Source organism: Carassius auratus, chromosome 9, assembly GCF_003368295.1.
Source record: "Carassius auratus strain Wakin chromosome 9, ASM336829v1, whole genome shotgun sequence".
In the NCBI taxonomy this organism is placed as follows: domain Eukaryota; kingdom Metazoa; phylum Chordata; class Actinopteri; order Cypriniformes; family Cyprinidae; genus Carassius; species Carassius auratus.
In genome coordinates, this window is record NC_039251.1 from 17,124,597 (window position 1) to 17,196,685 (window position 72,089).

The 72,089-nt window shown below is 38.2% G+C and overlaps 2 protein-coding genes and 1 long non-coding RNA gene across 6 annotated transcripts; all 3 read left to right on the forward strand.

The window, feature by feature from the left end:
* Positions 1-802: 802 nt before the first annotated feature.
* Positions 803-2,393, forward strand: LOC113109340 (COMM domain-containing protein 6-like). The gene is made up of 7 exons (XM_026272956.1): positions 803-904; positions 1,163-1,221; positions 1,400-1,465; positions 1,565-1,641; positions 1,806-1,974; positions 2,065-2,217; positions 2,302-2,393. Exons 1-7 carry the CDS (start codon positions 880-882, stop codon positions 2,350-2,352), a joined length of 600 nt encoding a protein of 199 aa, XP_026128741.1. The 5' UTR covers positions 803-879; the 3' UTR covers positions 2,353-2,393.
* Positions 2,394-8,653: 6,260 nt separating this feature from the next.
* LOC113108540 (TBC1 domain family member 4-like) lies at positions 8,654-42,814 on the forward strand. 4 transcript variants are annotated; one of them, XM_026271723.1, is made up of 20 exons: positions 8,654-9,622; positions 20,853-21,455; positions 22,459-22,548; positions 23,223-23,327; positions 23,646-23,948; positions 24,046-24,156; positions 25,285-25,404; positions 25,917-25,967; positions 28,031-28,239; positions 29,462-29,599; positions 31,950-32,101; positions 32,886-33,077; positions 34,156-34,158; positions 34,996-35,157; positions 36,034-36,192; positions 36,307-36,551; positions 37,353-37,512; positions 37,703-37,872; positions 41,428-41,604; positions 42,483-42,814. In XM_026271723.1, the coding sequence occupies exons 1-20, from the start codon at positions 9,221-9,223 to the stop codon at positions 42,714-42,716; spliced, it is 3,786 nt and encodes a 1,261-aa protein (XP_026127508.1). In that variant the 5' UTR covers positions 8,654-9,220; the 3' UTR covers positions 42,717-42,814. The 4 variants fall into 4 exon arrangements, with proteins under 4 accessions (XP_026127508.1, XP_026127505.1, XP_026127506.1 ...); XM_026271720.1 differs by lacking the exons at positions 34,156-34,158; positions 41,428-41,604; positions 42,483-42,814 and having other exon boundaries at positions 37,703-37,977; XM_026271721.1 differs by lacking the exons at positions 29,462-29,599; positions 34,156-34,158; positions 41,428-41,604; positions 42,483-42,814 and having other exon boundaries at positions 25,282-25,404; positions 37,703-37,977.
* A 14,015-nt stretch (positions 42,815-56,829) lies between these two features.
* Positions 56,830-61,223, forward strand: LOC113109341 (uncharacterized). The gene is made up of 3 exons (XR_003292941.1): positions 56,830-57,011; positions 60,937-61,058; positions 61,148-61,223. It is a non-coding gene; the product is annotated as an uncharacterized LOC113109341 (long non-coding RNA).
* The last annotated feature ends 10,866 nt before the right edge of the window (positions 61,224-72,089 follow it).

Sequence of the window (72,089 nt, forward strand, 5' to 3'; positions counted from 1 at the left end):
ATAATGTCAAATTAAGTTACTATTGATATTTATATTATGACTAATAAATGTAGCATTTTTTTTTTTTTTTTTTTTATGATTAAGTTTAACTCATGAGTACTAAAGATGTCAAACAAAGAAAGAAGATTTTACTTAATGGCATTTTGTGAGATTACATTAGATATGATAGGGACTGGATGATTGGACTTTATATTTCTCATTTTTATTATCTCAGACATAAGCTAATTATTTTTCATTGACATTCACATAAATAAAAAATATAAAAATGGATTAATTTAGAATTCACTTGGGATGTCCAAGATGCACCTTGGGTGACCTTTTTTTTGTACCCTTGTTTTGTTCAGATATTTTTTTTTTCTTAATTATTTCTTCGTAACGCCAACCGACTGTGGTACTATTATTTTGAAAGGAAATCTTATTGAAATCTATCACTTCCGGTCTGGAACTGATTTTAAAGGGATTTATTTTACTGTCTATGATTTGTGAATGATGTACTGTTGCATTGTAGAGCATATAACAACGAAAAACAAATGTTAGAATCTAAAGTAATAGAAGAAGGTGGAAGCATGATGCTAGTAGATATATTAAGTAGTCTAAAAAGGAAGAATAATATTAGATTTGCTTTGTTGAAATATCTTAAAGATACAGGAAATTATATTATAAGACTATCGATGCTCCACACTCCAGTTCAGTTGGTGGCGGTAATGCACTAATAAACTAGTCTGCCAAACGCCAATAAACAGAAAGAAGAAAGAATAGTTTCTACTGGACTGAACTTTGACTGAACTGCTTTCAAAACAGTCTTGCATTTAAAGACTCGCTTTTAACATATGGTGAATGCAGTAGTCATATTGTAAATATCGCGATAGGTTTTCGAAGATGTTAGGACTGGATCTGTCCACTAGTGAGTAGAATTTGTTAATATTTTCTTGCAAATGTAAAGAGCAATGCAGCAGCGTGTGTTAAATTTATAGACTGTATAAAAACAAATTAAATTAAATCCCGTTCTGCAAAAGTTAACCATATATGAATATGTTAATATGTATTTTTCATCATGTGCAGTATAACGCTTGGTGATTTTCTGCACAGAACATAACTAATCGACATGACCTAACATTAATAAATTATAAAAATCTGATAAGCGGTGACTTTTTCACGGCAGGTGTGGATGGTGTCGTCGAAACAATCGAAAAGCTCCCAATAGACTTGTTTGCAGAAACGGTAAAATGTAGATCATGTAATAACATGGTCCAGCCAAGTAGTGGAAAGAAAATCATTACAAAATGCAACACGTCACAGATCATACTGACATATTATCGTAGCAGTTATTTAGTGAATGTACTATTTTTAAGTGTTGTATTGACTGTTCTGTCACTCGTCTTTTTATTTTATTTTCCAGCTTCAGTCAATCCTGGTTTATCTTCAGGATCAGAACAGAGCAGTAGATTTGATTGAAACCTGTGATGTAAGTTCACAAATCGACATCCCTGTTAAATATACTATAAATTAAGCATGCATGTACCTGCTGTTTTATGTCTTTGCAATGCTTTCATCTCCCTAACAGAAATTTCATAGAGTTGGGATAAACCTTGATCAGAAAGCTGTTCAAGATATTATAAAACTGATGACATACTATTTTAGGTACAGTATTATCTTTCTAAGTACAGACTGTCATTTATGTATATGTTTGGGAATTAAAAAGGCTTTTTTCGAATCCCCTGTGCATACACATGAAGCCTGTCAGTTTGTCTGGTTTGATATGTGCCTGTTGCATTTGATTTAATGAAAAATGTTTATTTATTCAGGTTAGCTGCAAAGAGCAATCTCAGTTCGGATGTCTTGGTCAGTAAATTGACTGAATGCAGCAGTAAATGGTCCAAATCTACGCTACCGGTGGTGCACCAGCTTTGGACTGAACGTGGTGCTCTTCTACATGCACATCAGGAGGTCCTGAATATGGCTAGTATTGGACAGGTGTGTCACATGATTCTATCTTGCAGTGTAAATATCGGTCAGCCACTGTTCTCTGTCAGGTTGTTGATATCAAAGCTTCTTCACTCTTAGCTTGTAGATATTCAGTGGAAGCTTGGAATGGCAGTGAGCTCAGATACCTGTCGGTCCCTCAACTCCCCGTTCATCTCTGTTCTGATGAAAATTGCAGACACATCAGGAAAGATGTCATATAAATCTTTTGAGATGACAGTTCAGCAGTTTCAGGTATGGAAGAATGCATTTTCCTCATTTCATTCAGCTCTGAACTGCTGCAATTGATCGTTGTCTTTCTGTTATTTTGTCCCTCAGAACTTCTACAGGCAGTTCAAGGAAATGGCCTCTGTTTTGGAGACTGTTTAATGTTTTTCTGCATGTGAATTTTACAGCAGTGATTGTGAACCATTTTGTCTAATATTGACATACAAGTACAGTATTTAACAGTTTAACAACGTAAATTTGTCTTTTGAATCTTGAACTGAGCTTTTATTTTATTCTACTGTTACAGTAGCTACAAGGTTAAAATTCTTACTTTATCCTATTAATAATGGTATTATGTTAGAAAATGTCATTTCATGTGCTTTTTTTTCCCTCTGTGGATAATCATAAATTTCCATTTCACATTATTATTGAACACATTATTAGGGGCCAAGCACCGAAGGTCCAAACTTTCAATGTTTGTATGCTAATAACTTTTGAACCGTATGCCAGAAAATGGAAATTATTTTTTCCTCTGAATCCTTGGCTCATGCCAAGTTTAATAACTCCAAAATTCAAAAATCGCAAGGTTTAGTTTTTTCGCTATTTTCAATTTTTCAAAAAACCTACTTTTTCAAACTCGTCCTAGACGGTTTGTCCGATTTTCACGAAAATTGGCTCAGATCATCTTCAGACCATGCTGGCAAAAAGTTATGGAATTCAAATTGATTCGTCAAACCGTTTCCGATAAACGCTCTAACAAATTTTACATAGCGCTTACAAAAACAGTCGTAAGGCTGTATCTCTGCAACGACTTATACTATTCAGACCAAACTTGGTACATGTCATAACAAGCATGACCTGAGGCTACATGCTGCGTTTCGGCGCAGCGCCACCTACTGGTCCGGAGATATGAAAACTGCTATTTTTGCTTATAACTTCTGAACAGTTTGTCCAAAAATCATAACATTGGTCTTGTTAGATTCAGGGCAACATGTTGAGTCGAGTGATATCCAATTTTACCATCTTGGCCATTTTGACTGTCGGCCATTTTGAATTTTGTGCTAAAATGCTGTATTTTAAGAACGCATCAACGGATTGTTACGAAACTTGGTATGGGTCATCAGCACAATGTCCTGAAGGAGCGTGAGAAGTTTCGAAACAGCGCCACCTAGTGGTGATCATCTTTGTTTAAACGCTTATAACTCTGGGTGTGGTCGACTTATTTTCACGAGACTCATCAAATTAGACTCCTGAAACCTTACCGAGTCCTACGATACCAAACATGCTAGGTTTCGCCTTACAGTTTGTGTAGCGTTGTGATTTAGCGCTTAAAAAACATTTGGCTATATCTTCGAAACCGCTTGTCTGATCTAGACGAAACCACCGTCAGAAGTTCGGAAAAATAGGTCGATAGCGAAACGCCAATGCCCAAGTGCAAAAATATTGATAGTAAGGGGTAGTAATATTCAATCAAAGTCAAGAGTCAGTCAATTTTTACGTGTTTTTTTCATGTAAATGTCTATAACTCTGAAGTGAATTGAGATATTTTCACCAAAATTGACACGCATATGTATGGGCTCACTCTGATGACACATGAAAAAAATGGTGGGACTGAGCCTCTTGGTGACGCTATAATAGAACAAAACATGAAATTCCCATTGACTTCAATACACTTATGTGAAATAAAAGGCTATACTAAACAAATGCATTGGTGTTATATTCCGAAACTCAGAATGTGCCAACAACACCATCCCCTGAAGGTACTCAAAATATTTTGAAAGTTATAACTCAATTTACATAAAGGCTAATTACTTTTGAAAAGATCTGGCTATTGACATGACACTGATATTAATAGATTCCTTGGGTCAAGCCGTGAACATAGATACCAAGTTTTCCTTATTTGGCTGAACTTCCTGTCCGCCATTTTGATTAATGTTGAAAACCTACTTTTTCGAACTCCTCCTAGACCGTTAGTCAGATTTTCACCAAATTTGACGTGGATCATCTTCAGACCATGCTGGCAAAATGTTATGGATTCCATGTCGATATACGAAACGGTTCTCATTTAGCGCATCAACGAATTTGCTGGAATGATGCCAACATTCATTTGAGGCTGTATCTCTGCAAAGCTTTGACATATTTGCACCAAACTTTGTATGTGTCATCGTCACCTCACACTGACCATTCCAAACTAATTTGGTAACAGCACCACCTATTGGTTACACGTGATAAGCCAATAAATCCTATTACTAGTTGTTGTGTTTATTGTTTTCAAGCCATTTTGCCTAAAATAATCTTAAAACTGTCTTAATTACTCATTCCTGCCGTTCGTCTGAAGCTTGCTTCTGTAGTGCTTGGCCCCGTTATTGCTGCTTGCAGCTATATTTATTATTGCTCTGCTTCTTATTGGTTTTTCCACTTTCAAATAACAAGTAACACTTATGAGATGCTTAATAACCTGAATTTCTTTAGAGTGGAAAACACATATATTCACTGAATCAATATTTTGTATTTGTTTATAGTCCTGTTGAATGTGTTGCACCTGATGAACAGTAATCACAGCGCTTAACAGTAGGGTGGATGTTGGATTTGGTTTTGTCCAAAAAAAATTATTATTTTTTTATATATATAAAAGGCATAAGTTAGACACTAAAAAAAAATCAGGTCATCCTGTTTTTTTTTTTTTTTTTTTTTAGTGTCTGGAAAAATTTATTTTTAGCAGCTCTGTAATCTTCTTCACTGCAGGGCTGATCTGCTCTTTTTGTTTTGGCTGAAAGATCCCATGTAAATATATTTGAATTTGACTTTGCAACCTGTGCCTATAAAGAAACTCTTACAGGCTAAATGTGATGATGGGCTACAGGGGGTCTCTGATGGGCTACATTTAAATGGGTCTCATGTTCATCTATTTCTGGGAGTGGTGCTTCTTATTTAGTGTCTTGTCTGAAACTGGCACTTATTCAACACTTGAAGACAACAATAGTAACACGAGAGAACTCTTTAAAAATGTGTTTTCATGAAAGCATACATAAAAATGATTCGAATTATTATGCTCTGAATCTGATATAAAAAAATAAAAAAATATAAAAAAAAAGTAAACCTTTTTCAAATTTGTCAGTTGTTGTATTTAATAAAATATATTAATATGAATTAACTTAATATTTAAAATACTTAAAGTTACTGAAGTTCAAATGATAGAAAGTGTGTCTGCAGTATACAATTTAGTATATAATATATTGGGCATTGTGTGCAGTATGCTGTATTCCACAATGCAATGTGCTTGGCCACCAGTTTGACTTATAACCTGGATTGAAATCCAGATGTTGCTGTTGATGTTAGGCTGGCTGCTTTTGCTGGTAGATCTTTATAAAAGTCTACCAGGTCATTAAAAGCAGTTTTATTTTCCGATTAAATAAAAATCACATACACACACATAAATTATTATTATATTATTAAACATATCTCTTAAGAGCGTTAAATAACATGTTTGTCTGTTGTCAGGTTTTCTACAGCTTGAAAAGAATTCTCTTTAAATGAGAGCTCAGCATCCAGGTTGTGTACTTCTGGATAACACAATACTCTTACTATTTCTACAATACTTATATTTCTATAGACTACTATACTACTTTATACAACTACTACTATACTACTATATACTATTTAATTTGAAGTATGCTAGTATTTGGTTCGAAATATGTCCAGTATTCTATCAAAATCCATTGTAACTCTGAGACAGCAGAGGGCGCCGTTGAGTATTCGTTTTTTTTTTTTTTTTGTGCAGTAGCCTACAATTTCTTTCTTTTGTTTTATAAACACGTGGCAGCAGGCATGTACTGGCCATCGGGACTACCGGGAGATTCCCGGTGGGCCGCGGTCTGGTTGGGCCGGTGCCTTATGTATTTTGTTTTTAAATCATTAATAATCGCAAATATGTTCGTTATTATATTGTTGTATGGTACAATTCCGGCCTTATGTGTCTCTCTCGTGAAGCAGTATGATGTTTTTTTTTTTTTTTAAGGTTAGTAACAATAATTTATTTAAAACATTACAAAAAGCAGTATAAAGAACAGATAAAACGACGCGTGCGCATGATGCTGATGCGAGCTGCGAGGCGTGACGTGTTCACTGCTCATTGGCCAATCAGAATGAAGTTCTAGCCTTGAAAAGCGGCCCATTACAACAACAAAATTAAATACTTTAAATAATAAAATATCTAAGCGTAATGGAGGGGCCGAACGTTGAGAGAGAGAAAACGACAAGAACTTGAGGCAGATGCCAAATGTGTCAAGATAAATAAATTATTTGCTGGAAGGCATCGAGCTATAGACTCAGTGATCTATATAAATAACTTTTAAAATTCTCAGCTCTCAGGTTCTGTCCATTTTATTACAAAATTCAGACAATACCGTTTTGGCGTAAAATAAAATGTGACGTGACAGATCGCTTTAGCGCCTCAGTTCTAGTAAACCGATCATCTGTTACTTTGTTTAAAGATACAGTACAACTTACAGAAATGTATATATGCCTCATAAATAATATCGATCAATCAGTCATCAGTCAAAACATCAGGAGAACAATTATTTCACAGAATGTTACATTTACCTCAAGAAAGCCATTTAAAGACCATAGCAAGGTTAGCTGAGATTGAAAAATAGCCATAAGAAAGGAGTATTTTGCTAAATATGTGCACTATAGTACATATTTATTATATTTTTTTTACCTGTCATTAAATAATTGTTATTATAATGAAAACTGCATTACATTTAATTATTTTTAACATTTAATAATACAAGCTGATGCTCTATGTCTCTGTATATTTACAGCATTTATGGGAGATATATTTTTTCAATTTGTAATCAATTGAGAAAAAAATCTCTTAAAGTGCCAGGCAGAAGCCTTATACCTACTGTCGGTCTGTGTCATTAATGTGAACAAAAGACAGAGAGAAATAACTCACTGCTCTTGAATAACAGCTTTAACAAGGATATATGTGTGTGTGTGTTAAGTGAAGTATTTTATATTTGGATATGTAATATCTGTACCTGAAAACGGTGCTATTTATGATCTTTTTTTCTTATTTTATTACTGACTGTTACCTTGTCTTCATTAATGTTTGAACTTAATAGTTAGTCTTTTATTGTGGTATTGAAATTGGAATTGTGAAATGAGATTGCAGCTTATTTACAAAGAAAACAATAGCAATTTTATTTGTATGTTTTTATTTTTAGCAGGGCAAGTACAGTTTTGAACACTAGCATTGAGCTCTGCATTTGAACATATCAGCCAGTCTACTTCAAGGATTTTTAAAGGCCTTTGATTATGTTAAGAATTTTTTTTTAAATAAATCACTACACAACTTTCTTTGTCTTATTTACTCTTTTATTTTATTGTAGATCAATGGTCTTTATAAAACATTTAGTGTAGATCAGTGGTCTTAATACTAGCCTACTATAAGCAGACAACAGGTCAGAGGTAATATGTGTAATATAATTAATTAATAAAAAAAAAGTGTTATGTTGCTGCACTATTAGATTAATAAGAAGCACATCAGTTAAGACCTTTAGATATTTAAAATAAAGCCTGATAAAATCATTTGCATTTTCTTTGTTTATTATTTTAATATTTTTTCTTGGTTTTGATAGTAATACATTCTAATCAGTAATTTTACATGCAGATTAATGTATGTATAGACGTGTAGTGTGTGTGTGTGTGCGTGCGCGCGCGCACATGTTTACGTGAATAGTGGGCCGGTCTGGATGAAGTCCAGGGCTGATTTTTTTGTCCCAGTCCAGCCCTGCGTGGCAGTAGAAGTGAATCATGTGATGATGTGTTTCCAGTTTGGATACTGCACATGCAGTATTTAATATTGCTAAAATATTGCTCAAATTAAACTTCACATGCATAGGAATACCTTTGAATTCACAAAGAATTTTGCAAGTGTGATCACCTTAAACACACCCTGAACCTCACCCTTTACTTGCTAGAAATGTGAAGAATGCTTTGTCCACAGTAAGTCTCTGAACTGAGTGCAACGCTGACTTTTTTAAGTGTTTATTTTCCTGATAATATGTTTGGTTTGAGTTTAAATAAAATTAGTGTATTATATATGGGAGACTGGGGCTGGTTGTAACACAATATAGGCAAAAGACGTATTTTCTTGAGCAAAAGGTTTAGTGGTTTTGTAAAAAAAAAAGGGGGGGGGTCTAGGGGTTAATAATAGGGCTCTGGGGTTAATGGGAGTGGGGCGGGGGGGCTGGGTGTGCAATAATTAATATATAACAATTATATCTAACAGAATATCAACATTTTTTTATATTCATTGGAGTAATGTGAGAAAGCTGTAAAACCGTTTAACTATTAATAAATCCTAAGTCTGGATAAAATCGACTTGCTTTCTTCAGTCAGGCCAGTGCCGTGTGTTTCCAGAAGACAGGGGAGCCAGAGATCCACACACACACACACACACACACTAAAGTGAACGCCTCTCCTATGGCTGCTGCGGCCACTCCTCCTGGAACAACAGCACTCTGTTCTCCAACGCCGTTAAATGACACCAGAACGACTGAAAAGTGATGTAGAACGAGTTTAAAGGACTCCAGCTGGTCTGCGTCTGTCCGCTGCGGCGTCCACACACACACTCCGAGGCGCTGGGACTGAGAAATCTGCAGGAATAAAACGCGCCTCCTTCAAGCAGCTGTGTATTGATGCACGCTAACGAATCGCCTAACTTCATAAATGGATTATTCGAGCCCTCAGACCATTTGAATCAATGTGTTTTTTCTTGAAACAGTAAACTGTCCTTGGAACAAAAGCTAAAATCATCGCCGCATCTTAAAAGCCATTACTTTTGTACTTACGCTCTCCAGGACACACGATCCTCGCGCACTTTTGACTAAAGCGTGAGTGATGTTTCAAGCTACTTTCGCATAATACTGACCCGTGCATGCATATATTTAAGCATTTAGCAGTATAAAGGCACTGAGTTGTTAAATAAAGCAACTAAAGTCTTTGTCCCGGAGCTCTTGGAGAGATGGAGGGACAGGATGGCAAAGGGAATAATGACAGTAATCAAAAGGCAGACAAAAGGTTTGCTCTCTGGTACATGGGCTGGTCGTCTCTGGACAGGCGGACCACGCTGCCCATGCTGCCCTGGCTGCTGGCGGAGATCCGGAGGAAAAGTGAGAAGAACGAGTCCGGTCCCGCACAGGCCAGAGAAGTTCAGCTGTATCTCTCGCCTCCTCTGATCCGCTGTGTGCCAGCTAACAGCAGCAACCCCTCCGTCTTCATATTCGAGCACAAAGCGCAGTTTATCTCCAGATTTATCCACAATAGCAATGACTTGTCTTATTTTGCCTACCTTATCAGAAGTCAACCCGATAACCCCGAGTCTGAGATGGCATGCCATGTGTTCAAGGCATGTGATCCAAACCAGGTATGTACAGTCACTCATTCAACTGTTTAAGTGTTTTATCTGCTAAATGCATTGATCACAGTGGTTATAGTTTATAAATAAATATTTTCTGAGATTTGGTTATTGGTAGGCCTATCTGTTCTACAGATGAATTACATAATTTTTTTTTGCAGCTTAAATTGTTATATATTCTTAAAGATTTGTATTTTGTTTTATGATCCCATTTGATGAATTTTTCTTTTTTAACAATATTCACACTTTTTCGAATTATCTATCTATCTATCTATCTATCTATCTATCTATCTATCTATCTATCTATCTCAGGGTAGCCGTGGACTTGGCAACATTGGTCTATCTATACCCTGCACCATGACAAAGTAGCAAATTACTATCATTGTTTTGTTAAATTATTTTTAGAGGGTCACGTGGTACATGGAAAAAAATAGAAGTATGATACATGGCTTGGAGATATATATATATATATATATATATATATATATATATATATATATATATATATATATATATGTACCGTTTATTATGTATATATATGTATGTGTGTGTGTGTGTGTGTGTGTACATAACACATATTTGAAAAAAGTAATCTTCAATCTCCATTCCCCCCATTTTTGGAAAGCAATTTTATAATAATTTTATAACCATTAATAAAAATGAACTTCCACAATGCCTGTCAATGCACCCTGACGTTTAGTCTGCTGTATGATTGACAAGTCTTTGTCAGTTGGAGAAATGCCAGGATGTAGGGCACCGTTGCACCAGAGGAATTAGATTTACAGAGCATCATGTAAAGTTGGGTCAGATCTCTCCTGGCACATGCAGAGGAAGGATTAATCAGATCAGCTTCAGCTAGACAATACACACTTAGAATATTGAAATCCCCCTCCCGCTCCTCTGCTTGCTAGCTGTCATACTGCCTTGAAGCAATAAGAACAACCTTGATGCACTGCACTAACATCTGAGTTCTTGGTTTCATGGTATTGATTAGAGATTAGTTGTAATGTGACCCTATGTTAGTCTACTGCTGATCTATATTTGAGACGCCTGTTCAGTGCACTTTGTTGGTCTGAGTAAAACATGGATTTAAACATACACGTGAGTATATGCAATGATTTGCTATGCATGTTATTACACATTTACAAGCATATATTTTTGTTGCTCTGTGAAATTGAGTTGAAAAGTAATGCCTTTCTTTGCACTTGCTACATTATTTATGCTATTTGTACTTTTGTTGTACAATCTCAGAGGTAAAAGTTCTTTGAAGTGAATGTGAGGAAGGGAAAGTTTTGGGCGTCCTGTGAGTGCACGCTGAGCTCCAGAGGCAACATACATCACCGTCATGTGTTATGCAAGAACAACAGGCTGGATAGCAACGCGTGCTAGATGGTCCATGAGGAATGTGTCTTAGCTCACGTCTTAAGATGGCTGCTGGCTCATTCTGAAGTGCTAGCGTGCACTATAGACTGACCAGTGTTCAGAGGCCAGCATTTCGCCATAGAAATATCTCCTACTCCTAATGCAGCCCGATCAATCCTTTCCAGATGCCTGCGGTGAGACATAGTTCAACTTTTAATGCTGCGAGGGAACCCACTGGTCCCTTATTTATAACTCCATCTTCAGCATGGAATAGCCCACCCAGTGTAAGGGCAACAAAGTAAGGTTGTGTTTCGTTTCATAATGATATACAATGTGCACAAAGATGCCTGGCCTCATTTTACTGATAGAAATGAAAGGAAAGCATTATCTATGATTATGCGGTAGTGTGTTGTTTATGCTGTGGGCAAGAAAAAATGGCTGGGGTCCCTCTGATGCATTTTGTTCATTGTTTATGCATTTTAGATGGGGCTGTTTGTTTTGCGGTTTAGAGCGATCATCAAAGTATTAAGCAAAATCAATGTTGTAGAGGATATAACCCACTTAGACCTCCAAGTCGGAGTTTTTTAGAATACAGTACAGTGTCCTATTTTATCCAGCTGCCCTGAATACCTTCCTGGGAAGCATCATTAGAATGACTCCTGGCATGCCAGTCTACATCCGGTACAGGGCTTGACTGGTGATTTGACCTTCCTTGTGTCTTAGATTAGCTTGAGTTGTGTTTGGTACCATTTCAAACTAGGGGGTGTTGTGGGGTTCATAAAAATTTAAGAGAGATACAAAGATTTTGCAGAGTATATTTTTGCAGCCGTCAAGGTTAATTTGGGCTTTCTAAAGACCGGTCAAATCTCAGAAGATTACTTTATTCTTTGTTTCTTTTGAATGCAGTTTTTTAGCAGTGTGGTGGAAAAAATAATTCTTCACATAGTATAAATGTTTTTCACGTGAATTTATGAAGGGGTTCCTTTGAATGGGGAGCTTCATATTTTGGGGTCCATGTCATCAGGAACTTTAAGAACCTCTTAAAGTTGAGGTTGAATGAAGCTTGACCTTGGGCCCTGCAAGACTGAAAGTGCAGAATCCCAACCACTGAAGTATTTCATAACTGAGCCTGCCTTCAAATATTAATGAAAAAAATTCCTCATAATAAAAAACAAAACAAAAAAAAAACAATTGTGAACTTGCTTAAAACATGAGGCATCTTTCTGTGCTCTTTTCTGTCTTTTATGTGGCTTGATTGGTAGGATTCTAAGAAGCCTCCAGTACTTTTTGCATTTTATATCTTCGTTTTTAAACAGAATTCTAATAAATTCCTATTATTAACCCTTTAAACATGAGGAGTAAGGTCACGGCAGCACATTGATGAAATTTTGCACATTCTTTAAATCACAAAAGCAAAAATAGTAACAACCTTGTGAAACAGGTCATATGCACTAATCAGTGGATTTGAATTTTATATATTTTTTTTATGAAATGCAGGAATTTCTTATTACAGCTCTTTGTGTTTAAAGAGATCATATAAAATAATCAGTTTAAATTATTAATCATCCAGACAGTTATGATGCGTAAATCAAAGAGGCTTAATCTTCCTCAGCTGGTTGCAAGCCTCTGTGTCTTAAATGCATGTCTTAAAAAGCTTTAACCATACACCATAGCCCAAAAATGTTTGAACAATTATCTGCACTTGAAAAAGCCATGAATGCCATTGCATTAGGTTACATCATGTAAACCCAAGTGACATTTATCAGTAAACATTAGAATGCTTCACAACAGCAGTTTGCTTTAAATTGTAAAAGAATATACATGCTATTCAGAATAATAACAAAGTATTTGGAGATTTTCTGACTGTCCTACAGTAGTAAAACATGAACATAATTAACGTAGTTTTTGTTACGCACACTCTCTTTTTTTCCTTGCATGTTTTGTTCAGTACAAATTTTTAATTAGACTAAATGCGGTTCTAGCATAATTCATCTTGTAATTAAATATTTCAGACTATTTAGGGTTTTATGAACACCGTCGTTGATTTGGTGAGGACATTGAAGTTTTGTGCAAATGGTTTCTCTCTTCTTTTCTTGCACACTGGGCTTGTGTCCTAAAAACAGCAGAATGCACTGCCTTTCCTCTATCAGATAAAAAAATCTGCTTTTGGCAGATTATTCAAGCTGGTTAAACTAGGTAGTTAGAGACTTTTTGGAAATCTCTAAGTGTTCCCGGGAAATAAGTCATTTGTCAGTTGAAAACATGCAGCCACACCCTTTGTGCTGCTTACACAGGCAGCCAATTGCAGGAGATGGTTGCTTGAATGATTGTTTGCTTTTCCCCTGATCTCAAGGAGGAGCCTTTTTCTCCCAGCTGCACTGTGATTTTCCACAAGTTAGCCTTGGGGTTTTAATTAAATGTTTGCATTAAACCAAGCCATATTTACTGAGAGCTGTGCAGTGGACCACAAAGATCTAAGTTGTCTTGTAAGAAGTGCATACAACCAGTTGCAAAGTAAAGAAAAGTGCTGCCTGCTCATGCAGAACTTGCTTCTACAATGCTGGCCTGTTCTGAGTGGTTGCCAGGGTGTTGCTATACGGTGGCTAAGGCATTCTGAGTGGACTACTGTATAATGTGGTTTGTAGGGTTTTCTAGATGGTGTCTTTCCCATCATCAAGTCTCTGGTTTCATTTATAATTCAGGTCCCTCCTATGTCTTTGCACACTCTTTATTTTCAGCTAGGTGCAAATTCTATGTATGATTGCTTCGAAAAATAATAGCACACTTATTCTCAATAAGCCACATCTTGAATATCAAATTATGTACTTAAATGGGTTAGGTTTTTGTTGTGCCTGGGAACCCATAAAAAGATTATTTATATTATAGGTGTAGTTCCATGCACGTTATTGGGAAAGCAATGTGTCATATGTCCTGTGCAGATGTTTGCCTCTAATGTGAAAGTTTTCACGGGTTTCAGCACATTTGACAAACATACCTGTCTTTATCTTTGTAAAGATAGACCAGTTAGTTATGTTTGGCTTACTCTCTATTACTGCCTTGAACAAGAAATCCATGTGACCTTGGTTTGGCGCCTTGTATTTTTATGCAGCAAACCCTCTGTGGCCATTACGAGGCTTTAGTTCCTGTAAGATTTGTTTGTATCGACTGGATTCTTGTTCACACTACTGCTTTGCGCTCTTTGTGCACTTTGCAACATGCTAATGAGCTTGGTATATCTTACTTTGAAGAAAATGTCACCTTCATTTGAACCATGACTGTAACTGTTTTTTTTGCTTTAAACAGATTCTTGTTAAAACATCATGTGCTCTACTGTTTGTCTTCTTTAGTGTAGCTACAGGGATTTACAGTTTACAGAGTATCAGAAGTGAATCTTGTACCAGGCTTGTTGTAATCGTGTAGATCAGGCCCACCAAGCATGCTCTTCCAGTTCTAATCTGAGTGGGCCTGGTGTCTGTTTAAAGATTGTGGAGCTTCATTGCTTTTCACCTTGAGTCTTATTGGCACCAGGCCCAATTCTGTCACCAGACTGCTTTTTCTATTCTCTCAACAAGATGTGTCTTGCTGATAAATCAGTTTTATTTAATGTTGCCATAACCTTGTATACACTTGAGCTGGAGAGACGTGGCAGAATATTTCTGAGCCAAGTAAAGGCACAAAAGATCATGGTGTATTTAAAGTTATATCTGAGATTCATTCACACCAGTTTTTAACCAGAAAATATGAATATAGAGTTGAATGTGGAAAGTAGGGACATGGCCTACCAAAGTTAAGAGGCTACTGAATAATCCCTGCCATTTCTATTGTTCCCAACTGTGGCTAAATGTATTAAAGCTACTGAATTTAATTCATGTCATGTTTTAATTTGTAAAATTAAGTATTTTATTTTCCATAAAATGTTCACTTAAGTGTTTTAAAGGACTCTGTCTAGCTCGTGACTGTGTATGGGTTATTACATGGGAATTATAAAAATGCTGCTTTAGTTAGTGAACCCAACTGCCATTTCATTGAGGAGCAACATCAAAAAAGCTAATTAGAACCTCAAGTTTCCCAAAAATGGTGCATCAGCATTTGTGTGTTGGATTGACAAAATGTTCTTAAGAATGAAATTCTTCTTAACTCTTACACCCACCAAAAAAACAAAAACAAAACAATTTAAGAATAGTTAGAAGGTGTGTTTGAAAATGCAAAACGTTCGTATGCATTTTCTCAATATTGTTGTGAAGACAAATATTTATTTGAATTTGAACTGATTTGAGTTCCAGAAGATAATTTTCTGCGATTTATCTTATAAAAAGTATTTATCACATTTTTGTGAAATTAAGTTTTTTTTTTTTTTTTTTTTTCTTGAGTTTCTCAGCTGTTTGAAACATGCGTGCATTAATATACAGTTAATAGGATTTCTGATTATTTTGTGTGTACGGTGTTACTGATTTGAAAAAGTCTCAACCACTGTTTAAGTCAAACCTATGCCCTTGTGTAGAACAGTTCGTTAGATAACGGACAAGGAAGTCAGGCGTGGCGAAAAATGCTCTTTATTAATTCAAAATAAAACACGATAAACAAAAGTAAACTGCGGCTCGGCTCTCTGCCTCTAAACATATAACCGCACACTGACTGCTCAGCTCTGCTCTCTCCAAGATCCCGCCTCCTCTCGCCGGTCTGCTCGGTGCTTATAAATCCTCTCTCCCCCAATCACTGGAATTACAGACAGGTGTCAATCATTAATCATTTGACCTCCTTATTACCGCTTGTCCCCACATTCTTTCTCCCGCTGCAGTATTTTCGGCTTCCCACGCCCCCCTCGCCACATACCCCCACCGCCCGACTCAGGCCGGGGAGCACTCCGGCCTGCAGCAGCCCCCCCCACCCTCCTGGAGAGGAAGTCGGCCACCGCCATCTGGGCCCCCGGCCTGTGGATCACCTTGAATTTAAAAGGCTGTAAAGCGAGATACCAACGGGTGATCCGCGCGTTGGTATCCTTCATGCGGTGGAGCCACTGGAGGGGCGCGTGGTCCGAACAGAGAGTGAATTCCCGTCCCAGGAGGTAATAGCGCAGAGTGAGGACAGCCCATCGAATGGCTAAACATTCTTTTTCAATGGTGCTGTATCTAGTCTCTCTCTTTGAGAGCTTTCGACTTAGATACAGCACCGGCCGCTCCTCTCCTGCGACCACCTGAGACAGGACTGCACCCAACCCCCTGTCCGACGCGTCCGTCTGCAACAAAAACGGGAGATTAAAGTTAGGAGAGTGCAAGAGCGGCCCGCCGCACAGGGCAGCCTTTACCTTGGTTAAGGCCTGTTGGCACGGCTCCGTCCACTGGACCGGATCTGGTGCTTCCTTTTTGGTGAGATCAGTCAGCGGGCTGGTGAGGTCCGAATAATTAGGAATAAACCTTCTATAATATCCCGCCAGCCCCAGGAACTGTCTCACCTCCTTTTTGGTCTTGGGGCTTGGGCAAGCTGCAATTGCTGCGGTCTTGTCATTTGGGGACGCACCTGCCCATGACCCAAGTGGAAGCCCAGATACCGTACCTCCACCCGCCCAATTGCACACTTCCGTGGGTTCGCCGTGAGTCCAGCCACCCTTAAGGATCTCAGGACCGCACGCAGATGTTCCATATGCCGCTGCCAATCATTACTGTGTATAATGATGTCGTCGAGATAGGCAGCGGCGTACGCGCAATGGGGCCGGAGAATCTTGTCCATAAGACGCTGAAAGGTGGCGGGAGCCCCGAATAACCCAAACGGAAGGGTGACAAATTGGTGCAACCCAAACGGCGTGGTGAAGGCCGTTTTTTCTTTGGATAATGGCGACAAGGGGATCTGCCAATACCCTTTTGTTAAATCCAGTGTCGAATAAAAGCGAGCCGAACCTAACCGATCAAGCAGCTCGTCAACTCGGGGCATTGGATAAGCGTCGAATTTCGACACTGCCTTCACCCTTCGGTAATCAACACAGAAACGGACCGAGCCGTCTGGTTTAGGGACTAAAACTATCGGGCTCGCCCAGTCGCTATGCGATTCTTCTATTACTCCCAACTCTAGCATGGCCGTTAATTCATCTTGAACCACCTTTTTTTTGTGTTCCGGTAAACGATAGGGGCGGCTGCGCGCCACTTCCCCGGGGACCGTTTCGATATGGTGCTGTATGAGATTGGTGCGACCCGGCAGGGGTGAAAACACGTCCGCGAAATCTGCTTGCAACTTGGCTACCTCGGCAAGCTGCCGTGGCGAGAGGTGATCTCCCCCAGGGACCAGAGCGAGCGGGTTGGTTTTGACAGCTGCTTCTGGCCTGAGATCATCCTCTGCTGAAATTGTCACGGCTAACTCAACCGAGGCCACCTCATTCCACCGTTTTAGCAGGTTGAGATGATAAATCTGACGTGAATTCCCTCTATCCGAACGCACCACCTCATAATCGAGATCCCCCACTCGCCGTGTAACCACAAACGGTCCTTGCCACTTCGCGAGTAATTTAGAACTGGATGTTGGAAGTAACACAAGCACTTTCTCTCCCGGTGTAAATTGACGCGCTCGCGTACCCCTGTTGTACAGCCGACTCTGTCTGTCTTGAGCCTGGAGCAAATTCTCCATAGACAGCCGCCCCAGAGTGTGAAGTTTTGCTCGAAGGTCCATGACATACTGAATTTCACTACGGCTGTTTGAAGGCCCCTCCTCCCAAGCCTCCCTAATGACGTCAAGCACCCCGCGGGGCTGACGACCATAGAGAAGCTCGAATGGGGAAAACCCTGTGGAGGCTTGTGGAACCTCCCGCACTGCGAACAACAGGGGCTCGAGCCATTTATCCCAATTTTTGGCGTCCTCCTTAACGAACTTACGAACCATGGATTTCAATGTGCGATTAAATCGTTCCACCAAGCCATCTGTTTGTGGGTGATAGACGCTGGTGCGAATCGATTTAATGCCCAGTAGTTCGTATAGCTCGCTTACCGTACGTGACATAAACGCCGTGCCCTGGTCTGTGAGGATCTCTTTGGGGATCCCCACTCGGGAGATCACCTGAAACAGTGCGTCTGCCACACTCTTTGCGGAGATTGTGCGTAGCGGCACTGCTTCTGGGTATCGTGTTGCATAGTCCACGAGAACTAATGCAAAACGATGCCCGCGTGCTGAGCGTTCTAATGGCCCGATGAGGTCCATACCAATTCTCTCGAAGGGGACCTCTATCAGTGGTAAGGGACGCAATGGCGCTTTAGAAGTGGCCGGCGGATTTACCAGCTGACATTCCCGACACCCCGCACACCACCGGCGGATGTGCTCGTGAATGCCCGGCCAAAAAAAACGGGCCATGAGCCGCTCACGTGTCTTTGCTTCCCCCAAGTGGCCTGCCATGGGACTACAGTGAGCCGCCTGGAAAAGCATTTCCCGACGGCTTTTTGGGACTAATAATTGGGTTATATTCCTATTTGACTGGGTATCTTGGGTCACCCGATACAACCTATCTTTTATTATGGAAAAATAAGGGAAAGCGAGCGGCTGATCAGGCTGGAGAAGCCGTCCGTCGATGGTGCGGACCCGGTCATACGCGTTTTTAAGCGTCTCATCACGAGACTGCTCCAGTGGAAAGTCATCTAGCTCAGGGGACCTGAAGTCCGCCCTCGCTCTCGTTTCCTCCGAGTCAGCCTGTGAAGGTCCCGCAACTGCATCGCCAGCCTGCGCCACCGCTTCTCCGTTTCCCTGCCCTGTCTCCCAAGAAGCATCCGCACACAAAACCCCCAATAATTGTGTAAAAGCTGGCCAATCTGTCCCCAAAATCAGCGGATGCCTAAGGTGGGAATTAACCGCCACCTTCATTCTATGCGTTTTCCCCCGAAACTGAATACTAACCGGCACTAGAGGGTAGTCCACCACATCCCCGTGCACACACCTCACTTTAACCTTGCGGCTTGTATCCAATGCCCTCTGTTGCATCAGGCTTTGATGGATGGAGGTTTGGTTACAGCCCGAATCCACCAACGCCTGATATGTACCCCCCTCGATACTCACAGGTATTTGGTACAGTCCAGCCTGATCGGGGGCGGCCGCTGGGGAGTCGGGAACCCGGATCAATGCTCCCACTTCCATCATTGGACACCGGTCCAGAAAATGCCCCGGGTCCCCGCATCTCCAGCAGGCCGGCCCAGGCCTTCCCGCCGCCCCAGCGGCAGAAGGATGGCCAAAAGATTGGTGGAGAGAGGAGAAAGGGGCGGAGGGACCAGTAGCCCCTGCGCCCTCCCGTGTCCCTGGTCTGTTCCCCTGGAAGGCCCCACTCCGCTGTGGGACACGAGGGGGCACGTTACTCCGCGACCTGGGAACAGGAATAGGGCGAGAGGGAGAGGGATGGGAAGGAGAAGAGAGAGAGAGGTTAAAAAGGGGCTCGCCACCCCCCGGGCACGCCACCAGATGGTCTTCAGCCAGCTGGATAGCCTGCGTCAGCGATGACGGGCGGTGGCACCGGACCCACTCGGCCGTCCCCCGAGGCAGCCGAGCGATGAACTGTTCCAGTACCACCAGGTCGACCACTGCCTCGACATCGCGATCCTCCGCCAGCAACCACCTGCGGCAAGCATCCCGGAGCTGTTGGGCCATCACGAAAGGCCGGCCGCTGTCCCCCAGCTCCCTTGACCGGAAGCGTTGCCGATGTTGTTCGGGGGTACGGCCGACTCGCTGAAGGACGGCCCGCTTCAGGTCGTCATAGGCCAGGAGGTTCGCTACAGGCAGCTGTTGGGCCGCCACCTGTGCCTCCCCAGTCAGCAGCGGAATGAGGCGCACCGGCCATTGTGTGCGCTCCCAGCCACACGCCTCCGCTGTTCTCTCAAAGAGATCCACAAACGCCTCTGGATCGTCTTGTGGACCCATCTTCATCAGCGGGACGTGCGCTAAGGAGGGGACTGCTGCTGGGGTGCCCTCCCGGCCCAGAAAGCTCCGGAGGACTCGCCGGTCTTCATCCTGGGCTTGGACCAACAGCCGGAAGCGATCCTCCTGCTCCAACTTGAGGTCCATCAGCGCCTGATGTTGGGTTTGGTGAAGACCGGCGAGTGACTTCACCAGCTCCGCAAGTGGCGTTGCTGTCGCTGGCTGCATGGCGGCGTGCCGGCTTCCCTGTCCCGGGTTTCGGCACCAGTGTAGAACAGTTCGTTAGATAACGGACAAGGAAGTCAGGCGTGGCGAAAAATGCTCTTTATTAATTCAAAATAAAACACGATAAACAAAAGTAAACTGCGGCTCGGCTCTCTGCCTCTAAACATATAACCGCACACTGACTGCTCAGCTCTGCTCTCTCCAAGATCCCGCCTCCTCTCGCCGGTCTGCTCGGTGCTTATAAATCCTCTCTCCCCCAATCACTGGAATTACAGACAGGTGTCAATCATTAATCATTTGACCTCCTTATTACCGCTTGTCCCCACATTCTTTCTCCCGCTGCAGTATTTTCGGCTTCCCACGCCCCCCTCGCCACACCTTGCACCTAGTTTCAAAAGATTCCTACTGATGTTCAGGCGTACAAAAACATCTGAGATCTGCTTTTCTTACTTATTCTTACTGAAGGACAGTGGTATCAGATACCAGAGAGGAGGTCCCTCTGATAGATTCATGTCCATTCGGCTTCTTTAATGCACGCTCAGGTTCTTCAGCTGTTTTTTTTTCTTCTATTGCCAGTCTGCCTTGGCTTTTATATTACTAATTCCTAAATTGTTCCTCAGGGGCTGAACCTAGTTAGTTATGCAACCTGCATGTCTTCTTGCAAAAGTTTAACATAACAACTGAGCCTTTTTATGGACGTTTTGTCCTTGTTTGCCTTTCAGTGTGTTGATTTAGTATTTTAATTGTTGATCTAATGTCTTAAACTGTTCTCTAGGTGCCTGAGGTTATTAGCAGCATTAGACAGGTGTCCAAGGCTGCTCTTAAGGAGGAAAGCAAGCCCAAGCAAGAGAGTGACGAGTCTTTCTACAACTCCCAGAAATTCGAAGTGCTTTACTGTGGAAAAGTGACAGTCAACCACAAGAAAGCCCCTTCCACTCTGATTGATGACTGCATTGACAAATTCCGCCAACACGAGATTGAACGTAAGCGTCTGCGGCTCCTCAATGGCCAGCGGAGCTCTACCGAGGCCCCCGTGGACTTCATTGTGGGTGACAACCCTCTAAGTTCCTCTCTTTGTAAAGTTGATGAACCTGAGCCCAATCTAAATGAGGAAGAACTGTCTGAGGTAGGCAATGGGATTCTGGATATGACTAGCTCATCCAGTACGGGCAGCCTACTGGGGTCCTTTGACTGTATCTTGGAGGACTCAGGTTTTGGAGAGCAGCAGGAGATTCGTACACGCTGTAATAGCCTGGCGGGCGGCCTACAAAAAAGGACCAGAGAGTTGGGCAAGGGGTCGACACGTAGGAGACACGCTAGCGCGCCCAATAACGTGCAGCCATCTGATGCTGACAAGAATCGTACAATGCTATTCCAGGTACTACATGCAGAAACACACTTACTTTTAGTCTGTGATTTCATAAACCTTGGAAATGGAAATTCTTTCATTGTTTGCTCGTGTAGGAACACAAAAGATATTAATAAGTCTTTCAAATGTTTTTCACTTTTGAAAAAAGTCAATTCATTTTAGAGTTTTTATCCAAAGCAAACTTCAGAGAAGTTAGATGGGTTTTTAAATGGCTCTTTTTTTATAGTAAGTATCTCAGCCATAAAAATAGTCAATGAAGGTGGTGTGGTTTTAAAATGTCAACCAACCAACCCTCTACATTGCGAGTTAATCGCTCACAAATGCACCTTTCTAAATTTCTTTAGGCTAAGAGTTAGGCTAAGAATAAGTTTATATTTTTACTGCATGTTGTGTCCTGCTTCAGGTCGCATACACAGGTTCTAGAATACTCTGCCTTTATGTTTAACAGAAAAGAATGTGAAGAATCACATTTCAGGGCATGGGGAGAGCCGTTTTAAAATTAAAAAGCCAAAAAAAAATAGTTAACAAAAAATGTTCTAACCAATGGCCATTCTATTACCAGTTTGTGCATAGAGGGTTGATGGGGTTCAAAACAACTTTGGACCACACTGACTTTCGTTTTATGGAACACAAAAATGTTTTAGTGCTCTATCTAGGGGTGAACTATCCCTTTAACCTTTAAAACAGACCTACACATGCAAATGTCTTCTCTTTGAGAGGCAAAGCTGTAAATCTTGTCTAATTAGCAAGCGTGACGGTCATGCAGTCACACATTTTCCTTTTAAATGTTTTTTTTTCAAGGATAGGTGTCTCTACGGTCATTTGGTTAAGAAATCAGCTGCAGCTTCTGCGACCTTGATGATAAGAAGAATTGTTTTGATGCAAATACTGCACTCAAAAAAAAAACACTGCACGCTGAGTTATCAGTTATCGGACATTTAGCTCGATATTTTCTTTTAGTTTTTGTTTTCTCAATAAGCAAAGTATGCTCTCAAATGGCTCTTTTGTGCAGGTTGGACGGTTTGAAGTGAATCTCATCAGCCCTGACACTAAATCTGTGGTTCTGGAGAAGAATTTCAAGGACATCTCGTCCTGTTCACAGGTCTGTGTGTGTGTAAGGATTATGTTTGTTTGGTTTCAGAGATAATCTCTTTCTCCCTCTCATATTTAATGTCACCATATGTTATCACACAGTGCTATTCAAAAAAGCACCAAGCTACTGACCCGAGGATTTGTATCAGGTTTTACTTAAGAATATTTGTCTTGATTTTGAAATTCTCATAAAAAGAACAAACAATAAAAACATTTCTTATTGTGTTCTGTCTTATGTAAAAATAGTTTTGACTGTGCATGTGCACTGAAGTGATCTAAATATTAATGCAATAAGTCACTCAATTCATGAATTGCAATTATTTTCCCATAATTAAGGGATGTTTGTAGGTATTTTTACTTGCTAAAATCACTGCCAAACACATCTTTAAATGCTTATTGGGTCCATTGTTGTATAACACCAGTGATGAGTAAATAAAAAATCTGTGTATTACCATTAATAATAATCACGTTAAACAACTTAAAGCTGTTCACAGTTGGCAAGCAATGCAGCAGCAAAAATATAAAATTCAACTGATTCACAGTCACAGTTTCCAACATGTTTCATCCAATCAGATTTGTTTTATAAAGTGATAATTTTGCTGCTCTGTGTTGTTGTGTTGCATTGTGACTTGCAGTTCCACGTAGTTATTTATCTTTCACGTATGCTGTTTTTTGTGCCTGCAGGGTGTCAAACAGACAGATCACTTTGGCTTTATTTGTCGGGATGTGGTGGAGTCTGGCCCAGCCCAGTATGTGTGTTACGTGTTCCAGTGCGCTAGTGAGTCTCTGGTGAGTCCTGACCCGCTTGCAGCACCTGTTGTCCACACACTGATCAATTATTTATCAAAGCGACAATGCAAACAATAACTCTCCCTTGCCTAGTTTGTGGATATTGCCTTTAGTTTCCCGATTTCTTTGGCAGCTGAATAGAATCAGACCTATGTTTTTGCACACAGTGTTCAGAAAGATTGACCCATTTTCATTGAGACAACACAAATTAAATATGTTTTATTACTAAATAATAATTTTCTGTGTAAGTCTATTACTGTATAAGTTGTTTTGTGTATTTGACCACTTTTTTTTTTTTCCTGCAATTGCTTTTCACAGGTGGATGAAGTAATGCTCACCCTGAAACAAGCCTTTACCACAGCAGCAGCTCTGCAGAGCTCCAAGAACCAAATCAAACTGTGCGAAGCTTGTCCAATGCATGACTTGCACAAGCTCTGTGAGAGAATAGAAGGTACAGCCGCCAGCTTCCATCAGCTCACTCAATGTCCTTGTCCCACACTTAGCACAATATTCTCTCTCAATGTCCCAGGTTTGTATCCTCCCAGGGCGAAACTAGCCATTCAGAAGTACCTGTCCCAACTGACCGACAACGAGCAGGTCAATATATTCGAGCGGGTGCAGGTAGGCCACAAAGAGAAATTTTGCAGACAAAGTAACTAAATATCTTTGAATTTCAATTCTCTATTGGGTATTAAGTTTGTATTTTCTCATGCATTAGAAAATGAAGCCAGCGTCTGATCATGAAGAAAACGAGCTCGTGATTCTTCACCTCCGACAGCTGTGCGAGACCAAGCAGAAGTCTCATGTTCATATTGGAGAGGTCCCACAGGTAGCATAACTACACAAACAACATAAATGCACCACTTGCTTCACCCACCCACGCTGCCTTGCAGAGTCATGAAACTGTGACCTCTCTCTAATTGGATTAGACCGATTGAAAGTGTCATCTGAATACAGCTAAAGATTAGAACAGAGCTCCTGAATGAATGCAGCTGCCCTTCTGAGTGTGTGGTGTGTGGTATGTTCTCAGAGTACTTCGCCTCTGGAAAAATTTCTATAAACTGCTATAAAGTTGATATGACATAGAAATGAACCCTATTCACTTTCTAACTTTATATTCCTGGTCTTATTGTGAAGGATTTATTATTATATAGTGCATGTTATAAATTTCCTTTTCTTTTGATACCACTTAGCTTGGCTGTTTCGCTGTTAGTTAATTTGTATTAAATAATATATAATTATACATATTATATATTCATGTTATAAAGTATGTATGTGTGTATATTGATCAAGCATGATAGTAAAGACATAAAAAAAGATCTCATATAAATGCTGTTCTTTTGATCTTTCTATTCATCAGGGAATCCTGAAAGAAATACTTTTCCAAAAATTTAATTCAAATTAATAATTCAGCTTTGATAGTAATAAAAAAATAATGTTTCTTGAGCACCAAATCAGCATATTAGAATGATTTCGGAAGGACCATATGAATAGGACCATAAAAATAAAAATAAGTTTTGCCATCACAGGAATACATTTTTGTATATTAAAATAGAAAAGTTATTTTTATTGAAATAATATTTCACAGCATTGCTGTTTGTTGCAAGACAGTTTTTATAAGGTGCTATGGAAACAATGAAATAATGAGCTGTCCATCCTTTAAATTATACAGTGGAAACAATGGTTTACTGGGACAAAAAGACACACTTAGCGAGACTTCCTATGCACTCAGTCTGAGCTTTAAGCTCACTTGTGTTTGCTGTGCAAAGTATTGTTTTAGACGAGTAATGATTTGTTCCTGATGCCTGGTGGTCTTTCTTCCATCATTTTAAAATCTACTGAGTGAAAATGTCACCAAGTGCAGAATGAGATTTTCACGGATTTCTCAGAAAACCCCAGATGTATGGCACATTCATTCTCACTTACTCACTCCCTTTATACCTTTGTGTGACAGCAGAATGCTTCTGGCAGCACCGTGACCTCTGATAACTCCATTGTGGGCCGTAATAAACTGGACGTGTTGAAGAACAAAGCCCGGAGTTCTCTGACAAGCTCCCTGGAGAACATCCTCTCAAGGGTATGTGTGTGTGTGTTGTGTGTGTTGTGTCTTAGTAGTCTATGAATGGGGATTGACCAGTTTACCCCACCCTTGTACTGAATAATACCTTTGTTTGTGGACAGTAGTATTATGAATTGACCATCTGCTGTATTTATTCACAAAACAATATCTATGTGTACGGATAAAGCTATGCTTGAATTGTTCCATTAATGGAAAAGTTTACCTAAAAAATTCTGCATGTTGTTCCCAACCTGTATGAATTTCTACAATGGAACTCAAACAGATTCCTTTTTTTCGTTGGTCACTGTTTGTTATATGGAAAAGAGCAGCATTTATTTTTTTCAGTCTTCTTCTGTGTTCCATTTAAGACAGAAATCATACAGGTTTGTAAATTATGAATGACACGTTTATTAAATGATGACAGAGTTTTTGTTTTATTTCTTTAAAGTGTGTGTAAATGTAAATCCTGACGTTTAAGCAGGTTGCTGTTGTTGCTATATTTGAACTGTTATTAAATCTTTCTGCTCTAGGGGGCCAGCCGTATGCGAATGCGTCTTGGCAGCATGGGAAGTTTTGACCGCGTGAGTATCACACAACACGTGAACACCAGGATCTGTCATTCTAACCCCAGCTCTTGTTCTCTCCCTGCCAAGAATCACGTCTCAGTTCTGCCCTGCCAGCAATCATGTCTCTGTGGTATCAATTACCACCGTATGCTGAAAATAATACCAATGCAGTGTTATGATACACTACGTGTTTTCCTGCATCACCTTGTCTAATATGATTGACTCTGACCTGTCAGCTCGGTCTTGCTTATTGGGGGTGGCTTGTTTTGACCCTCTAGCTCGTCTACCTCGCTGTCTCGGGGGTGTGTGAAATGTGAGGTGTGTGTGATGGTAAGCTGGACACGTCTCTGTGGAAAACAAATCAGTCAGCTCTTCCTTCCCACTGGGTCCTCACATGGCCTCAGAGGCGCTGCCAATGTGAGCACCTTCTCTCGTGCTTAAACTTCAGCTCTCAATAACATGATAGAATCCAGCAACTCCTTGCTCATGGCTCTCTTCCATGTTCTGTGTGTACTGTGGATCAGTTCTGAGAAATATTATCATATAGTGAAACTAAAAAAGCTATGAAAATAATTGATTTTAAAAGGGATAGTCCACCCAAAAATGAAAATTCTGTTATAATTTAGTCACTCCCATATTGTGCAAATGACTGACTTTCTCCTAAAAAGATATCTGAGAAATGGCATGGTTTTTATTGTTTTTTTTTTTCATACAATGGAAGTCAGTGGTTAGCAGAACTGTTGGTTACCAACATTCTACAAAATATTTTTTTTTTCTTAGTTTTTAACGGAGGAAATTAATAAAAATCAGACAGTTTTGGAATGTTATGAAGGTGAGTAAATGATGACAATTTTCATTTTTGGGTGAACTGTCCCTTTAAACAACTTTTGTAAAATACTAGTATTAATAATATAAAAACCTAAACTAATAAAAGTGAGTGGAGAAACTAATGAAAATAAAAAAAAATCTCTAAAAATAGCATTAATATTTATTTTATAAGTTAATTGAAAACCTAGTATGTCAGGGAAGTTTATATATGAATATCATTAAATTTATGTATTTAGCTATGCTCAGTAAATATTGCTTAAAACCTAATCCCAAGCAATTGTAATGTCTATTTAATATATATATATATATATATATATATATATATATATATATATATATATAATCCTTGGGAAAATCTTGGAAATTCATTAGTCATTGTGTGAAAACTCAGTTGAAAAATGATGCATTTTGTAACACAAAATATCAAACCGCCAAAGTCGTGCCCATAAACTGTGATCAGTCAAAACATTTTTTTTTATTTATCATCAGAACTAACTTTTCTTTTCTTATCCATTTGTACAATTACTTTTAGCCAACCGGTCCCAAATTTATCAAACTTATGCTGTATAAAGATTCCCATTCCCTTTGTGTTATCCTGCCAAGAGAACTATTATGCTGTTTGGATAATTTGTTTTGACCAAATTTAGCTGTAGGCAGCTGTAGGAAGTGGACAAGGGTTTGTGATTTGTGCAAGGGAAAGGAGAGAGAGCGTTGTGCAGCCGTTGCTGGTTTCCTGGCCCTGCTGTGTACTGACTCAAGTGTTCAGGAACCATCATAGCACAGGGACAGGAAACAGAGTGAGGAAGAGAGTCCCTTCCTATAGCCATCACAGTAAACAGCAGCCAGAAACCTCCATTGTGCTGCGGTCCACCTCCAACGACTCGTGTGTGTCTGATGTGGCTCTGTGACACAGACTATTAACATACAATAGATCACAAAGTGTGTGAGCAGTCACGCTACCAACACAGCCACTTCTGCTTGGAAGCGAACCGAGACTCAGGCTGGACAGGGAGAGGGAAAGTTCTGGGTGAGTCGAGAATGGCAGCTGTCACTTGTTTTGCTTTGTCTGAAACTTGAAGGTTGTACATGCATATCTCAGTAGATTGCTTGTTTCTGTCTGGCGAGAGGTTGGAATTTGAGGTTTGACTCTTGGATAAGCTGACTTTGTGGATTTTAGACCTTGTCTGTTTTGTACGTCAGGGTGTTGGTTCCATCTCATCACTGACCTGGTTCATTCTCTGTTCACCCAGCAGGGCGACTCACCTGGTGACTCCCCACCTGGAACTCCACCCAGTTACATTGAGGAGGACCCAGATGCCCCGCAGTTCCGTCGACGGGCGCACACCTTCAGCCACCTTCCCATCAAGAAGAAAATCTCCTTCACTGAGGTTTCCTCCCAGGCCTGTAAAGCTCCGCTGCGCCGACAGCAGTCTTTGGCCCCTGAGCTGCTGCAGAACAGGTAATGCATCACTTCCTGTTTTCTCTCATGTGATAGTCATGTATCTTTCAATCTATTTTTCAGCAGTCATATGATATTAAAAATGTTGCTGTGATGTGCTTGCATGCTGAAAAAAGCTAAATTTTTAAACAGCATGATTTTGCAAAATCATAAATATGGTACAATACAATACATATAAACTTATAAATGAATGATTTTAGCATGAAAGCTTACACGGAGAGAGCATGTGGCATGCTGTATGTATTGCTGGACTTGGCACTAATTCAAATCATTTAAAATATATTGATGGGATGATAGAGCCTACCAATTGTTTTAAAAATAAGTTGAATTAATTATATGGCACTTAATTTAACCAGTATCAGCATTTTCTGAGAAATTCACTAACATGAGGACTTTGTGTCTATTATATTTAGATTTTTTTTGTTTTGTCATATAGTTTGAGTTTTGTACACTCGATTACTTTTTATTACAATTATTATTATTATTATTATTTAATCTCTTTAAATACAGATTTTAGAAATGCACATATATCATAATGCTGGTTGATACTGATGAGCTGATAATTATTTGTATGTGAATGTTAATAACTGATACATGGCTGATATTTAAGAAAATATTAAAATAAATAAAGTAAAATAAAATAAAATTTAATATTAATTTTGAGGTTCTGCTAAAATGTATATATATATATATATATATATATATATATATATATATATATATATATATATATATATATATATATATTAGTTAAATATAGTTAAATATCCAAAATTAGACAAGATATAGCCAATATTAAAAATATATTTAAAAATGTAAAATAAAAATGATATATCCAATGTTGTACAGATTTATTGTGCATCTTTAATATATTTTACATTTCTGATATCTCTGATATATTTTGTCAGAATTTGAACTTTTCCAGTATTTAAAAAAAATAAAAAAAATATCTATTTCCTAAGCAAAACATATGCTCTTGAGGAGCTAATCAATTACCAAGGAAACTAACAAGATGTGCAAAGGAACAAGGGAAAATATAAACAATGGGGAACATGAACACCTCTAAATAAGAGTCCACGAAACCAAGACAGGGGAACATAGACTGGGATCAGTGCAGTTTAGAAGCTCTCATGTGTTCTAGTTTGTGGTTTCCTGACAGTTTTTAAACCTATGGAAAGTAATGTGTATTTGTTGTGGGCCTTTTATGTTTCGGCTCCCTCAGCACCGTTGGTTACACGAGAGTGCGCAGTGTCTCTGAGAGCGAGTCCTACTTCAGTCTCTCATCCTCCTTCCACACCCCCACTTTCCTGAAAACCTTTTACCAGAGCTCCCTCCTGTCGGACAGCGGGAGTCTTAAGAGGTGAGAGAGGGCTTCGGTTACGGGCCGTTCAGTGTCCGTTTCCCCCGGGGGTGCCTGAGGTTCGAGCCGATGGCGTCCGCCTTCTCTGCTCCTGCCTGTTTCTTAACCCAAAGGCTTCAGTCACTTTGTCATCCGTCAAGAAGAACCACTTCTGTAACTCACTCTCTCTTCCTGTCAAAGTTGTCGGACTTTGTCATTGTCCACTGGACACGAGGAATGTATTGTTTGCATGTTGGTGTCTTACTAACTAATGAAAAACAAAAGCATTTCTTCTCTATATTTCATCAAACCGCAAAACTTTCTACTAATCTATACTCCTATTAAGAATAATTTATGCTGTTATGTTGAATAATAATTCAGAATTCATTTTTAAATAATGTTACCAAGTTGGTTTGAAAATTTTTAATGAGCTTTAGTTCATCTGTGGTGTTTTGATTTCTGTTTGTACCCGACTCATTTTTAGTTTTTTTTTTTTTAGTTTTTTGTAAATAGTTTAGAAATTGTTCAGGATGGAGGCATTCAAATATTAATTTATGCAAAGAAGGCTTGAAATAATAGGCTTGCATGTCAGGCTGGTTTTCGAGTGGATTATGAGTAGGGATGGGCCAGCCTGTCCAGGCTTGGAGAACAACTTAAACCAGCTAAAACCTGCAAAACAAGTTTTACAAAGCTGTTTTCAACATTATTAAGTTTTAAGAGATCTTTAATTAAAACTAAACTGCAACTCATCCAGAAATCTTTGAATGTGTAACATCAAGAAACTGACATTAACACAAACCCACATTTACAGTATATTTTAACAACAGTTTGATGTTGTTATTATTTCACCCAAAAATTGAAATGTGTGATAAACCATTTACTCACCCTCATGTTGTTCCAAACCTGTATGACTGACTTTCATTTGTGAAACATGCAATAGGATATACAATGGAAGTCAGAAAACTGTTTGGTTACCAACATTTTTTTAAATATCTTTTGTGTTCTTGTGTTGGATGAACTATCCTTTTTAAATATATTTTGTTCTAAAACCAGTTAATGGGGTCATATAACGCATTTGACTTTTTCTCAGGGTAAACCAATTTTTCAGTTTTGTTTTACATATCCATTTGAACGCTCTCTGACCCTTAACAAAGCTCCTCCAGTGAACTGAATTTATAGCAGTGGTTGTCAAGGGCGAGTGTATTAGGATAGAGAACATACAGTGAAGCCATGTGTGGAATATAGACTCCCTCCCAAGGGTCTCTTTAAAGGACAATACTGTTTGACCAGGCTTTTGTGTGAGTGGGTTGGTCTACGAGCGCTCCTTCATCTGAACAACAGCCACCTTGGACTCGCTTGGACTCGCTGCTGTTCCTCGATGTGTATTCGCCATTCATTTGTTTGACATGGTGGGCTGTAATGATCCAGTGAGTGTGCTGAAAGGAGGAGATAACATTTAAAATGTCATATCCTTGGCCCTGCTCTGTTTTCTACAAATTGGAGAGAAGGTCTTTCTCTGTGTGTGTTGAATGTCACCAGCTGTCTCTTCTAATTGAATGTGCAGCACACCTGCCGGTGTGGCGGTCTGGGTTAGTCCATTTCTTTAGCCAGCGTTTAATGCATAACATTCAAACCCGTTTCACACTTTAATTAACTCTCACTCATCTGAAGTGTCCTTGTGTATTGTTTTGGTTACTAAGTGAAGAGAGTGGTACAGGGAAAAAAGACTGAGGCTGAGACTAGCAGGATAAAACCGATTTGAATAGACTTTAAGCACATTTTGTTTCTGACTTTGATATTTCAGCTCTTTGTAAAATGGTTTATATAATGGAAAATAGGTTTTATACACACATATATATTAAGCACACACAAATATTACACAGCAGACCTTTTTTTCAACATTGGCAATATTTTCAACATTGGCAATCAGCATATTAAAATAATTTCAGAAGGAACATGACACTGAAAACTGGAGTAAAGGCTGTATTCATGTATTTATTCATTTATTTGTACATAAGTTGACTGAATGTTTTGTATTGATTGGTGGTGAAAAGTTCTAAAGAATGATTTGTGTAAAGTTCCTGTGTGTATTCTTCAGCAATTCCTCATTCTGTCCACTTCCTAAACGTTTCCTCTTTGTTTAAAACAGGTAATCTGTGTTTTATGTACTTTATGCATGAATCTAATTAACATCTTTTATGACTGTCTAAATGCAATACTTGTTATTGCTTATGAGCTTTTGCTTCTATATTACACAAGTCTGTGTATTATCTTATAACTGGTTTGACCACCTGTTTTGAGAGTACACAGCCTAAAAAATGTTGCTTTTCTACCCATTTGAATAAGCATATCTTGTTTTGTTTCTGTGCAGTGGTAATGGAGAGGGCAGGAAGAGGTCTCTGTCAGGCTGTAGCACCGATTCTTTGACCTTGGTGCCTCCACGCAGAGTTTCTTGGCGCCAGAAGATCTTCCTAAGGGTGGCGTCACCCATGAACAAACCCTGTGCCTCTATGCAACACGTGGGTGGGTGTACATGCTTTAGCGCACACACAGACAGGTGCAACATTACACCCTGTTCTCCTAGCAGTCTATTTATAGTCAACATTGCAGGAGAAATCATTGTTCTGCAAGCTTTAGAACTTCCAAGATAATTCTCCCTTTTACTGAGATTCAAGAAAAGAAAGTCTAACCATGGTATATATTAGGGCTGTCAAATCGATTCATCACAAAAACTGCATCCAAAATAAGTTTGTGTTTACATCATGTACGTATGTGTGTGTACTGTTTGTTTTTACGTATATATTTGTTTTATATGTATATATAAATACACACACACACATACATGTATATATTTAAGATACATGTATATATATATATATATATATATATATATATATATATATATATTTATTTGTAATTATGTACGATTTGTTATATAAATATATACAGTATACTTAAATATATACATGTATGTGTATGTGTGTGTATACACATATAAATATACACAGTACTACACACACATATATTAAACTTTAAAAGTTTATTTTGGATGCGAATAATCGATTTGACAGCCTATTTTTATATATATATATATATATATATATATATATATATATATATATATATATATATATTTTTTTTTTTTTTTTATGTATGTAACATTGAATTACCTAATTCTATAATATTGTATCATGATATACGAATAGTAGTTTATTATGACACTCAGTACAATGGTATTGACAACAATATCATATTAGCACAAGAGTTTCTTTGTCAGGGAAATCACTCAGCATCTGCTGTTTTTCAGACCACATGGATGGCTGGGAGCTGCTGCCACTTTCTCCTCGGGCTTTGAACCAGGATCAAGATCCTCAGGTCAGCCCCCTGTCCCTAGAGCAGGGCCGGCGCAGTCCAGCTGACTACAGGGCCCTGTGGAAGAAAGCCATCCACCAACAGATATTGCTCATCCGCATGGAGAAAGAGAACCAGCGCCTGGAGGGTTAGTGTTTCTAACCCTCTCTTATAATTTAACATTTATGAATTCTAAACCACTATGAGTTTCCATTAAACACGAAAGGCAATGTATTGTTGATCTTCATTTTACCTTATATAAATAAATAAACATGAATGGTGATATATATATATATATATATATATATATATATATATATATATATATATATATATATAAATAAATAAATAAATATCAATTGAATGGTGCAGTCATCAGGGGATGACTATTTTCAAATTTTTCTGAAGGCGTATAATAGGTTTGTGTGAGAAACAGATAAAAATATAACTTGTTACTCAATGATAATCTTACCATGTTGGTTTTGGTTACAAAACACATGAAATACAATGACATTTGGTGTCTTGGACATTGTGTTGCACATAAGTCACGACATGCGGGTGGCTAAATAATGACCAAAATTTCCTTTCTTTTAGGTGAATAATCCCTTTAAACAGTTGCTTATACTGTAGCTCAAACATGGCACGTTTGATTCCAAGGGAATGCATGAACTGTTAAAATAAACTTTTATAAAAAAGTTAACAAAATAAAACTTGAGAGCAGTCTAATTCACTATATAAAAGTTTCAGTTGCATAGAAACCTACAGCATTAGTTCAGTATTTATGGGACATTATGGAGTCACAGAAAAGGGTGTTTCCTTGCGTCACCGTCTGATTAGACTGTTGTTATTTTTTGCCCTGGCCTTATTTTTAGAGGGGCAATTGCCACTGCCTGTATTTTACGTTCTGGGGGAAAGTTAATTATAGATGGGAATGTCTGGATGACGGTCACCTTTTTCAAGAGTGCACTTGCAGTTCTGTGACCACTAGGCTACATAATCAGCCTTTAATTAATTATTTTTATTTTATTTTTTATTTTTTATTGTTTGAGTCTCTTTAACTCATTTAAACATTTTTTTTTTTTTAGCAAAGCTTTGTGAAATATTACCCTCTGATGGCCAAACTGCATTACACAAAAGAGTCAAGTCACTTCCTTTACCTTTTTTTTTCTGTCTTTTTTTTCTGTGTGCTGTTGGATGGGCCGAACTGAATAAACATATTTGAGTAGAAGGTAAGAATATATACAGCCAAGACATTGATGTCTCGCCTGAGCAGGCTGCACTTAAAGCAGTTGTTGGCATGTTGTCATTGTTTGGCTGTAACATAGTATACAAACCAGCATGAGGCAGATAGCTACATGTTCTCAAGTGCAGATAAATAATAACAGTTGGCTTTTAGGATATAATTGCCTGCTGCCAAGTGCAATAGTTGTGGAGGTGCACCTTGAGTCTAACAGAGCGTCGTCTTTTTATCTGCATGTTCATGTATGCTTTTACTTTGGAGAGTACAAATATGTTGTGATGCTTTGTTAAGGTTACTTTAAAAGGCCATGCCATTCTGAAACTTGTCTAAAGTTGCTATGGAAACTTGTGGTGCAGTTATCCCAAAATATGAGCAGCATGCTACAGTTTATTGGCAGTGATGCATGTTTGCCTGAGTAGCTTCATTGTACATGCATTGCTATAAACCCACCTTCTATTTGATTTTACAAGCTGAAACGGATCAAATGATCATATGCATGACAGTGATGAATGGTTAGTGGTTCTGATCTTGCTTGAGGCCCAGATTTTACACCGAACATTAAGCTGTAAACTGACACTATACAAAAACCGCAAATAAAGAAATGTTTTTTGAATAATGTGATGAATGTCTCATTTTATATGAATTATACATATGTTAAGAACATATTTTTATTAAGTTCTTAAAACAACCTGATGAATGGCATTTTATTCTGAATCATATTGATATAAAATAGGAATAATTTTGAATGCAATTTAAATTGCATTTAGCATTGTTTTCCTCTTCTGTCCACATTAATTTTAAACCTCACTTTTTCTTTTTCCTGCAGCCAGCCGTGATGAATTGCACATTCGTAAAATGAAGCTGGACTACCAGGAAGTGTGTCCATGCTCAAAAGAGGTGCAGGCCCTTTGGGACAGGAAGTTGAGTAGTCCCTGCCGCACTAAAGTACAGTGGGACAAAGAAGAGATCCACAGTGCTGTATGCCAAGGTATTAACTGTTTACTTCCTTCAATAAAACCATCAAAAAGGCTTTGGTTTGCATACAATTTTTTGTTTCACTGTTTCAACATTCAGTAATTTGGGATTAGTAAAATTTTAATGTCTTTTTATTTTTAATTTTTCAAAGAAGTCTCTTATGCTCACCAAATCAAACAATAATAATAATGGGAAATATTACTTTAGTTTACAATCAATATGATTTAATAATTTATTTCTGTGACAGTAGCTGAATTTAACAGCCATTACAGATTTCTTATGATTAGTGTTGAAAGTAGTTGTAGTTCCAGGATAGTAGATGGATATACAGTTCAAAGGATTATTTTAAATAAAAAATGTTTTGTTACATTTGAAATAGTAATTTCCTTTGTAGAGTTATAATGTTAAAATCTTTCAAAAATTTGTACCGTATTTTCCGCACTATAAGGCGCAACTTCAATGAATGGCCTATTTTAGAACTGTTTTCATATATATAGGGCGCATAGAAAAGAACATACTGCAGTCAAATGTTGACTGGGTTTGCGTTATGCATCCACTAGATGGAGCTGTGCTAAAGGGAATGTCAACATTTTGACAGATTGCCTTGATCCATATATAAGGCGCTACGGATTATAAGGCGCACTGTTGTGTTTTGAGAAAATTAAAGGCTTTTAAGTGCGCCTTATAGTGCGGAAAATATGGTAATTTCAAAAATTTCTTACAAATCAGTTTGATCAAGTGAATGTGTTCTGCTAATAAACATATTGACTTTTGACTAGTAGTGCATACATAATTGTAGATGCTTACATTTGCATGTGAAATAGTTTTGCTATTTTTCTCAACCCTTAGAGTTCCTCACTCTGTTAGTTTGTATGTGTGTTCTCTGTAGGTGTCCCCAAAAGTCGGCGAGGTGAAGTGTGGCTCCTGCTCTCTCAGCAGTATCGTTTGCATCACCGTCTCCCGCAGCGGCAGCATCCCCCTGAAACCCCTTATCAGGATCTCCTCAAACAGCTCACAGCACAGCAACACTCCATCCTGGTCGACCTCGGTCTGTATCTAACCGAAGCACTTATAGTTTGTGCAGCTAATCCACATGCACATCAGACTACTGTTATATTTTTGACCCAGCACATAACTGAAGTGATGTTCCCATTCTTTCTAGGCCGGACATTCCCAACACACCAGTATTTCAGCGCTCAGCTGGGAGCTGGACAGCTATCTCTGTACAATCTCCTGAAGGCCTACTCCCTGCTGGACACGGAGGTGGGCTACTGCCAGGGGATCAGTTTTGTGGCCGGCTTGCTGCTTTTGCACATGAGCGAGGAACAGGCATTCGACACACTCAAGTTCCTCATGTACGACCTGAGCATTCGCCGACAGTACCGTCCCGACATGATCTCTCTGCAGGTGCGCTGTGTGTGTAGGAGTATCAGTTTTCACTAGTTCATGTTTTCTCTTTCAGAACTGGTATGTTTGCTTATCTGATTACGCCTATTGTGAAATGTAGCAGGACTGTTTTTTGTGACAATTAACGGAATGAGCGGGTGTGTTAATTTGTAGAACTGAATGTTATACGAATTGCCTTTCTGTTGTATTAAAAACTAGATTATTAAACGGACTGAATAAATGAAATGAATAGTACTTTTAACACATTTGTTTAATATTATGTCCATCTTAGTTACCATAGTGGCTTAAAAAGTTTGATTGACATGTTTGGCCAGTTAAATACTACTAAATTTTTCTCACCTCTATTATTGGACATTTTAATTAGTAGGCTAAATTAAGAATAAATATGGTGTTGAATAGGGTATTGTTAAAGGTAGGGTATTGTTGCAAATTGAAATGTTAATGTCACTTACACACCACTAGGTGTCAGTCTAACATTCAAAGCAACTGCTTTATTGGCTGGCGAGGCGTAAATGAAAATGCAAGAAATGTTCTTTCAGTGACTGTAAATTTCACATCCTAATTTTGTTACTGGGACCAGAACAGGGAGTATTTTGAATACATTAGACTTCAACACACATTTGCTCTAGCGGTATGCAAAGAGCCGTCTCCACCTCTTGTACACTGTTTCCTCCTCAGCTGTTAGTGGTTATTCATCATCAGATGTGCCAATGTTTAATCCCGTGAGAGAGAGCATTTGAGCCGGGTTAAAGTTCACTCCTCTAAGTGTGAGGACTTTTTCTTCTTTCTCTCTCTCTGTAGATCCAGATGTACCAGCTGTCCCGACTGTTGCACGACTATCACCGTAACCTGTACACTCACCTGGAGGAGCACGAGATCTGTCCCAGCCTGTACGCCGCACCCTGGTTTCTCACTCTCTTCGCCTCTCAGTTCCCGCTCGGCTTTGTTGCCCGTATATTTGGTAAATTTTACTTCTTATCTAACTAACTTACTCAGACCTAGATGAATGTCTGTGATGGGGTTCAGGTGAACCTTAGGATAGTGGAGAAATGATCTTGTGTGGTAAAATGTATGTATTTCACACATATGTCAAGTATTGTAGCCAATGCATAGCCTTTGACTCTTGTGCATGTATGTGTGCTGTGTGGCAGACCTCCTGTTTGTCCAAGGCACGGAGGTGATTTTTAAGGTGGCCCTGTGTTTGCTGAGCAGCCACGAGGGAGAGATACTGGAGTGTGACTGCTTTGAAAGTATTGTGGACTACCTTAAATCCACCATCCCCACCCTCACTCATAGCCAAATGGAAGAGATGATCACTAAGGTACATTTAAAATGGAAACATTTCCTGCTAAATGTCTGCGGGGTTGTGTTAATGATTTATTTCTCCCAAAAAAAGAGACACTTTTTTTAAATTTAAAAACTCATGTTACTCTGGCAGCTGGCACATAACCGTGGACATTTTTTGAATATCAAGATTTTCATATGAAATGTCCAAATAATTTTTTTTAAAGGGGTGGTTGATTGCGATTTCACCTTTTTAACGTTGGTTAGTTTGTAATGTTGCTGTTTGAACATAAACAATATCTGCAAAGTTACGAAACTGAAAGATCAAAGCAAATTTTAAAAATGCCTTTTAAAATTCTGGCAGTTTAATGCCTACAAAAACGACTTGTAGGGACTACAATGAGTTACTTCCTGGGTTCGTGATGTAACAAACGGGGAAAAGACAGGAAAGGGGGTTGGGGCCATGCTGCGCTGCACTGCTTTAAAAAAAGAGGAAGAGAAAACTAGAGGTGCATGTAAAAATCTATTCCAATATGAATCTTGATTCTGTCTTCTAATGATTCTAATGGATTCACAAGTTTCAAAATCCCTGTTCCTCACGCCCCCCTGCTCTGCATCTCTCTCTCTCTCTCTCTTTCTCTCTCTCCCTCCCTCCCTCATTCAGCTCACCTGAGACAACAACAAACAAAAAACATAGGCCTACCATTAAAAGGCCCTGCTTGCACAGGTTCTGCATGATCCTTCAATAATATCCTCTACTTCTCATTCTGCTCAAACTGATAAGTGATGTTAATGACGCCGTTGTTTTCAATTTAACCGGAGCACTTGCCACTGAGGTGAGGGGCGGGACGTTTAGAGGTGGTTTAGCCAATCACAGCACACTGGGCTAGCTAACCAATCACAGCCCATCACCTATTTCTGAGGCAGGGCCTTCAAAAAAGCAGGAAATAATCAGAGTGTTTCTTAGAGAAGGGACAGAGCGGTGTGGAATAAAGGTAAATTATGTGAAAAATAATGTGTTTTTTAAATGAAGCATTAATACGTGTCAGACTGCACCCCATACACAATCAAGCCTAAAAAAAAAACAGTGAACCATCTCTATAAATATTTCCTACAATGAATGCAAGTATATAAATAATATCAGCCAGTGTTATTTTAGCATAATTTATATGCTATTACAGTATTTCATATTTTAGCCTTTATTTTTATATTTTCAGTTTTATTTTTAGCAATTTTAGTTTGTTAGATAGCTTCAGTAATTTTAATAAAGTAATATTTTAGTAATGCCATTTTAATATTTTTTCTTAGTTCACTTTTAGTACTTATAGCTTAAATGTATTTACATTTACATATAAACATTTAAAATTTTCTAGTTATTATCTTATAAAATTATCAAGTATTTATATTGTATTACCTTCAGCTGTTTTTTCAGTTACTTAAAATACTTTTTTTAAGTTTTATTTTTACACTGATCAGCCATGATTTTTAACACCCTTAAATGTAAAATATTTTTTTTGTTTTTGAGATGCAAACTGGATACTATTCTGTAAAGTAAGCATATGGCAAAAAGAGATCATGTTACAACTATTTGAAACTTTTTTTATGTATACTGAATACAGGGCTCTCAAGTCTCACGCATTGGGCGTGAGACCCACGCATTTCAACTCGTTCACACGCTCACACGCCACACCTTGTATTTCTCACGCAGAGACATTACGAGGATAATAATGCCCACCAAGTTGCGGCGCTATTTTTTAAACAGCGAAACAGGTAGAGGAATCAAGTGAGTTTCCCGAAGGCCCTGACATGCACCAGCTAATCAAATAAAAAAAAATATAGCTACCGATCAGCCAATCAGAAAATAGCATTGCTGTATCTGGGTAAGATTTTCACAGGCTCGTGCGCAAAACAGATTCAGACTCTCGCTGAAGTAGGTAACGTAACGGTTACAGAAGAGGACAGTAAGCATCCTAGTAAGTCATCTCACCATTACTGGGGAATATATGTGTTCAGACATATATGATGTGACCCCCCCCCCCCCCCCCCCCAGTTTTGTTTAATTCCATTGACCTGACAAGACAATGACCCCGATTTTCACTAATGTTATATGATTTTTTTTGATCAATATATGAATTTTCTATTTTTTCAAAACAGTCTAAGATATGTTTTGGTCTGATGGTTATTATGACCCCGACCCCCACGCAATTTTGGCCATCGTACGTGGTCGGCCGTAGCTTTTGCGCCTATTATTAGGCACTATTGTTTTTATAGCTAACGTTATACATTGAAGAGGATGCGGGGCTACTCTGACAGTTTTATATAAGAGACTTCTATAATAGGGCTATCCATAATACTTGTATGGCAGTAGTTTGAATTATTTTTAGTTTTTTCTTTCCTTTTATTTTTACTGCACAACTTCCTGGTCCCAATTTTGAAAACGTTTTGCCTAAGCTATTTCATTATATTTTATCCAATGTATAATATTGATTATTGCATTCGTCTATTTCAAAGATGTCAGGGAAGAGGCAAAGGAGCATTCTTTCATGCTTTGCTCTAAGACCAGCTCCCTAAAAAGGTGGCTAGGTCAGAGGAGGAGACTGTGGAGAAGACAGTGGAGGAGGCAATTAGGGTGCCAGTAGAGGATGGGTCCATGGAAGAGACTGAGGAAACAGTGGAGAACCCACTGGAAACAGGGAAAAAGAGAGGGTTAAGTAGAGCAACCACCTATAGGTGTTCCTTTAAGAAAGAGTGGTCAACCTGATGGCCATTCATCACAAAGGGAACCACTAGCTCTTTTTACTGGTGCTTAGTCTGCAGACAAGAGAACTCCTGTGTCCATCAAGGTGTGAGGGACATAAGCAGGGAGGCTTTCTAAAATAGCTGGATTGGTTTTAGTGCTCCCTCATTCAAATGCCTATGCTGAGAGGGTTTTCTTCATGGTGGGATTAAACAAGATCAAAACCAGGAACAGTTTAGCACTTGATGGAACCTTGTCATCCATCATGATAGTAAACATGGCTGGCCTGGAACCACAGTGCTTCAAATGGGAGCCACCAACCCCTGGCCTCAAAACCAGCTACGAAGTACCAACACCTACAATAAACAACACTGATTATTTTCTCACACACACACACACACACACACACACAAATGCTGAATTAAATATTATTTTATTTGTAAGAATGTGTCATTTATGAAATCAGACACCTGTCCCCATCAACCGCCTGCCGCCATCGCGGCCGCCGCCAAAATCTCACTCTGAACTCAGTTCAAAACTTGAGAGCCCTGTGAATAAGGCTTCACGTGTGAATTTTTTTTATAGTAGACACCACTCAGTGTTTCATATGCTGCATGCAATACTCTAGAATGCACTCTATTTAACCGCTAGGTGGTGCTACTTGCTTTTCAAAAATCAACAGACTGTTTGGTTGAAAAGAAAATTCATTGTCTAGAATTTTTATTTGACAGTTTATGTTTATATTTGGATTTATTTTATATAAAGGTATGTGTGTGAGTCTCAGATAGCATTTCATTTTAATGAATGTGCCATTTTCTTTAAAAATAATATATCTGTATGAAATGTGGTTTGCAGGCAATCGAGATGGACATCTCCAGGCAGCTGCATGCGTATGAAGTGGAGTACCACGTCCTGCAGGATGAGCTGGCAGATGCTCCTCCACCTTTAGAGGACTCCGATAGGCTAGATAAACTGGAGAAAGCTAATGCCCAGCTCAAGAAACAGAACATGGACTTACTAGAGAAACTGCAGGTAGATGTACTACAATATTAAAGCATACACAAGTAGTGGTTTGAAAAGCAGGCGAGGGTTTTGTTCCTTTATTGCCAGTGTCTGGAAGCACAGAACAAAAGACAAACAGCTTGAAACCTAAGATCTTTACAGATGCAACTCTCAGTTTACTACCAAAGAATATTAAAAATGAATTTTGGTTCAGTGTTTTACATTCAACCGTACGATTTTATGAATGTGGGGGAATTAATTATCCTTGAAACTTCATTAGTGTAAGCATGTAACGTCACAACTTGCTTATATCCCACTCATAGTTGTTCCTGAAAACAACCTGTTGCTTAAAATAAGCAAAACTAACAGTTACTAATAGTATTAGTTGAATCACTGGACCTGACTCACTTTACCTAACTTTACTGCACTGTTCCCATTTTTGTTATTTTTGCCAGAATTTTTCATTGTTCTATTCCCAGGAATTTGGAATTCCCAGTTGGCACATCTACCTGTGAACAGTTTTTGAATATCAAGATTTTCATATGAAATGACCAAATTATTATTATTGTTTTTAAAGGGGTGATGTATTTAATATGGTCTACAGTGTGACCAAATTATTTTTTTTTTATTTTCATACCATGAATGTAAGTATATAAATAATATCAGCCATAGGGTTGCTGAATTACATTTCAAAATATATTAAAATAAAAAACATTTATTTTAAATTGTAATAATATTTCAAAAAATGTTTTAAATGTATTTTAATCTGATAAATGGATCAAGACTTCTTTCAAAAACATTTTTTACCAACCCCAAGCTACCTCAACAGTAGTGTAGATGGTTACATTAAAAATTGTGCATAGTTACTGCACAAGATTCATTCTCATGTTTGGCTTTCTTATTAACAGTCGGCTCGTTTGAAGATTCAGACGTTGGAGAGCAGCGTAGAGAGCTTCCTTTCACGCGAGAGCAAGATGAAGCACCTGATCCGTTCTCTGGAACAAGAGAAAGCTTCCTACCAAAAGACCATTGAGCGCATGCGTAGCAGTTTGCCATCGGATGCCATGACTGATGTGGAGATGACCCAACTCAAGTCCAGCACCAACGGGAAAGCCAAAGAAACTGCCTGCAAAAAGCCTTGAATCCCCATCCTACTGACTGATGCATCATATAGGTACATCAGTAAGGAGGTAGCCTGCTTCTTCATCTTTTGTGTTCCCATCATGCTAATTGAGAGACATGGGAACGTTTGACGCCTTTCAGCCTCACAGAGAAAACTTGAAAACAAACGAAAGTGCTTTCTTTCCAAAGAGCTGCACAACTTGTGCACTAATGTCCACGTGTGATTATACGCTCACTGTGAAGGTTTATTTTTGACCTGGCACTCTGAACCAGGTGTTTGGAGGAAACTAAATATTTACCAGTTCAAACTTTTTGCTTAAATTGCTTTACCTAAAGTGCAGGCAGGAAGTGAAACCATGTGCTGCTGGGTTTCATCTGCAACTTACAAACAGTCCTGCTGTCCAGACTGTCCAGTTTGAGCTCATGGACTTCAAGCGAATCACTGTCTAAAAACATGAAGAGTATTTTTTCTTCAAACCATCGTCTTCGATATTGCACAGTATTCTGTGTGTGCATTGAAGAAGTGTGTCTGACGAATGTTGTGTTGGATACTATGCCATAATTAATGTGCGTGTGCAATCTTTGAAATGCAGTGTGTAATGGTCGCCCGGGCATTAAAAAAAATCCCACAATCCATTGGGGATTTTACCATTGTTTGGGTTTCTTTTCAAATGATCACTTGTTTTTTGTGTGGCACCAACTGTCCTTGACATCTGCACAAATATTTTTGTAGTGTTTAAGAGTGCAGGGGTCTTGACTTGTGTCAGAATATTCCTCTGCTGTGGAGAGCGGCTCACAAAAGATCTGTTATGATGATGAGAATCTGTCAGAACTTATATAGATATCAATATCAAATGCTATAGCATTGTATTTCATTCACTTTTTGTCAGACATTTGTACTACAGGTTTTATGTGATGCTAGTTCATTTTGGCCTTGGGATATAAAACGACAGATTAAACATTGGTTAAAACCACCTGTTCAGCTTGATGTTGGCCAGATATGATTGTATATATACCGTAATAAAAATGACACTGTATGGTCACTCATCTAACAACATGAATGTGAAGCTAAAGCAGGAATATCTACTTGAACACTCGTTGTTGTTTGTCTGTTTTCATATGATCTACGTTTGTCTTCACTACACCGATCAGAACCTGCCTCGTTTAGACAGTTTAATGAATGAATCACAATTGTTGGAAGATGATAAACTCTAATGTAAGTGTTGTTAAATGTGTGCAAGAGCTTCTTCCTGCTATTTTATGTTCGAGTGAACATAATATGGCAAAAAGTAACATTAAGAAGTGCGGGCCTGGTGGGGTTACCAATGCCTTGAATATGATCAGCTGATCAGCGTTCTTTTAGATATTGATTGTTTTTGGAATAATTTTAATGTTTTGACATTGCAAATTGAAAAGACTTGCATATGAAAGAGTCAAAACATACGCACGATTAATCAAGGGCCACAAATACTGTTCATCACCTGTTCAGAGGAGGTACATTCTAGCAATACACTGAAAGTTTAACAGTGTGAAGGATGAGGGACAAATGATTCATCGTGCAAGTTTTCAATATTTCTCAATGCTATATTAAAATAGTATGTCTTCATACAATACAAAAAAAAAAAAAGACATAAAGCAAATGGTCTGATGATGTGTTTGATACATCAGTCATTCTTTTTCATACTTTGTTCAATGTGCCAAAACTTGTTGATCATTACATTAAGTTTCCATTGTCACATGCTGCCGAAGTTTTGTTGCACTACATTTTTTGTTTGCAATGAATCTTTGGTCACCATTGAAGGTGTGTGTGCAGTGTGCAAACAATGTCTTGATGCTTTCTTTTGTTTAGACTGAGTTGTCAGTCCTCTATACTCCATTAAAATCAACTTTTTATACCTCTGTTTCCATTTATTGTTATTATTAGTTGTTCTTGCCAAGTTAAGCATTCTGTAAAACCTACACTGACGGAAGGACACAAGTCATGAGAGAGGAGGCTTTTGACTGGGGTCAGTAAGCTAACTCCTAGCAACCACATTACAAGTGCTCAAATCATTCAGAACATCATAGCAACACACTGGCAATCACAATGCACATTTTTTTTACATTATATGTAATTAAATGATGATGCATGATGATCAAAACTGCCATAGTTATTTATTTTGGTCTTTTACAGTTTATTTGCAACATTTTGGGATGCATGGAAATCTGCCAATAACACTGTGAAATGTCAGTCATACCGGTCAAATAAAAATATTCAGGACTGGGAAAATATGAATGTGGTGTGCATTGACACCATCTAACAACTGGATAATAATAATAATAAAAATAATAATAAAAAAACATGATAAAGTGATATTTTAAGTGATTATTATTCTACACTTGCATTAGTTTTTCATCCTAACATTTGTATGAATATGTAATTCCATGCATTACTGTTCGAGTCACCAACACTGTGTATAACAGGAAGAGCACCAGAATCCCTTTAAGACCTAAAATGATGACATACTTGAGCCAGTTTGCATTATTGTTTTCTTGACTGTCTGGTTAACAGAGCCTCCTACAAACAGTGCTTGAATTTGAAATTGAGCCCTATGGTTGTTCCCTTGACCGGAGGCTGTTAAACAGCAGGTCTGAGACTCCAGTCATGCGGAGTTGGCTGAACTTCTCCTTTATCTCAAGGCCAGTATTGGTTTGTAATACCACCACTATTTTGTGATGTAAATTTCACGCTTTTATAATGTTGCCATTGCAGACATGTAATACAACAAGACAGCCTGAAGATGTTTTTGGTTTAGTGAAGTCAACAGGACTGCATATTTCATTGATTGCTCTCTGAGGTGATGTTTGAAAGTCAGTGGTGAATTAAAAGGTTGCCGTTATGTGCCCTGTTGTTATTAATACATATTCAGAGGAGAAATAAAGACATTCTGCTGGTATAGTAGGGTATGGGAGAGTGGGAATAATTGTAATGCACAATAACTGAGTCTGAGTGAGTTATGTACATAAAAAAAAAAAAAGCTTTTGGTTTTAGGGTCATAGTTCTATTACTATTATTTATATATTTAATAAAATGTTAATACATTTATTGATTTATTTTGAGATTAAATCATTTAAAATCTAGTCACACATTATTTTGAACACTTATTTCTCCTTTTCCTTCTTTTTATTGTAATTTTTTTTATTATTATTGTTAATTATGTTTGTCCTGTTTTAGTAGTAATATATATTTTTAAATGCATTAAAGTAGATAAGAGGCAGATTTAAAAACAATTTTTGTATTTTCTGTATATAATTCAACAGTATGAACAATGACAGTGATACTCTTGTGAATGGATCATCTTTGGAGAGTTTAAATGATGTGTCTTCATTATCAACTTGTCTTTCTGTGCGTACATACAGTCATCATCTAAAAATATATTTGTTTACGGATGTTTTGTATTGACTAACATTATTATGCACACATTAAATGTAATTATTTTCATTATGGAGCTTTTTCCATTTACTGTTACATTTATCACATACCACTGTTACTAATATATAGTTATGGCTGTTTACAGTATATAAAAGAGAAAATCTGCCTTTTTGTATTTCTAGTTGAATTGAATCTCAGGCATCTAGAATAATAAAAAAAAAGATAATAAAAGCTACACATAATTACGTTTTAGACATAAAGTATTATAACTTTAAACTAGAAAGGACTTCAGAGAAAATTTCAGAGAAAATTGTAAAAGTTTTGCCAAAAAAAAAAATAAAAAAAATAAAACACGGAACAAATAAGTGTTAGGCTGACCTGTGAAAGTGTAATAAATGTCTGGGTTGATTGTGTTCGGCCTGATAAATGTGTACGCTTATGCAAAAGAGCGTCAGTCCTTTCACAACCACATTACTCAGAAGAATTGCAATTTTGGAACAGAAAGTGGTGATATGTACTCTTACAAGATAGATGGGAAGTTAAGCCCAATTTTCCTGCAGGGAGTAGACAATGACTCATTGGACCAGATGTAGGACCAGCTGAGAGATGGAGACAGCACATTACCCACCCTTCGTTTCGATAAACCTCCTTTTGATGGCAAGGGGATGCAAAAATACCACACTTGGAGCATTGTCACAGCGCTTATCTCTCTCTATGAACAAAAGGCAGCAGCATTCCGTATGTGTTCCCTGGTGAGGGTGTTTCCTGTGGAGGGGAAATGCCTGGACGGATCGTGGAAGTCAGTAGGGGATTGCCGCACAGAGCACTTCCTCTACACAACCTTATCGGTGCTTTTTGTTTAATACCACGTCCATCCTCCCACTCATAGAGATGCACAATAAAGGGCCTTATGTCAAAGGGAGATGGAGTGCTACAAAATACTAGCCATCAAACCACTTTGTTTGGGGCATGTTCTCACTCCTCTTGTGAGAACTTATTTCCAGTTTAAACAAAAGAAGATATTTTGAAGAATGTTTAAACTCGTTTTGTGTATGTCTATGTTAATACATAATTTTGAATGGTCATTAACTGAGAATTTTTCATTTTATTTATTTATTAATTTTATCAGGCCCTAACTGCATTGCCAAACCTTGACTTGATCACATAGGTCCAAACTGTCTTCATGAGCATAAAAATACAGAAAACCAAAATGCTTTGCAATTTTAACAATATTATTAACAATTTTATGCAAGCTTGTCATTATATTAACCATTGTGATGTTTTTTTTTTCTTTATCCCTTAGTGTCTCCCGTGCTTCAAGTCAGTTATCAGAACAGTTTGGGCTCATAGTGGTGGAGGGCTAGCAGGAACTGACAAGCAGTGTTTGGAGGTTAGGCTTCACAGGGGTGTCAGTGTCCCCCAGCCATACTGTATAAGGTGAATCTCACTGCATGGTTTGTGATGAAGTAGACAAGGGTTTGGAGCAGTACAAACTCAAAATGAAAAAAGAGAGAGAAAAAAAGTTGCTTTCGAAAGCAACTATTTTGAGATGTCTTTTCATGCTGTAAGCATTCACACACAATATGTGTATACTATATACTAATGCTAACAGCATCACTTAATGAGTACTTTGATTAGTTTGGTTTTAGAAGGTTACTTCAGGTAAGACAACAAAGGCAAGCTATCATTATTGCTCATATGGTGCTGCTCATAGTGGTTTGGGTTACACTTTATTTTAAGGTCCAATTCTCATTATTAACAAACCATTAACTACAAATTCTGTCTCCGTAAACTACTAATTTTCTGCTAATTAATAATAAATAAGGTAGTTGTTAAGTTTATTGGGATTAGGGATGTAGAATATGGTCATGCAGAATATGTGCTTTATAAATAGGCCTATATACAGCCAATATGTTACTAGGCATGCTAATAAGCAACTAGTTAATAGTGAGAATTAGTCCCTATACTAAAGTGTTACCATGGTTTGTACTATACTGTATAATACCTCAGGTCATGCAGACAATGAGAGGATAAGTGCATTTTTCCTTTAAGTGATGAGACTTGTGATTTAATGAATATGGTTTTAATGATGGAGTGTGCATTTTGCTAATATTTAAAAAAGACATCTTCTCTTAGCTGTTGCTGTATCCAGGGGACTTTATATAATTTGGTACATAATGAAAATATTAATGTAAAAAAAAAGGTGGCTCTACTGACTACTGACAATAAGCAACAGCATTGCAACATGTTACTTTAGCATCCAGATAGCAACATGATAAAAACTACCCAGAAGCCCCCAGCAACTGCATAACAAAATATTCAAAACCCTTCATGAACTTGCTGCAAAGCAACATACAGTACTGTACTAAACACAACCCAGACCCCTCTGGCAACCACATAGAAACAGGCTAAAAGCCAACCCGAGTCCCATATGGGCTATAGCAAGTGCACAGCAACATACTAAAAACCTCTGAGCAACCGTGTAGCAATGCTATTGCAAACATCCACAGCCCTTCTGTGACTTTTGAACAGGTAAGCACTACTGATTTTCTTTTTCGAAATATAATAATATCTATTTTGCTATCTTCTATTTTGATGTTATTTGAACTTTCTTTTTTGGCAATATCCTGCATTCTTAAATCAGATTTCCTTTTCAAATGCTGAGCCGCTATATTGCTTTATTGTGGTTATTTATGAACTTGTCTCATTCGTAGCTGTGCAGGAATAATGATTCCAGCATTCACAGTAATTTTTTCTATATGAGCTACATTTAATACAAGATGCAATAACAGTTTGAAGACTTCAACATTGTCTTATAATTGCTTAATGATTATATGAACATAGCAATTCTATAGGGTTTCCACATTTGACATTCCTTACGAAATTTAACCATAGTTTATTAAAATGAAAGTGCAGTACCTATGTTTTGTGGCATATTGATTATCATTTGTATAACCATAGTTTTACTACAAATACTATGATTAAACTATGGTTAGCGAAGCAAAACCATGGTTAATTTGTGGTTACCATGGTTTAACTATAGTAACCATGTTTTTTTGGTTTTATTTGTAATAAAAGTGAGTGCTTGTGTGACAAGTCTCAGTTAAACTTATGCATCACGTATAAGGCTAATGGGTTTTATTTTATTTTTTATTTTTTTTTATAATAAAAAGAATAAAGAATGTAAAGGACTGTTATTCAGTTTGTCCTGAATGGACTTTTTTTTACAAAGGTAAATGGCCCTTTCTTCTGTCCAACTGATGAGTTTTCCAGCACTTTTTGCCATTTTCTCCTCAAACACTAAAACTACTGTTTATACAAAACGCGTATTAAAAGTTTTGCATAAACATCAACCAACCAATCAAAATGATGTGCATTTCCCATGCAATTTCTGTCCCCTGAAATCTGGCTGCAAGCTTGCATTATTTTTTGAGGACAATGCCTACATATCAAAAATAGAACCGAGTCGCCTGCTGTATATTTATTCAATAATGCGCTACACTCAGATATGGGTCAAAAAACAGCACCACCTATTTATTAAGCATCTTGTTTGTGTGTCTACACTGCACATTCAAACATGCACACTGATAACAGTGGTGGCTCAAGATTTGGGGGTTGTGCTGTGTTTGGAAATCGTACACTGAGGCCATGTGACAGAGGTGTGCAGACAGCTGTAGGGGGCTGGCGTTACCGAGGCGCAGGTGTACCGTGTCTGGCCTTGAGAGCGAGGTAGAATCTGCCCATATCCCAGAGGGGCTCGTCCCCACTTCCTCATTCAATCTCCACTGACTCTAATGTCCCCATTTACTTTATCTGCTATGCACAGGCACTGAATGCTATTGAAAAAAATCATAGGGATAGTCATATAGATATGCATCTGTCCATTTATTTAGGTATATATTTTATACATCTGTCAGGAATCTGCAGCAGCTCATTAGATTATCAGTATGGGCATTTCACAGTCACAGCACGTTTTAGAAGCAGAAGACAGATGCTCAAACACAAAAAGAATTCCTCCTTGATATGTATCACAGCAGACAATGTGTTTTTTTGAATGCAATCAGTGTTTATCCTAGTGTACCTGTCAAGGCTCCTTTCCTGCCTGGAGGCCATTTGCAAGCCACACTTCCACTTTCATCCCCCAGCTGCCGGGCGAGCGTGCAGCTAATCCCAAAAGACCAGCTGCAACGTCCCCGGGAAAATCACTGGGTTTACCTGATCTAGCACTGAATTAATCTCCTTCCCCTCTGGGATGGGAACAAAGCACAGTTTGGTCCAGGAGGGACAGTGAGAGCGAGGAGGGAGGTTCCATGCACAACGCTTACACCCCCTCCCAGCTGGTGCTGCCTATGCCACCATGTATCACATCTCCCAAAAAATGCTGCTTTTAGCTATTTTGCTCCTCTTTATTATTTAATTTTTTGAGGAAGCTCGCTCTTTAAGGGGAAGAGAACGAGCAATTTTAGTTTACTGTGGAAAAATAGCACAAATTGTTATGTCACTGTGGTATATTGATGAGAACTACCTCAGTATAATAATTAGCTGAATCCTTCACTTCATTGTGGGATCAGATCACCTTCTAAGTACAAAGCTGCCAACACGATGATGCCTTTAGAGATATTTATATCAGAAGTTATTTTATGGACAGTAGCAGAGACATGATGAGAGGGAAAGTATGAATAACAGTCATTTATTTGTTAAAAATTTAATAAAATTGCCAGGGAATGCGCTGATGAAGAAAATGAAGAAAAGCAAGACATGTCTTCATGATTTGGAATGCCCTCGTCTGAAAATTTGCAGGTCAGGAAAATTAGGTTTGTCATGTAGACTGCAAGACATTTTTTTATACTTTTATTTAGCTAGCATTTAGCATTTTATTTGTTTTACTGAACTTTCTACTTTTCATCTATGATCAAAATAATAATAGATGTTTCGCGAGCACCAAATCGACATATTAAAATGATTTCTAAAGGATCGTGTGAGACTAAATACTGGAGTAAACCTTTGGGGAGGTTACTTTAGCAATGTGATATGTTACATATTACAAGTTGTTACCCTATTTAAAATGTAACAAGTAGTGTAATAAGTACGTAATGTAACTGATTACATTTGATAATTTTTTTACATTTCTAATGAATGTTTTCAACCGTAAATCAGCTAATCAACTCTGAGACAGGTTGTAGCCTAAAGCTTTCAGCAACAATGTGGATTGATTTAATTGGCACTTCAAATTCCAACAATAAAACCAATCAAAAACAGGCAAAGCAACAAATTAATACCATTCAACATATCCTAGCTTTTTACATAAACTATTCAGATGTATTCAACTGTAATTTAATTACATATTTTTGTCTTATAACCAATTACAGTTACATTTAATTAAATTACATAACACCGTTACATGAAACCAGTTACTCCCCAACACTGCTCTTTTATATATATATATATATATATATATATATATATATATATATATATATATATATATATATATATATATATATATACATATATATATATATATATATTTGAGCATATTTAAATCCACTCCTCAGATTTCCCTCCAAAATCAGCACAGAAAATTTGATTCCACAAAGTCCGTCTGGGTCTGATTATAAGTAGGGAAAAATATAGGTATTCTTTCAGTCATAAATCTCACTGTTTATTAGGGGGAAAGAGACACATGATACATATCGGCTTGGCAACATGTATGTTTTTACACTGACATCAACAATAACCTTAATGACTTCATCCTAATGAAAATCAATTTTCTAGCTGAGGTAAGTTTTCATGACAAATAGGACCTGATCCCAAAAGACAGACATGGAATATTCTATCTACTCCCTTTTTAATCAAATTATCCTTTCACCAAACCAGATCAAGACCCATTGTTTACACAGACAAAAAAACTAAAGAGAAAGAAGCATGTTTTGTTTGCAAAAAAATATAAAAAATCCTGCTTTGACAACCTTTGAGGGTGGAGGTCAACTCTGGGGACTATCAGTGAGGGGCGTTATGGGTGTGAAGCAACACTGACATCATAGATACATCCTCAACGGTGTGGAAGTGGGCAGAGAGAGAAAGAGAGAGAAAGAACTGGCCAAAACCACACTCTTCTTACGTCTGTGATGACCTCAATGAAAACAGTGTGATGAGTGGAGACACTCTCCACCAGCAAAGCAAACATTCGACTGGGGGCTGCTCTTGTGTGTCTTTGGATGGGCGAATGGCTGCCAAATATTTGTTTTTCTGCCCTGTTCCTTTCTACATGGGTCCAGCCACTGCTGATAGACTGTTGCTCGTCACCCACGTCGCATGTCTGGATTGAACTTTTCTTTGGGAGGAGCAGTATTAAAGGCCTGTTTTGAAGTCTTTTGAGTGGCCCATCTGTTTGAAAACAAGGTGCAATGATCGTGTGGACAAACTCGCGCAAGCTCTGCTGAGCAGACAGAATTATGCAGAAGAGTGCAACCATGGACACACCCTCAATTAATTTCACAACCCACCTATACATCTCATAGCGCTGACACCACACCCTTCTAACTAATAACAAACCCCCTCCACCCTTACACCACAACTCAGCAGCTCTCGTCATGCTCACACAAACACCCCATATCTTACACTTTTTTGGGCCTTTAAGATCACTGAGGTTGCTGTGTACAGATGCTGAACTTTCCAGATGAGGTTTCTAGAGAAAGCACTGAGGCGTAATGGTTAGGCTCACTTAGGTTTCACATATCTGGCTAACAGCCCATGTGCTTGCTCTATCTTTCCCTCTCTCTGTTTATCTTTATTTCGCTCTCTCACTTTCTCCACCCCAGACCAGTTACTTTCTATTTCTGAAGGAGCAACCAGCGCCATCAAGCACTATTTATAAGAGTGATGAGAGAGGTGATTTATAGGGCATTAAGTGGTGCTACTATAGGCAGATTGTTATCTAATCATCAGAAGAACAAGTGTAAATGGCCTCCAAGTAGGGCCGAGTGTTTTTATACATTCCTTGGATGAATTTAAATTCACAAGGTCTTGATTTGAATTCTAGTTCATTTCAGTTTCAGTGTGCATTTGCTCATATTTAAAAAAAGAGATCCTATTTTAGCTGTTGCTGTAATTTATCTAGGGAACCTTCTATAACTTGGTACATAATAAAAATATTAATGTTAAATATTAACAACAGGGCCGAGATTATGCTGTTTCATATATATAATAATCATCATAAACAAAAACAAAAGTTCAAAGTAGCATTTCCAGTGTACAATTGTTTTAAAAAGATAGTTAACCTTAAAAATGAAAATTTGGTCATTTTTACCCAGCCTCTAGTTGTTCCAAAACTGTATGAGTGTCTTTCCTCTGTTGAACATAAAATAATATTTTTTAAAGAATGTGGGTTACCAATCAGTTATTGACTGGAATTTACTTCCTTAGTATGGAGAAAAAATACAATGGAAGTCAATGAGACTAACAAAAGAAACCTCTGAATTTGTTCTATAACTTGACAGACTATTAAATCAAAAAGGGATTTGTTAAGACTGATTCACACAGTAATGGTTCAAGAGTTTGGGATTTGTTAAGACTGATTCACACAGTAATGGTTCATGAGTTTGAGTCTTTTTAAATGATACACTATAAGGGCCAGCTCATAAGAGTCATTTGATTATCAGATTAAAAGAAAAAAAAATGCTGACAATTTGCAATCAAAAGACAAATTTAAGTAGCAGTAGGTCACCTGAGCATTAAGCTCAAAATAATCTATGCACTGACCATTACAGTCTCTCCTAAAAAAAAAAAGAACTAAAACTAGTCCACCTTTCTCCAGTCTTTTTTCTATTCCCAACATCTATTTTGCCTTAAAAAAAGTTGAGTATTTGATATATGGAGTTTCGCCAACAGAGTTTCTTACCTCTTGCTTCCAGTCTCCAGTCCCCAGCCTGACTAATAATTGAAAGCCTGCATCGTTTCCCTGCACACTGGGGCTGGGCTGGGCTTTGATTCAGGCAGTGTGGGCACTGTTGCTTCGTCGCTCACTGGAGAGAACCTGAAACTGCTCTCTCCAACTCCACCTAGAGAGAACTCCTTTAGCCTCTTTACAGCACTAGTGGAGGAGAGCTGATTTCCCATTGTGCTTCATTAACCTTTCCTGGATCTCATCAGCATGGATTCATCAAAGTACATCTGAAGCACGCGCTTCAATACCATCATCGCATGAGGGAGTAGATGCGTCTCTAGATATTGTGGTGACTAACTGCAAATAGATAAACTAAAGATTAATAACCACAGATTAGACATGCATATGCTTCCAAAGGAGGCCGGTGTGCCTCAGGTGTGGGTACTGGGCCATTTTTCATTTCTCTGTAACAGTTCGTATTACTGTTTGATCACTTAAATAACACTACAAATGTGAGTCAGAAATCACATAAAAGATATCTTTGTATGAACATAGATCTGAATTATTAGGAAGGGGCAGCAATAGTGAATAAGAGTATTGATCTAGCATCTTTAGGTGTACAGACTTACACTCCATTAGTACTGGCGGTGGAAACAGCCATAAAACACAGCTTATCTTCTATCAGGCTAAGTGGGCAGATGCAATTCAAGCATTCAAATGGTAAGGAAGGATGTGGTCTAATGTGAAGATAATGTGAAGCGCATGTACGGCAGTGTGTGTCCACAGACTTGTGTACAGAGAAAGAGCGAGTGTGTGTTGGCTTTTTTAATGAGCACATACCCCTGCCCACTGCAACACAAACGATGAGAGGCTGTCAGCCCTAGTGGACTGGGGATGTGGAAATTGAATGGAGTCTTTCAGTTCTGTTGCTCATCTCCCCTGGGGTGAGAGACTTGTTACCATGGTTATGTTGGATTCTTGCAGCTAATGGGTGGGAGTAGCATAGCTTTGGCAACCTGGCTGCTGTCTAGGGTGGAATAGACATGCTGAGAGCTGGGGGGTGTGGTGGCAGGACTCTAGGACATGGGAGGTCACACACTGACAGGATTGCACAAAGACACACACGGGCACTGTTAGCAGAAAATGGAGAGACACAATGAAATGTGAGTGATTATGCTTGCAACTTCCTGTCTACATGTGCCTCCACTGGAAGGTCTAGTATGAGAGAACCAATGATTGCAAATATATCCTGCTAAGTTTCACAATTTTTTTTTTTAGATTTATCATTTCTAATACTTAGCATTAGGAGTTTATAACAAACTATAACAAACTCCTAACCTTAAGTGTTAGGCCTACAACATATTTTATGCAATTACATCAGTGTAAACTTTTTTTTATTTTTTTATTTAGCTAAGCAAGATGCTGCAAGGTTTGTTATACCAAGAAATGGTGTAAAATTTCTTCAGAGAGCTAGCTTGAAATTACATTTTGGATGGTAATATCATGGTGTAGCAACAGTTAAATCATGCTGAGCAAGTTAAGGATGGAACACACTACACAACGTCCATCACACTTGCCGAAAATGTTTTCAGAACTGTACACTAAATTACGAAATTGGACTCCTTCAAGCTGTAAATTGGGGGAAAAATCTGTCCAGAATTTATGCATCCCAGGCTTTAGTTATAGCCTTAAGAAATTAAATGGATTATTTTAGTTATTTTATTAATAAAGATGCATCGTGTATTTTTACCAGGAGTCTTAAGAAACTTTTTATTCAGCTTTTTACCTTCATGTTGTCATGCAACATACTATACATAGGCATGCATATCAATTGAATGTGTTGTACACTGCTACCAGATTGTAAATTGTTCTTTTTTTTGGAAATGCATGCACTGGGCACCCTGTTGAGGGAAAATGGGAATAAGAGAATTTTTACTTACCAGTGAACAACTACCTAGCAACCACACCTTGGCAACACCCTAGATTTTATTTTTGGTACAATGCTAAATGTGAAGTTAAAGAGAGAGATTATGTTTTTCCACATTGTGTTACCAAAATATTATTTCATATAGTTCCACTAAACATTTTTTTTAATGTGAAGAATATTGTTGAACCTATTCCACCTAAAAAACAACAACAAAACAAACAAACAAACAAGCAAAAAAAAAAAACTTTAGTGCAATGGAGAGTTTCCCTGATTCTTATAAATGTAACAACAGATAGCAATAGAGAATCTTTATTTTTAAGAGTGTAAACAAACCATGTTTAGAGTCTAAAGGACCACAAAACCTCTCCAGTGTCTTCTAAAAGCTTAGGACAGAAAAACAAATGAATACTATAATAGCAATGTGGTGTAATAATTCTCCACTTTTACCAAGGTGTTGCAATAATGATATCTGTTGCTATCTCAGACAGCAGACACAGCTTCCCTCTGGCTGTGAACATTAGCATGGGCTATGGAAGCACCTGAGGAAAACAATGACAGAAAGCTTGCTTTTCTTGTCTCCTCTTAAAACCAGTGGCTCCACTGGCAATCAGTAATACAAAAACAACATCTTGTGGCAAAAAAGTACAAATTAGCATCTCTGAATCAAAGTGGGTCATTGACTGGCATCACTGCTTCCCAAAAATCCCGACACTGAGTGTTCCAAATCGGCGCCTCAGTACCCTCCTCTTGAGCGATGCAGATGTCCTGGCTCGAGTTACACTTGAAAGACTGAGTCATGGCTGATGCCTGGCCCCCCAATGGACTCAAAGGAACTTGGCTCAGAGATTTATGAAACCCATCCCATCCCCTGCATGGAGTCGACAGAGCTTACAAAATATGAAAGATTTTTGTTTTCCAAACTCTGACTAACTTCTAGCTCCTTATAAATTAAGATACTCAGAAACAAAAGATTGCTTTCAGATTTTGTTCTGCCGACTACCACTATGAAATTCCTTCCCCTAAAATGAAGCAAAGAGACTCATGAAAACTGAAAGAGTTAGGAGTGAAAGGAAACCTCAGAGCAGATTCAGGTAAGAAAGAGATTGTATGTTTTATTGATGTGGAGCGTATGGTGATATTGATATTGGAATGTGCTAGTGGTGTAATTAGCCAGGAAAAACATTAAGCTCTCAGAGCGAGCAGTCACTGTGGAATGTGGGCGGGGATTAAGATCTACTCACCAATCAAGGAGCTTATAATATTATTCCACGTCTTGTGCTCCCAAATGTTGCCAGAAGTGTTATGTAATCCAATAAAGACTTCAGACTGTATTATGACAGTCAAATAACTGAGACTGCCAGCTGTTGTAGTAACTTCTGAAACCTGAAAAGATGTGTTAGATATCACTTGCATGAGTTGCGATCTTATCTAAATATGTCCAAACATTATTATTAAATACAATAAAACAATAGGTCATAAAAAATTCCATATAATCACATTTAATTAATTAAGTTGAGCAGCAGTCATAAAATGAGATGCATGCAGTGACAGAGTATTAGGTCACAGATTACTCCCTACTGTTGGCATACATTTTTTGTAACTAATCATGTTTCACAACAAGCAAAACTGCTACCAAGGTGAATGCTACTCTATGTACTATGTACACACTTTGACAGTGGAAACCATCTAATTCTTCTCCTGAAATCCTTGCATGTAAATTTAAACCAGGTCAGTGTGTGTGTTCTTGCTGATTCTCTCTCCTTTGTCCTCCAAAGCTCAGCAGTTCCATCGCTCACCCAGACTGCCTTGAGTCATGGCCACCACATGCTCTCATTGTCCAACTATTTTACTAACCGCATTGAGAGAGCTTTCATTTCAGTGGCTGCAGGGTCTGAAGGATACCCCGGGTCGACTACACCCAAACACTGAGGCAAACTGTTTGGACCACAGCCCTGAGGTCATATTAGTGGCTCAGGGGACATCTTCATTATTCATATTACACTCCGTAGAGTTTTCTTGTCTGAGTTAAGGCAAACATGCTGACCTCACTCTGCTTTAATCCAGGGAATAGTGGGATTCAAGACCTGATACAGCAAAACAATGTAAAGAACAATAGAAGTATCCAAAAGTAACAACAGCCAAGTACCAACTCTGTATATAACTTATATAATAAGGCCAATTATTCGCCGGTTCATTGTTGGTTTTGTTAACTTAAACAGAAATAAATAAATATACATTTTGTGAATTGAAATAAAGCTGTAATAAAACAAAATATGAGGTAAAACCTTGCATTGTTATACTGGCAACTAACTAAAATATCAGTCAAACAAGTTTAAGATGAAATACTAAACTAACTACAGTAAAACTAATTCTGAAATAAAAATAAATGGATGTGAAATAAAAATATTCAACCCCTCTCCAAACTAATAAAAATGACAAAAGCAAAAAGTGTATAAATTACTAAAACTTAAACTAAAATGAAAAGAGATACTATAAAAAAATAAAACCTAATACAATATTAATACAATATAAACAACACTGCATCAGTAGACAAAAAAAAAATATGCACACTACAAGGATTAAATCCAGGACTCCCTAGACTACTCTGATTTGCACTGTAGATTCTGTAAGAAACTCATTGTTACAAAAATGCACTCACAGTGGTGACAAAACCTACTTCACAAAGTTGCATTTTTGTGGCAGGCACAGTGTCTTACTGAAAAAAAAAAAAAAACTAAACATATAATTATTCCATTGTCATTGAACCCAAATGATACAAAATATGTTTCATGGCCGCTAAGAAATATGCCGCAATCTCGATTTACTTCTTATTAGGTGTGGCAAAAAGGTTCATTTTGCAGCCTGCATGGGAACAATAACTTGTGTCTGTGATGTCACTCTTGGACACAGAGGCCATGTCTCAACCCTTTACAACGACTCCGGGTCTATTAATCCTTTGCAGGAGCTCCAAATTATAGAACAAATGAAAGTAGCCGGCTCTCACCGCAGGGACAAGGATCGCCTATTTTGCTGACTCGTTAGTTGCATTTGACATGCCTGTTTGTGCAAGAGGGAGAGCAGGAGAATATTTATTGGCTTCCAGAAGTGTGAGAGAGCTGGGTACGAGCGGCTCAAGGGTCTTGTTATCGTCCTCTTTGCCTGCGTGTACTTTTTGGGGTTTAATGAACACTCGGGCGGTCCTCACGCTCCAATCAGACAGGAGTCTCTGGCACTTTCCGCTGCGCTCCGCCAGACTCGCCTCGGCACCGTTCGCCTCTCCTGTCCTCCAAATCAAATGAGAGGGACATGATGGCGATGCTGAAAGGCTCAGCGCCTGAATAATTGATGCCTTGACAAGTGTGGAGTCAATTTATCCAGTGGCACACTTTGAGTGAGATTGTGTGCATGATCAGCAGCAGCAGGGGGGAAATAAGTGCTCTTCTAATTTTATTTATTTAATTTTTTTTTTGAAGAAATTTCTGTTATGCAGCAGCATCCACACCAGACAGCACAAAGGTTTGTAAGACCGTAGTTTAGTCTCCTCTACTCTCACTGTTGAAATAAAAGCAGCTTCAGAGTAATAGCTGTCCAATTAACATGAAAAAGTTACAGCATATCCACTACAAATTAACATAAAATTTCAGTGAAATGCATTTATCAACACACCTCTTATAGATTTTCCATGACCATATGAAAATTAGCATTAGCTCCATTATGAATCTAGCCACAAAATGTGACTTTCTAAATCTGTCATTTATTTTTCTTGTTGATTTGCTAGACGTAAACATGAGACCTCTGAGGCATCAGTATGATATACACAAAGCAGTGAACAGGACAGCACAATCAAAACAACCTCATGGATTTCTACTTGGATAGCGCGCTAATTAACAATAACAGAAATGCCCCTGAGAATAAAGGATTTGTGCAGTCTGTCTTACTGCAAACAGATTCAGTATTATGAAAAAGTAACACGAGACCAGTGTTGAGCCAGCTACATTACTCCAAAAAAGCTAAACTACCAACTATACCAGGAGAAAACAATTAGCTGAGCTAAAAGCTATTGTTTTAAAGAAAGCAAAAGAGGTTTGCTACATAAAATTTGTTAAGACAATATTAAAACTAGTTAGTTGTAACCTGTGTAATATTTAAAAAATTAGAATGTAGAACAAAATGTCTCCAATGCCATGATCCTCCGACACTTCGTGACATGAACTTTGGACAATAAATCTTGTGGTTTGTGTAAGTTTGTGACAGTGGTTGAGTGTTAATGAAACACATTGGGACAGAAAATAAGCAGATATTTATATGAAAATTGGGAAGAAGAGGACATTATGAAATAGGACACTGGCTGGACGTCAAAATGGAAGTGTGTTTATGAGAAAGATTTGGCAGGAGGAGACCAAAGCCTGGGCCAGAATAAGAATAAAACACCAAATTATGTTACTTCTGGGAGTATCCCAAGTCAAAAATTCACTGTGGAGTCACTGGATTTCAAATTGGGGGTTCGTATTTGTAAATCTAAACAGTGCATTTAATTAATTCCATGCAACTTTTTTGGCAACTATGAAATGGACAGTAGTGTCTAATTTGTGTTTTTTTTTCAGACTCAAAATAAAGACTCAAAATACAATAGCTGAACACTGTTTCATAATAAAAATATAGTGATCATATTTAATTATAATATATACTATGTTTACCATATTCCATCGTTGTGAGCACATATTATTGAACAATTACTCAATCATGCAAACTTTGGTATAGTTTATATGGTAAGTGTCCAGTAAACAAAAATGGAAAACACTCAAACTCACACAAACACACAGACAAACATGTATAAATATTCTTTCCTGATATATCAATTTTTTTTTCATATCTAAAGAATCAATGAAGAAATAAAGAATAGAAAAACTATCTCACTTTAAAGCTCGAAAACAAACCTGAAAATGATTGTTTATCAATGAATGCCTGAAGATAATAATTCACCCAAACTAACTACTGTTTTCTGTGTGTAAATAGTGTGCTCGAAGCTTTTACGCTCCTTTCTCCACCTCCTCTTCACCATCCTGAATGTATGCTGTAAGAAAATGTCGAAGGTGGAGAGTAAAGCCTGGCCAAAGAACAGGATTCACTGAAACATGGTATTCACTTTCAATCTATCCAGTGCCTAACAATGTGAAGGCTGCAGTGGAAGTGAGTTTGAATGTGAAGTGTTGCTATTTCTCCTCAGGCGGTGGACTGTGGCAGATGCCACGCACCTTCGCCCACTCTCCACCCACACAGGAGCAGCCGTGTACTCGGGGCAGATTCAGTGTGCAAGCTGCACTCTGACAGATAAAGAAAATCACATTGATGCAGAGAGGGAGAAATGACGAGCTTCTCCTAGTGACTTAGCTCTGAATATTAGCGCTGGGCTAAATGAGTCTGAAAACCCTATTCACCAAGCATGGGATGAACAGTTGTGATCGTTCCAGTCACATCTATCACAGATTTGGTGTTTTTTCGTGGTAGCTCGATTACATTTTCAGAGATATTTTGTGTCACAGCGGACTGTTTGTTAAGCTGACAGCCATTTATAGAGCGCTGCCATGAAGGGTTATTGAAACATGACGTGGGTGAGGGTGTGAGTCTACGGTCTTGCATATACTGCTGTAAATCTGGTGCACTTACCTCGGCTCCATGCTGTTCCACTTGAGCTGTTTCTTTCAGCACTTCACTGCCATTTCAGACGAAGGAAAGGGACTTATTAACTTATATGGGATGAGACAACGGGAGTGCGCTTGCTTCATAACACTTCACCAACGCCCTGTGCAAGACAAATGTCATTAACATTCCATGGTTAAATGTTACAGTCCATCTAAAACAATTCAGAGCCAAAATGGTATTCCACTAGTCAGACAAACAGCAACACTCTTACACCATTAGTTGAGTCAGTTTTACTATATTGTCTGGAAATCTGGAGTAGTTAAACTGGAGTAGGAGAAAGCATTTTAAGATTAAAAAAAGCTTACTTCAAAGACTTAATTTTTCATTTGTTTTACCTAAACGACAACTTTTAAATAAGTCTTCTCTTTCACTGAGAAAAATACAACCAAGCCTAATTGAAAAAAAAAATAAAAATAAAAATAAAAAAGGGTTTGCAGTGAAATCTCTGTAAAATTATATTTTGTTGCTTCATGTACTTATCACAACATATAGAAAGTGAAATATCAAGTGAGTGACATTAAAAAAGTAATGTGGATTGCCGTACCAGGTGAGCTATTGAGCAAGTTTACTTTGCCATAAAAACCATGAATATGGAGCAGGTTATATGATGCAGTTGTATAAATGTATTCATTTACAAATCATGCTCTATGTTTTTTTAAGGTTATTACACATTATAATGCAAAGAAACACTTAAAAATAAGTCTTTATTAATTGTTAATCTGCTACTGAAATAATACAATCTGTGAAAAGAAATTTATTTTACATTACTGTTTTTACATTTCTGCCACTAGTGTAAAATTTAGCTAGAAACTTCAGTGAATGTATAAATATGTTTTTGGATATGCAAAAATATAGGTAGAGGCACATTTTCCCATCAAGAATGTTTTGCAAAAACAGCCCAGTATTGTTTAGAGATGAGATCTCAACAATGCCTCAACAGTTGTCAGATTTGTTAAGATATCAGCAAATCCAGAGATTTCAATATGAACAAAAACATTTCTCAACAAATTCTTTCAAAACCAAATAATCTATGTGGCTATGTGGTTCATGTTAAATTTATAGCTCTATGCATTATGTATTCTTATGATCTGTCAATTGCTTCATCTGCGTTTACTGTCTGAGGAAAAGTCTCAGACAAAGACCATAATTGAATGAAATAGTCTTCCAATTTCTGCCTTTATATCCTGACAAAATTAGCCCCATTCAATATTATAAGTGGGTCACCATACCATAACCCCCCCACCCCCTTTCTTTTCTTTTCTTAAGGTTATTTTTTTTTTTTTTGCTAATCAACCTTATGCCACAAATGCTGTGGTTAGAGATTAAATTGTATTGTTCCATGAATGTTCCTTTAACAGAAAACTCCAATAAGTGTCCAAGTTATAAAAGAGCATTGCCTGAGCAATAAAAGTTTTCTCTGTGCAGCCTTGGACTATCCAGATTTACTATATTGTCTATGCAGTGTATGAATTGTTATACCTCTCTGCTGTCCATTTCCTCATGCCTCCCAGCATTAAGCCATCAGCCAGGTCTCTGAGCCTCAAAGGCAGTCAGGTACACTCCTCACCTGCCCATCCGCAGCACTCACCTACAGTCGAACATCAGATAAAGAGACACTCTGCATTATTAATCAGAGAGTGTAGGGAGGGGTAGGGGAAGAGAGAGTGAGATAACAAAGTGAACAAGGCCAGCCGCACTTCTGCCTGAAATGTGACACTACGCACAGCAGACACACACCGTGAAGCCAAAAACACCCTGCAGACTTTTCCTTCTCCTTTGTTTTTTAATTCTGTCTGCAATGAAAAAAGAGAAAAGAGGAGCAACAATCGCAGCCCTCCACCCTGCCAAAACCACAGGGAGATCAATACAAAACATCTGGGGATGAAGTGGACAGGACAGCTTTTGTTTGCTGGGATCGAATCCAGTGAAATAAAGTCTTGCTGGATCTGCCAAACTATGGTTTGGGTTGCCAGAGAGAGAAAGGAAAGGGGTTTGCCTTTTTGAGGGTTAAAATCCGAGAGAAAAAAAGGGGTAACTTGCACCAATTCCTCTCAGAGGCAATGGACTGGCATTTTAGTCAGTTCAGGAGATCTCAAAGTGGTGTTTAAATACATTGGAGTAAGTGCTGCTGTTGTTTAAAACACAACACTAACATTTGAGGGGGCTCAAAGGTAACAATCAGAGACAAGGTGTAAAGGGCAAGCAAATGGGGGGATGGTGGTTGTTGCTGTGGTTCAAACAGATATTTAAAAGAGACTTTGATTGACTTGATATTGAATATCAAACTCGCTTAATGGTTAACAGGCATTCATGCACAGGTTCAATAAGGAATGAAATCAATAACACCAAGGGGATTCAGCAATAAGGAAAGTCCACACACCCAAAGCCAGTGTGAGAGAGTTTGATGAAGCAATCATTTGTACTTTCAGACCAATGCTGTGTTGTCACCAAGAATTTGGCTTGTATCCATTTTTATGCCTTGCAAATGTAAACATTTACTTTTGCATTCTCGTTTTTTTAAATTCTGGTGATTTGCCACAGAATGTGTAAAAAATTACAAACCAGTTAGTAATGCCTGGCATTGCATGCAAAGAAAATACCAACAAAAGTATGTTAATGAATATATGGAGTTATTCATATATTTTACACTTTTATAATTGCCTTAATGTTGGGAAAGACCAAAGGTTACATGAAAATTTGTTAGAAAAGTATTTTTTGCATTAACTGAGCCCATACATCTAAAAATAAATTTCTTTAATTTATTTCAAATTTTAAAATTCTGCTGATTTGTCATTAGAATGACTAGTCTTGAAAGCAAATACCAGGAAAATTGTGTTTAATAATGTATGGAGTTAGCTGGAGTTATTTCCATTTTGTCAAAAAATTGTAAACAAAACCAACTGTAAAGAATACATTTAAAATCATAATGCAATATAAATAAACCTTGTATATTTAAAACCTATATTAACCTATTTTTTATTTTTTTTAAAAGCATGTTGTTTATGTTACTGTAAATAGATAATCCATGTAGTATTCATATTTCTAGCAAATATAAATCACACACACACACACACACCCACACACACACACACACACACACACATATATATATATATATATATATATATATATATATATATATATATATATATATATATATATATATATAATTATTTTGTGGTGGGGCAGGGCAAATAAAAATAAGAATTATAAAAAAAATAAAAAAACATAAAAAATTAAAAAATATATCCTAAACAAGTTTCTGAAAGATTGATGTCTTTTTACAGATACTAAATCTCTTGTGTGTTGAAACTGCATTCCGGGTTGATACTGACCCCTGTTGCGCTCTGTTTTTTCCCTGCTCCACCTGGTTGCCTGCAGTCCTATAGCTCACTGATCTCTCAGTGGACTCCTGGTGCCCCAGGCACAATCATTACACTCTCAAGATGCATTGGTGCCCCTTTGCCAGGGTGCCTCCCCCCTCTGATGATGGTATTTACAACAGAGGACATTAGGCGTTCCCCTTCAAGGACAATAGAGAGCGCTGACAATGTTTTAGCTTACATTAATGCATGTAGCAATACAGTACCCTCCCAGTTATGCTAACATTAGCATGTAAATGGATCCATTAATTGCCCTAAAAAATATTACTCAGGGAGCTAGGTGGCATTTTTAATGAAGGAGTCTTTTATACCAAAGTTTGTGCATGCTTTTAAAGTGGCCTTAACATTGGGAGAGATCAGATGTTACATAAAAAAGCAAAGCACAATGTTTGACTAGGAAAGTAGCTCTTCAAAATCAGAGGTACTTTTAATGTGAATGAATGAATCACTACAAAATAGCACATTAGCAAAAAGCAGCATTACTAAACAATGGACCACGCTTGAGAGTGCAGTGTGACTCAACCTCTAGACAGTGGCCTTGTCCACTTCTGCGGTTCCAGTGTATGCTAATTTAACGCACACTAGGCAATCATATTCTAAGAAAGTTCATTACTACAAACCCATTAGGTTCAATGGCAAGACCCTCGTTCTCAATATCCCTCTGAAAGTGCTAGTGCATGCTGGACTGCACAAGAGCTGCATGCTATGTGTGGAAGACTGAAACTCAAGGTAATGAACCCTTTGACTGCCGCAGTGCTATAGTTGCAGGGAAACTAATTGGCAAAGAGCAGCAGCGCTCATTTGAACACGCTTGGGTAAATGCAGTGCAATCGGCTGTGAAGGGTAAATCAATGCCCCTACAACGACAGAGCCCATGCAAGTCCTAAAAAGGATCCTATTGATTATGAGAGCCACACCTCGAGTGTTTGCAACAAATGGACAACATAGAGGGCTCCAAGTATGAAACAAACACACAGAGAGAGTGGCTCTGACACATTGAGCTGTGGTGCTCATACAGTACAGGTGATGACAGATTAAGAGGCATGTTAAAGCTGCTCCTTCTGTTGTGGTCTTTCTGTAACACAAACAGTAGAGCATGGCATCAGCAACAACAGTGTCATGGGTTTGATTCCATTGTAAAGCAAAAAAACAACAAAAAAAAACAATTACAAATTACAAATTAAATGTGTACCTTGGATCCTCAAGTCGTTTTGCATTAAGTGGTAAATTTTGCAACTTCCTCAAAGTATATAAAGAAAATAACAAAATAGTATAAAATAAAAACATAAAAACTAGTTTTAATAAATAAATAAATTTGTGAGAACTTTGCTATATTAATATGATTCCTTTCCAAGTATAGGAATTAGCTGTTGTAACTTGGTAGGCTTAGGCTACCTCTGCCCAGTGGATGGAGAAGGTGGAGCTCTTCGGAGTGATAAATTAGATTTAGCCTCTTCAACCACTGTAACTGTGGTGTCAGGGTCTATCAACCATTTAGGCTGCAACAGATTGGGAGAAATATTGATGAGAGAAATATTTCCCCTGACAATATTAAAGCCAAAAAATTAAAAAATTAAAAATTAATAAAACTGCATAAACGTTACTTATGTCTCATCCAACAGTGAGTCGGTTCTTTTTAACAAGTCGATCAAACTACTGCAATCAGTTCGCGAATCATTCGAAAGGGCCCAGGTGTTGCCAAGTCCGCATTTCTCCCGCAGAATTGGGCTACTTCAGCACTGGTTTACACTGCTCCGGAGCAGGTTATGTTCCAGGGTTAGTTCAAGTACAAGAAGTAAAAGAAACAGCGTGGCTCGATTTTTCTTAGCATCCATTTCCAGTGACTCGTTAAATCATCGCTCTGTTGTTGAATGAATTTACTCCCGGACGCGTTTTTGGAACCACATACCTTGAGTAAGCAAGATTTGGGGTTAACCAACCGAAAGTTCAGGGTTTAGCTGATGGTAAGTTAACTGTGGTTTCTGGAATACACCCCTGATGTTATTCAACAAAGTTTTTTGTTTTAATTTATTTTAAAATGTAATTAATTCCTGTGGTGGCAACAGACATTACTTCAGTCCAAAATTTGCCACGGTTTTTGACATAAAAATGATAATAATAAAAAAGAGGCATTTATTTATTACATTAATTGTTTATTTCCCAGCATTTTTGTTAATTTGGATTTGATAGTTTGTTTGTTAGTACTGAACAAGGTTTTCTGTTTACACTGTTTGCGTACATTTATTTCTGTGGGTGTGTGTTTTGTCTAGTATGCCAAATGTGGCACGACCACCCAGTGGTGCCCAGGAGAGGTCCTATCTTTTCAGCTCTTTAAGGGCTCTTTATCTTGCAACTCTTGTATCTTCCTCTGTCTCTGTTGCGTTTTGTAAGTGCAATGTATGCTTTGCCCCAAAAATAATACAAAAACTGCCCTCCTTTAGCAAAAGAGTGAAAATGATTGGATGTGGAGTTGTGAGAGTGTATGAGTGCTCGATCTGCTTCTGCCATCTGCCTCTCAGTTCGTGCTTCACTTGTGGTGTCCCCACGGGACATGTGTGGTGTATAAGTTATTCAATTAGAGGTGCATTATTGGGTCGACCACATCAGTGCTTTGAGTTGATGATGTTGTGATTACCCTGGTCTGCATTCCTCTGCCCCACCACAGTGTAGTAGACCGTGCTTCAGAGAAAGGAGGGAGGACACGGAAGAGAGAGAAATGATGAGATAGAGGGAGAGTCAGTAAAGGAAGAGGGGGAGGGAGAGAGACATGGATAGAGTGAAATGGAGGTCTATCAGAAATGCCTGACTGGTTTCAAATGAACCTCCTAACCATCTCGGTCCCTGGCCACATTCAGCTGCTCTGATTGACGATGGGGGACGGCAGCAGTTTGCTACCACTCTCTCAGACTGTAATATTCCTTCCTTTTCCTATCCAAAATTCATTCAGGTTTGAAAAGTACTTTGGATCATTGTTGCCAAAGATTTCGTGACAGTTCTGAGTGCGATATGTCACCCCTGAAACAGTTTATTTTTTATTTTGCGCTTTGACATTTGTTTCTTTGCACTGTCATTTTGGATCAGCAGTGTCACATCTGAGTAACCCAGGGGAAATTTTTATTGCTCAGAGGGGTTCCTCTTTAATGGCTCAGGAGACTTAATCGAGCTCTTGGTTAGGTTTCTTTTAAGTGTAACTTTAGTCTCTAAGAAACTGAAATAGACTCAAATGTTAAATTAATAAATACACAAGTAAAGTTAGTAATTTTGTCTTTAACGGTTTTTTTAACAAATGTTTGAGCTATTTTGAAGTCTCTGACTTTTGATTGCAGCGGTATCTTAGCAAATCTGAGCTTTATAATTGAAATATCAATGTTTGAATGATCATTGTTGATTTTTTTTAAACTCTAACCAAGGTATGTGAAGATTACTAGGGTCTTTTTCTCAGAAGCAGGGGATGTAAGCAGAAGACTCGATTTGCAATTCATTAAATTTCATTCTTTGTTGGGAGAAACAGTAATAGGTCTTATTAGTGATTTTTATTTCTTACGTGTTTGCAGTATTGGGCTGAAACGCAATAGTGTCACATTTCTTTTAAGAATGGCTCAGGAGAACATTATGACCAACTAACTAAAATGGGCAAATGTTAACATGCATATTAAGTATAGAGCTATAAAATTAATGTGTATATCATAGCTCAGGTAATTTGATCTTGATTTTGAGTTGATTTTGAAATCTTAGACTTTTGGTTGTAGACTTATGTTTATGAATTTGCTCTGCATTAATTTTCATTGCTGAATTTGAAAAATAATTTAGACATTAAAGACATCCCATTTGTCATTTTCCTTTCCTGTGCTTTTGTAGTACTGTACCTCTAAAAAGAAGTATAATGACGTTAGAGAAGGATGCTGCTGCGATGGCTTCTTTAGCAGCATCATTACTATGAAACGCTTTATGAAACATATTACAGTAAAGCATGCATAATTATTTTCACTTATATACCAACAACTGGTTAATCACATGAGCAACACTTTCAATCACAGTAGACAATGAACAAGTACAATCAACATGTTATTCTACTAACAATCTAGTCTCCAAAAAACTATATAAAAACAAATAAGTGGCCTTTACCATCGGTACAATGACACTCAAAATGTATACTCTTTGTCAAGGGAGAAAGATTTTGCAGTGTTAGCAAAATAAGTAATAATGGCAAGTTATTACAAAACATCACACTTTCATAGTGTGTCACATTTGTGTTATTAATTGTTTAGTAGAACGTAAGAGCCAAACAGAGCACTGACCACTGGTCCTTTCTTCAGGATAGACTCAGACTGCCACATGCCCAGGTGACAGTGAGGACATGAGGCTGGATGCTAGATGCTCTCTGTCCCTATGTGCATATAAGCATGTTGAGAAGCTTCAGAGGGTTACGGTGCACTCCTGCCAGGAAAGGCTGGCTCTGGTTCCCACAGCCAGTCCCCAGATGCCCAGAGCGAAGAGGGCAGTGTGCCTCATCTGCTGTGCAGAGAATACAAATAGGTCAGTCAGTGTTGTAGAGGAGGGGCGGCCCTGGTCAGGAAGCCCTGCCAGATGAATTCCTCCATCAGACTTGATGGTGAGGGCCATCTGCTGCAAATGTGGGGGAAGTCAAGCATGAGGTTGGGCGATGTCTCCTGTTAGCCTATCACACAGGAAAGGGAGGAGGCTGGGTGGGTGGTAGTGAGAAAGTCGAGTAAAGGAGTTTGTGAGCAAGGTGCACACGTGTCATTTCAATAGTTAGAGCGCTGTGATGCTCGAAAGATTCTCCATCCTTCGGAGATCTCACAGAAATGCGAGCTAAATAATAGGCAATTTAGAACAAATGTTCATGGGTTTTTCAGAATAGTGTGAATAATTAAGGTATACACACGCACAACCATACTGAAAGATAATTAAACTTAGAGGTGGGCGAAATGGGTGGAATGATGTCATGGCTTGCAAGTGATGCAGTGTTTCTAGGCTTGTGAAACTAAGTCATATGTAACCTGATGAAACACGTTGCTTGTGCTTTCTCTGCTATTGTCTTAATATGATTTTTTTGCATTTTTATATGATCCATGAATTATGTAGCAGCATCATGATTTGTTATTGGGTGTTGCCATGGCTATTCTAGTTATATTAGAGACAAGAAATTGAAGCTATTCAGCAAGTTAAAATTAATTCATAAATTCAACTCAAATTGTGAAACTCGTGTTTTAAATAAATTCCACACACACAGACTGCAGTAGTTTGGTTATTTTAATTGTGATGATTTTGGCGCACATTTAACAAAAACCCACCAATTCACCATCTCAACAAATTAGAATATGGTAACATGCCAATCACCTCAAAACACTTGCAAAAATTTCCTGAGCCTTCAAAATGGTCTCTCAGTTTGGTTCACTAGGCTACACAATCATGGGGAAGACTGCTGATCTGACAGTTGTCCAGAAGACAATCATTAGCCTATAATTTACATAATAAATAATAGTTTAGCATTCAGATACGTTACATCATTAATGGAAATATTATGGAATATTTGGATTTGTGCTGATTGAGAGAGGTATGAGACACGAGCACAAAGCTCCATTTCACAAACAGTTGAGTGCACAAGTCTTTAAAGTATACTCCTTTGACAGTGTGTGAAAGACGCATTCAGAGTCAGCACATGGTCACTGTCTAGTGGGCTCTGTTTTTAAGTGTGCAACTCACAGCATTCACTGTTCTTCTGCTGGCGGCTGGTTATCAAACAGTGATGCTGTCACGATCATTACATGGAGTGCCCATGAACTTTTGTAGAGGGCACTCCAATCAGGACAATTCCACACTCACCACCAGATGTCACTCGGACTCTAGCACCTCTTATCTGTTGCACCACACCCTAACTACATTTCCCATGAGTCTCTGCATCACAATCACCCTGCCACACCTGCACATCATTCCTCAGTCAATCTCCTTGCCACACCTGCACCTCATTTACACACACATATAAGCAGCACACTCACTCTCACTCTCTGCGAAGTCTTGATTTGCTGTGTCTGTCATTTCTGAGCGGTTTCCTTGTGTTTGATCTCTCTGTACCTGACCTTTGGATTGTTTATACCGACTCTGATTCTCTGCTGCCTGCCCCCGACATCTGCTTGTTCCTGTTTTCGATTCTGGTTATCCATATATACCTGACGCTGTTGCTGATCATTGCCTGTCTGACCATTCTCATTAAAAGTTCTGCACATGGATCCGAACCTCTCTGTCTCATCATTACAGATGCATTGCTGCATTGCCCCTTCTGGATTGAGGGTGAATTGCCAGTATTTGTTGTAAGACCTCATGCACAGAACCGAGATGTCTGTACCATGACAGTTCGGTATGAATGCATGTATTGTTCCACCCGTTATATATATATATATATATATATATATATATATATATATATATATATATATTAAACCATAAAAACATTTGTGTCACTTTACTGACCCAAAATTACCTTGTATGAGATCTTAAATAAATGCCTTTGCCAAGAAAGAGCTTGTGGAAAAATGTTTCTTAAGGCTTACTATATATATGTCCTCATAAACTCACTGTTCTTGCATGAGTGGGAAGCCTTACATCCATCTTGTGGAAATTCCTGATATGACCAATTGTGTTTAATCAGAATTAAAAAAATAGAAATGGTTGGTTGTGATGTAATCTAATTGTAATATTCTTTACAGCAATTCACCCCAGGCTTGGCTGCATTCACCTCTTCAAATGTTTGATTTACATTGGCAATAAATCAAATCCCACTCCTGATTAAGTTCAGCAAAATCCAACTAAAAATAAACAGCTTTGAGTGACTTGCCCTGGTCAGTATCATAAAGTCAAATCAGCCTTCACCCAATATGAGACATTCCAGCGTTTTACAGTGATATTGGTTTTCCTGTTTTACACCCGTGCCGAGTTAAAGACACAAAAAGCTGTGAAAATACAGGAAATAGACCCAGTCAGAGTCAAGGATTTTGTGGCTTGTGGAATTCTAACTCTTGCCAAAATGTAAATATACATGATCTGGATGAGACACATGATTAT

Bases quoted from the DNA above. Each gene is read 5' to 3' on its own strand.
- LOC113109340 (XM_026272956.1), top strand. From the start codon at position 880: ATGTTAGGACTGGATCTGTCCACTA. The intron at 1,466-1,564 runs GTAAGTTCACAA...TCTCCCTAACAG, and splicing joins ATTTGATTGAAACCTGTGAT to AAATTTCATAGAGTTGGGAT. The intron at 1,642-1,805 runs GTACAGTATTAT...TTATTTATTCAG, and splicing joins CTGATGACATACTATTTTAG to GTTAGCTGCAAAGAGCAATC.
- LOC113108540 (XM_026271723.1), top strand. From the start codon at position 9,221: ATGGAGGGACAGGATGGCAAAGGGAATAATGACAGTAATCAAAAGGCA. The intron at 23,328-23,645 runs GTGAGTCCTGAC...TGCTTTTCACAG, and splicing joins AGTGCGCTAGTGAGTCTCTG to GTGGATGAAGTAATGCTCAC. The intron at 25,968-28,030 runs GTGAGTATCACA...CTGTTCACCCAG, and splicing joins GCATGGGAAGTTTTGACCGC to CAGGGCGACTCACCTGGTGA.